Here is a 60948-nt window from a genome sequence, read left to right on the forward strand (position 1 = left end):
TTTCTTTGATCGGACCTTTCACTTACCCTTCTTTGCTTTTGCCCTTCTTAAAAAAACACTCAAATGGTTTTACGTGGACTTAGTTATAAAATAATCGCCTGCTTAGGTTCAGGAATTTAATTTCTCAATTCAGTTCTGAATGATACACAACCCTGCATTCTAATATGCGTACCTGTGCAGGTGGGAAAGTTGGCATGCCCGGCAGAGTTACCAGATCCAACAACTCGTTTGAGGACAATGGGTCCAAAAATGTAGCACCCATTTCTGGAAGCATACCATGTAATGAGGCCATTGCTGAAGCTGATAAGATACTGGCATTTAAAGATTTCAGGGCCGTTCCAAGCCAATGCGACAGCTACGGATAAAAGAAATCTACATCAATAACACTTGAAACATTATTATGCAATGCACGATATCTATAAAATAAAGGCTCACTCTGCCACTTCCACTGACGTGTCCCTCTGATACACATCGAGCCAGCTGCTGCCACAGGACGGGTGAAAGATTTGATGAAGACAATAGCTGCTGTAAGTCCTCAGAGTTCAGGTAACATATAAGAACTCCTAACCTGTTGTGAGAAACGTGGTGTTTTTTCTTGTACTTGTTATTTATAAATGTCAACTGATATTGAACTTAAATTTGTACCTTGTTATGTTGTCACTCGTCAGGTTCTTCCCCCTGCCGAAAACAGTACGAAGTACATGGTGCCCCCTTGTGGCATCCAGACTGCTGTTCCCCAACATCTCGATTAAGGGCGTGAGCTGTAGGCCAAACATTCAGATGTTACTTTCAGCATGTGAAAAGTAAAAAAAAAAAAAGGCTGGATCCCCAGAAGGAGACGTTACTTACTTGTTGAGATGTGAGCAGCTGAAAGTGACTGACTGGGAGATGTGGAAGTAAGGGCAGAATGGAGCTAAGGAATAATGGAGGCCATGAAGGGACATCTCCAGCTTCACTGGACTGCAACAGGCGTTTTACGAAGGCTTGTTTTTGTGGAGACTTCATCTCAGAGCTGTGATCTCTAATAGCCATAAGTCTGGAGCGATTGAACAAGAGTTGAAATCATGATCACATGGAGAATTGATTATGATTATGAGGACACTGCTATAATTTCAATATGATCCACTTACACACTCTCATTGACCATGAGAGAGGCAGGGAAGGTCATAATGTCAGAGACAGACATGTATGGTATAAATTGGGAGAGGTCGATGAAAAGCTCTGGTGTGACACGTGGAAACTTGTGAATGAAAGCAGCTGTCATGGTTTCCATGGCCTCTTGTTCTTTTGGAGAGACCTGTGTATGACACCAGTTATACATGTACATATACTCCTGAGTAGGGATGCATGATAAATTGGTATTATTTTGGTTAATTGATGGTATTAGACAGTTTTTTTTTAATCAGTGTTAGATATTTAATTGTGCATGCACATTTTCCATATTTTTACATTTAGATTACCTTTACTCTCATCTAATGCTCAAAGTTATCCTTTAAAAACACTAATAATTTAGGTAAATGTAATCTTCTCAAACTGAATATATTTATATATATAAAGATATATATATATATATATCTTTATAGTGTTGCAATGCAAAAATAAATAAATAAATCAAATATTCGTAGCATTTAAATTGAATGATTTTGTATTTTACTGTTTACCTTTTTTAGGCAAAAACAAAAGGTCATTATCAGCCAGAATTTTAAATTCATTTCATAAATCATTTTAATTTTAAGTGAATCTTATTTGACTATATTTCAGCCACAACATGAAAATTATCAGTATCAGCCAGATATCACTCTTTTGGAATAAAATCTGAAATGACCTCAATCATGTAAAATGTTTTTTTGTTTACCTGTATAGTTTCCACTTGAAGTTGATTCCAACTCTGATGAACATGGGAAAGGAATCTTTTCACAGCATCTTTTTCTGCCGACAGAACTACACTGCGAATACTCTCTCTAGGCATCTGTAGGTACTCCTTGGAGAATATAAGTGTCAGCATTAGGCAAATGTGCACTGACAAAACAGAGCAGTTTGGCAAGAGACATCAGTAACAGGGCTTAACATTAACTTTATACTAACTAGCTTCAAGAAACTACAGTATGGAAAGTGGTAAGAACTATATTTTATACACCGATCAGGCATAACATTATGAGCACTGACAGGTGAAGTGAATAACACTGATTATCTCTTCATAACGACACCTGTTAGTGGGTGGATATATTAGGCAGCAAGTGAACATTTTGTCCTCAAAGTTGATGTATTAGAAGCAGGAAAAATGGGCAAGTGTAAGGATTTGAGCGAGTTTGACAAGGGCCAAATTGTGATGGCTAGACGACTGGATCAGAGCATCTCCAAAACCGCAGCTCTTGTGGGGTGTTCCCGGTCTGCAGTGGTCAGTATCTATCAAAAGTGGTCCAAGGAAGGAACAGTGGTGAACCGGCGACAGGGTCATGGGCGCCCAAGGCTCATTGATGCACGTGGGGAGCGAACCAACAGACAAGCTACTGTAGCTCAAAGTGCTCAAGAAGTTAATGTTGGTTCTGATAGAAAGGTTGGTTCAGAATACAACTGCATCGCAGTTTGTTGCGTATGGGGCTGCATAGCCGCAGACCAGTCAGGGTGCCCATGCTGACCCCTGTCCACCGCCGAAAGAGCCAACAGTGGGCAGGTGAGCATCAGAACTGGACCACGGAGCAATGGAAGAAGGTGGCCTGGTCTGATGAATCACATTTTCTTTTACATCACCTGGATGGCCGGGTGCACCAGGATGCACTATGGGAACAAGGCAAGCCAGCGGAGACAGTGTGATGCTTTGGGCAATGTTCTGCTGGGAAACCTTGGGTCCTGCCATCCATGTGGATGTTACTTTGACACGGACCACCTACCTAAGCATTGTTGCAGACCATGTACACCCTTTCATGGAAACGGTATTCCCTGGTGGCTGTGGCCTCTTTCAGCAGGATAATGCGCCCTGCCACAAAGCAAAAATGGTTCAGGAATGGTTTGAGGAGCACGACGAGTTTGAGATGTTGACTTGGCCTCCAAATTCCCCAGATCTCAATCTAATCGATCATCTGTGGGATGTGCTGAACAAACAAGTCCGATCCATGGAGGCCCCACCTCGCAACTTACAGGACTTAAAGGATCTGCTGCAAACATCTTGGTGCCAGATACCACAGCACACCTTCAGGGGTCTAGTGGAGTCCATGCCTCGATGGGTCAGGGCTGTTTTGACAGCAAAAGGGGAACCAACACAATATTAGGAAGGTGGTCATAATGTTATGCCTGATCAGTGTATGTTGGGTCTGTATTGGGTTTAACTCAAGGGTTTTCAAATTCGGTTATGCAGAATAATATAATTATATTAAATTATATTTTAATAATTTGTTCTGGTTTTAGTACAATTATCATTTTGGAGTCAACATGTCTTTATATCACATCACACTTTCTAATAGGAATTATCATATTTAGGGCTCTCTTGCGTCAAAAAGCTTGAAAACCCCTTGGACGAATTGACTGAATAATTTACCATCAGAGATAATGAATTATACCTGCATTAAAAATCTTAAAGCAGAAGAGTTGCCTTCCCTCTGAATAAGATCCCACAGGACAGGCTGCTGGGGAGAAAAGTCTTTGAAACTGAATGCATCAAACTGTGCATGGTAATATAATAATAACATACTATTAGTACTAGCACAGAAAAACTATGCAATGCATGACATACACTGAAACAGCTTAAAAGGTCTTCTTTTAAGGTTGAGTTTTGCTCTCTCTTCAGGAAGATGCCAACAGTGTGAAGTACACTTAAGGATGCATCTGGCCGTAGAGTGGCCCAGAAGGAAGCATTGTCCTGGAGGCTGGAAAGAAGAATGGCCTGACCCAGGCCCTGACGCACCTCTCGTTCTCCCTCCTCCAAACCCGCTGAGAGCCCTACCACAAAGTCCAACACTCGAAGCACGTAGCTTACTGTAGCCAACCAACCCGTGCGTTCATCCATTACTCCTTCACATAGAGTGAGCTTATGAATGGCGTCTTGTAGAACGGGCAAGGGGTTCACACAAAGTTGAGAGGTGTCGAAGTCATAAGGTGCTGGCAGCATGTCAAACAGCTTCTGGAGGACGCACTTGGAGCCTTGTGATTCTTCAGAGTTCAAACAGTAGTCTAAGAGCGAAGGCTGCTTTTGAACTAATGTAACGTACAGTGTGGTGTTTTTGCAAATATAGTCCTTCAAACCAGCTTTACTGCTGCAAAGCTCAAGGGCGGTGGAGTTCAGAAATTGTTCTGCCTTCCAGTTTAAGTAGTCACAGTTGTCTTTGGGGGCACCGTGAAAGTGATTAGGGACTTTGGAGCAGTACTCCGCCGCCCAGCTCCCGTCTTGTGGTATTTGAGACGACTCATTTCCGCACAAAGAGGCAATAAGGGCTGTGTTATTGGGCAGAAAACACCTTCTAAAGTCCTGGGCAGTTAGAGTTTTGCTGCTTAGCAGTGCTAGGCAATCCTCGGTGGCGTCTGGAGGAGATCCCCCAGAAACATCGTTGGAGAGCTGAAGACAGAGGTCATCAATACTTGACTGGTTGAGGTAATGGTAATCCCGTGTAGACTCTACCTGAGAAAATTTCACAGCAAAATGATTTAGGCAGATTTAAAAGTGCAATAGGTGATTCTCTACAGAAACATTTTTTTGTTATACTGGTTGAAAGTCTCCTCATATCCTGATAGCAATCGCTATGTTAAACTGTCCAAGTGTATTTTTATAAATATATATCGTCTGTGGAAGGCGTAGGACCCTAAAATTTTTATCCACTCTTTATATTCAGTCCAAATGAAATAATACGATGTCCTACCTGCCTGTCAACATATGTTTTTACATATCCTAGCGCACCCTGTTTACGCAGACATCATACGTCATAAGCACATTTCATGCTGTGCAGAGTTTATGTAGACAGACATCAGTCGCGGAGCACCGCAAACAAACAGCAGCCACCTTTTACAGTTCCTAACGAATCAAAACAATGAGCTTGTGATGTGTTCACGCCATAACTACCGTAATTAAGAGATGACCACCCGTGACGTTTTAACCAGAGCTGTTCACGTCCTCAGACTCGGAATTATGCGTTTCCATGTATAAACACCAAAATGAATCTGCAGCAGTTGGGTATATGCTCTCTTTGTGTTTCGGAGGGTTAGTTCACCCAAAAATTACATTTCTGTCATTAACTGCTCACCCTCATGTTGTTCCAAACCCGTAAGACTTTCGTTCATCTTCGGAACACAAATTAAGATATTTTTGATGAAATCCGAGAGCTTTCTGATCCCCAAGAGAAAGCAACATAATTACCACATTCAAGGCCCAGAGAAGTAGTAAAGACATCATTAAAATAGTCAACGTGACTACAGTGGTTCAACCTTAATGTTACGAAGCGACGAGAAGCGATCAGAAACCTCTCGGATTTTATCAAAAATATCTTAATTTGTGTTCCGAAGATGAACGAAAGTCTTATGGGTGTGGAATGACATGAGGGTGAGTAATTAATGACAAAATGTTGGGGTGAACTAACCCTTTAACCAAAGTCTTATGGGTTTGGAATGACATGAGGGTGAGTAAACAATGACAGAATTTTCATTTTAATGAAAAAAATTCTTTTTTTTTTCACTTTAATATTTTCATGGAAACATAAACTAAAAGTAGCTCAATGTACCTGATGTGCATGTTGCAGCCAGAATGTAGAGTTGGCACACACTGTTTTGTTAAATTCGTGAGCGAAGAATTCGCTGCAAACATGAACCCAAAGAAAATCTTCCTCCGCTGCCGAGAGGTACCAAGCAGCATCGGAGCAGGTCGCGTGCAGGTCTGCCCCGTAATGGTTGACCTCAGGGTCCTGTGAGCCATCCTCTCCATCAAAAAGATTGCAGTAGAGGAATACGGTAAAATTTGAGACCCCAGTGAGACCAGGGATAGAGGCATTACAGGCAGCTTCTAGAATCTCTGCTGAGGGTGAGGGGTTTGAATCACTCTGCTCATGGACTTTTGACTGGGATTGGTGAAGCTTAGCCCTTCTAGATGAGGACTGAGGTTTCAAAGTCGTTGTTTCTTCTTCTGGAGAGGGGCAGGTCATGAAAGACGGCATGCTGGGTAAACCATCCGACCTGAAACCCATCGCTTGAGCGTTCCATGTCAAGTTATGTCTAATTCCCCTGTACAAAGAGGACAAAAAAAACTGTTAATTTATGATAATCTACTTTATACACTTAGAAATAATTTTGAAATGTTTTCCTGATTCCCATGACACTTACCACAATATTAACTGCCTGAGGTCACCTTTACAAAGAAACAAAAATGAATGGAAAAGTTCTGGGTGAATAGTTTATTGATACAAATCACAGATGATTGCAGAACACTGTTGATTAATTGAGGAAAATGGAGAGCTGGCCACTGTATTATACAATTGGCCTTGATGTAACAGCATAGCTGTGCACATAATACCAGGGGTGTACAGTTACCAGCATAAAAGAAAGACGAGATTATACTGGCTATAGGATTTAGAGTAACAAAGATATGGTTAATGACTAACAATGCCATTGTGATTTTAGTCAGGGTTGTGCACATTCAGAATTGAATTGAGAATGCCTTTTAAAAAAAAATAATTTCTTACTAATTTAATTTCTTACATTTAAACTGAATTAACAAAAAGGATGCAGAACTGCAATTTGAATTTTTAATGTAGAAAAGTAGAATTAAAAATGAAATAAAAGGATGGCTGTAATTTGTAACTATTAGGGCCCAATCATACATCCAGCACAATGTGACGCCAGGCACGACGCAAGTGTTTTTTGCTAGTTTCAGCCCAACGCAGTTATCATTTTCACACCCAGCTCCACGTTGTTTAAATAGAAAATGCACTCGTGCCCATCTGTTCGCCCATGGGCGTGCTGTTCTGAAAACGAGGTGTTCAGGCGCACTGTTGGCGTGTTGCTATTTTGAGGCAACTGAAAACGACTGCGCCACTGACCAACTGAAACCTGCTCTAAAGTCATTGGCGCAATATTTTTTTGTTATTGTCAAGAACTTAAAATGATGCTTGTTTAAAGTCTTGCTTGAAAGTTGTGAGGTTTGAAGGCTTATGGGCCTTATAGACAGAACAAGATAGATAGATAGATAGATAGATAGATAGACAGACTGATTGATTGACTGATGTGAAGGAGATCATGAATATATACATACTTTATGCATGCACAGGGCCTAAAATTAACACTCGTGAAGCGTCAAATGCGAGTAAAAATCGAGTATATGAAACGGTGTCAATCATCAGTTGGCCAGTTACAGTTTTTGTGAATTCTAATGATGCAAAATTGTGAGAACATGAACGTGAACAAACGTGAATGATGATTGGGACACTTGATGGTGCAATGTTGCATCGTCACGAAAGTTTAAGCCTTGCCAGTTTAAATACATGAAATCAAAATGCCCGTCTTGGCAAGTATCCTCAGTCAGTTATGTCTTGGTTTTGTCCGACTTACTGTCAAAGTGCTCGCATTCTCCGTCTTCATTAGTTTACGATATGTTTAACAGCCCTGTCTAATATGTTAGGTAGAACTGTTATACAAAGAGAGTAGACAGTATTTGAAAAAGTATCAGTATTTGCCGTGTGGTTGATGCCCTAGCTGAGCAGAAATACATAATCATGTTTCGCTTGGTCCGCTCAAAGTCACGCTGGATTTTCTCTTTAGCGTAAGGTTGAGAGGTCCATCTATCACTGTTTTCCATGTTTATAGAGTTAGTTTGTGGAGTGAATATATAGGCTGTGTACACAGCTTTTTAAAAATGGCGGGCGCGGGTGTTTCGCTGGTCTTACGTCACTGGTAGTTCCTTTTGTACTGGGTTAGACCTTTTACACTCTGAAGTAGTCATGATTCGCCTCTCACAACGTAACATGCTCTAAACATACCTCTTAAGCACGCAGAATAATGTAAGTGGATTTATTGATGTAATAGCACCTTTGAACGATTACGAAATCATGGCATCCGTAATCGCGATTAGAAATTCGATTAATTGTGCAGCCCTAGTACATTGTATGCTTTATAGATTTAAGAGTCTGTTTAAAGGCTAAAAAGACAACAGTACTATACTTGCCTACAGAACATCTTCCATGATGACTGTACTGTGATTCGTCCACCATGCTGCTCACATCATCCAGCAGAGCCTTGGTCATATGGGACACTTTTCTTCTCAGATTACTATACACACTGCGGCCAACATTGTGCAGAAATCCATGTCTAAGGTTATCCAATCCCTGCAGGAGGGCGGGATTACGCTTTGCGAACTGTACTGCCCTTTCTCCTGCGTTTGACCTTGACAAAGCCTGAAGAAGCAGTGCCTGCATAGAAGCAAGGCTCTCTGAATCAATGCCCGATTTGTTCAGCAAGAGCTGCTCCTCATGAAGCACCTCAGGTGGCACGAGGAAGGGTTTAAAACGTCCTGTAGACAGCGTGACATCTCTTTGATTGTTTTCCACACTCACAGGGTGTAGACTGACCACAGGTTTCCAGTTCCTGGTCTCCATGAAGCTGATGAGCTGGTCAAGCCAGCTCAGGTTGAAGGCACAATCATTTCGTCCTTTCAGGACACAGATGAAACCCTGGAGACCTGCGACGGCCTGGCCGTACGTCCCACTGACCACAGCTTGAAGAACAGTTTCAAGCAAAGCGCTGATGGTCTTCCAATTCTGAGAAACAAATGTCAAGATGGGTTTTTGAGGCTGGCGTTCAGTGAGGGTCAAAATGCTTTGTACCAACCCAAGAAGTCCATCCCAATGTGGGCTGCCCCTGAGCGACAGAAACAGATCCTGAAGCCTGAAAGTGGGTCGCGGGGGACTTTTCCCGTCCCATATTCCAAGTGACGTTTCCCTTCCGGTCTGAAGAAGAGAATAAAGCAGGTTCCCCCAAAACTGTTCATCGCTAAAAGGTTGCTGGCGATCATCTAACTCTGCACTCATCTCTTGCAGGTACATAGAGATGTTATAAAGGAATCCCGACAGCCTGTTTCGATCGAATGCTTTGTTTAAAGATGGGAGACTCTTGCTTTTCCTTGGCAGGACACCCAGAGACTTGAGACCTCCCATAATGCTCCTCACTACGGAATGAATTTGTTGATCCTTTTGTCGTTCTGCTGGTGGCTGTACTCTGTGTGGATTCCATCCTCCACCCTTCCTCCATATCTCAACAAGCTCTTTCAAAATTGCCTCCTTTTGGTCCTCTTTTTTGCTTGCTGACATGAGAGAAACATGAGAAACATAAATGGAAGTTAGACTTGGAGACAAATTGAGTTATTGTACCAACAAACACCTCAAACAGCCCAAATTGTCTTACCTCCAGCAGTGGCTGATACTTGTTCCAGAAAAAGCAAAATGACAACAATTCCCAGCTTGCCCATCCTGAGTTTCATTGCCTCAAGGTAGCATTGACAAAGTCATTTTGTTGTCCTTGTAAGACTGCATTTATGTTCCTTTAGGAGCTGACGGAGACATTCAGAGAGTAAAGTGTCACACTGTGGAGTGCGCATGAAATCTTAATGACTATCCACTGTCACTTGGCTAAACTTTCACATAGAAAAGTTTGCCACTTTAAGTCTAAACCAATTTTTATAAAAATAAATAGCAAAAAAAGGAAACATTCTGACATTTCCTACATTTGTAAAACACTATAAGAATTTTTTCAGTACTTACATATAAGCAGTTGTGTCTGTTTAATCCCGTCCGTATCTGTGGAAATAGATTGGATGTGTCTAGGATTGCAAGTGTGAGCAAATTATTTCTCCGTCTCTCTCTCTCTCTCAGCATTTGTCACTTTTTGATACGCTCCCCCTCCCAGTCTTTGAGATTCAATTGGATCCTCAAAAGCTAAAGCTTCATGTTTCAGCGACATCGTTCCATCATGTGCCAGCTGACTGTGTGCTGGAGTGAGAGGCCAGAGGCTCAGGGATGTAATATGAGAAAAGAGAAAGGCCAAGGAACTTTGAGATGGTATACTCTTGTATCACAAGGCAATTTCATAGTAATTAAGATTAAAGGAGTTACAAAGGTAGGTCATTACTGCGACTGAGGCTAAAACAGGGCACAGTAGACATACAATAGATAATGCACATCTGCTGCATAACAAAAAATCAATTGAAGAATAGTTATTTTGATGGAAATGTTCCAAAAAATGTATATCACTCATTCTTTATGGTGATAATGACACATATTGCCAGTGTTATTTTAGTATTATTTATTACTGTTATAGTGTCAGTTCATATTTTGAATTAGCTTTTATTTTCTGTATGTGGATCAATGACGTGATGGCTCATTTTTTTGTCCAAAGGCCTTAATAATAATAAAAAACAAAGAGTACAACTAGATCTCTTATACTGAATCCAAAAGGTTTCGATTATATTTTGCTACTTATAAAGGTATTTTAAAGATTTTGAAGTGTCAAAAGGTCATTCATTCCATCCAAAGGCCAATACAGCCATTTGATTTGTGATTCAAATATCTTAAAATGTAATAAATGTATATATTTTTTATTCTGGCATGATTTTATAACATCATATATCAACATAGTGCAAAATGGTATTAAAATGATGTGTAGAAGTCATTGCTTTGTTATGAGAAAAAATGTCTGGAAAAATGAATTTCATTGATGTCATTCTGAGTAACCAATATAAAGGGACCATTTTGGATCAAGTCATGCGGTCAGTATCATGTGACAGGATGTGACATCATTCAGACACCTGCAAAGGACCACATGGTCGTGAAGCAAAGTAACTAACTCTCTCCTAACTATCTGAAAAATGCATGTTTTCACTTGCTCATATCAGGTCATTCGGTACAACCGTTATAAAACATGGAAAATGTTGTAATATTTTAAAAACTTGTACTAAATATAAAATTTTTGATTGTCCTTTTCCTAGCTAGATAGCTAGATAGCAGCCTGTTAGCATTGTTTGAAAATATCATCATTCGGTATAACCAAAAGTGTCATTTGGTAAAACCAAAATTTTGGCTAAATCGAATGACTTTTTTGGTGACAAATTTTGTCCATCTTGTAAAAAATGACAAAAGCAGTGTTAATTGATTATAAAACTTCACATTAATTATATCTCCATTATCCTGAATCACTATGAGCCCATTTTTATTCCTCAATCTGACATCTCATGAGGTCATTTTCAACTGTGCCAAAACTGATATAAAACGGTAACCTTGTCCTTATGGGTATTGTTTTCCCTATGTGGCAGCCAGCAAGTCGCCTACAGCTGTCATAAAACAAAAGTGTCCCTAAGCCAGCGTCGGCACACAATCAGGCCCTTCACTGATGTTTCAAATCATCTCTCTCTTGTCCGAGGCCTGTCTACAGCACCTGAAACCTGAGTGGGTTGAGTGAAAGGCGCAGCACAGCCTCCCCACAAGCCTTTTACTTCTGTGTTGCTGTCGCCTGCAGCGGAACAATAACTTCCTCTTGTATTATTGATGCATGAGGGAGCGGCGGTCACTCTGCAGCATGGAGCTCAGTTGGCTGCAGGAATATTAAATGAGAAACTTTACTCCTCATGCCTTTGACTAACTCCACTCAAATCGCACACAGCAGTCAGCTTGTTTGTTTTCTCTGTCGTGCATATGACCAAAAACAATCATGAATAAATGTAACAAAAATGAATAAATGTAAAATTACAAATAAAAACAGTTAAATAAAGCTCACAGATCCAATGTAGACAAACTCAAGACAAGAGCCTTAACTTAAGTCTATCTTAACTTATTCAGGCATGTTAGACTAACTAGAGTTCCAAAGCATACACCGATCAGGCATAACATTATGACCATCTTTCTAATATTGTGTTGGTCCCGCTTTTGCTGCCAAAACAGCCCTGACCTGTCGAGGCATGGACTCCACTAGACCCCTGAAGGTGTGCTGTGGTATCTGGCACCAAGATGTTAGCAGCAGATCCTTTAAGTCCTGTAAGTTGCGAGGTGGAGCCTCCATGGATCGGACTTGTTTGTTTAGCACATCCCACAGATGCTCGATTAGATTGAGATCTGGGGAATTTGGAGGCCAAGTCAACACCTCAAACTCGTTGTTGTGCTCCTCAAACCATTCCTGAACCATTTTTGCTTCATGGCAGGACACATTATCCTGCTGAAAGATGCTGAAAGATGCCGTTTCCATACATAGTCTGCAACAGTGCTTAGGTAGGTGGTATGTGTCAAAGTAACAACCACATGGATGGCAGGACCCAAGGTTTCCCAGCAGAACATTGCCCAAATCATCACACTGCCTCCGCCGGCTTGCCTTCTTCCCATAGTGCATCCTGGTGCCATGTGTTCACCAGGTAAGCGACGCACACGCACCCGGCCATCCACGTGATATAAAAGAAAACGTGATTTATCAGACTAGGCCACCTTCTTCCATTGCTCCGTGGTCCAGTTCTGATGCTCACGTGTCCACTGTTGGCGCTTTCGGCGGTGGACAGGGGTCAGCATGGGCACCCTGACTGGTCTGCGGCTATGCAGCTCCATACGCAACAAACTGTGATGCATTGTGTATTCTGACACCTTTCTATCAGAACCAGCATTAACTTCTTGAGCAATATGAGCTACAGTAGCTCGTCTGTTGGATCGGACCACACGGGCCAGCCTTCGCTCCCCACGTGCATCAATGAGCCTTGGCCGCCCATGACCCTGTCGCCGGTTCACCACTGTGTCTTCCTTGGACCACTTTTGATAGATACTGACCACTGCAGACCGGGAACACCCCACAAGAGCTGCGGTTTTGGAGATGCTCTGACCCTAGCCGTCTGTCGTCTAGCCATCACAATTTGGTCCTTGTCAAACTCGCTCAAATCCTTACTCTTGCCCATTTTTCCTGCTTCTAACACATCAACTTTGAGGACAAAATGTTCACTTGCTTCCTAATATATCCCACCCACTAACAGGTGTCGTGATGAAGAGATAATCAGTGTTCACTTTACCTGTCAGTGCTCATAATGTTATGCCTGATCAGTGTATATTGGTATAATGTGCAAAATATCAAGTAAATATGGTCATGCAAAGTATAACTTTTGAGATGGGAGGAAAAGCTATATTACAATGCCCTTGCAAGCAAACACAAAGTTTCTTGAGGGAACACAAACGTTTAGCGAAAACGCACAAGCATTGAAATATAATTTTTCCTCCCATCTCATATTTTTGTTCCCCAAAATAATGTGTTGTCAGACATATATACCAAACAGCACTTGCCGAGTGTTCATTTTAGGCCCTTATTTTCACATCTCTGATTCATATGTCTGGTTGAGACAAATAGGGGAAAAAAGGCTAGCAATTCACATGTGTATAGTGGCCTATATATATAGTACACTTAAGTTCCATACGTTTTGTTTGTGAGGTTTCAAGCAATCGTAAGGTCAAACTTTGGTATTCAGAAAGTAATCAACTAACTTTTAGAAGAAATATAATTGAAGAAAATACAAAACTAATATTACAAAATAGCATGACACAAGCAAGAGTGTCTTAAGACTGTTTTCTTAAGACTGTTAATACAAAACTTAAGAATTCAAATTGTTAAAAATATCCTTCCTAAAGTTAAAGAGTTGGTTCACCCAAAAATGAAATTTCTGTCATTAATTACTCACCCTCATGTCGTTCCAAACCCGGAAGACCTTCGTTCATATTCGGAACACAAATTAAGATATTTTTGATGAAATCCAAGAGCTTCTGACTTCCCTATAAATTTCAATTTCAAGGTACAGAAAGTTAGTAAAAACAGTTCATGTAACTAGAGTGATTCAACCTTAATGTTATTAAGCGACGAGAATACTTTTTGTGCACAAAAACAAAACAAAAATAACTTTATTCAACAATAAGTCTCCTACGCTGTTTACGTCCAGCACTTCAGGGTTCTAATCAGAATTTCGCGAAACACTTTTATTATTACCTCAACAGCTCTTCTAATAATGAATGAATGACGACGGTTCAGTGGCAGGATTTTTTTAAGCTTTCCATCTGACAACAGTCCCACCTGCCGGTAGAAACAAGTACTGTTTAAAAGGAACACTCCACTTTTTTTGAAAATAGGCTCATTTTCCAACTCCCTTAGAGTTAAACAGTTGAGTTTTACCGTTTTCGAATCCATTCAGCCGATCTCCGGGTCTGGCGGTACCACTTTTAGCATAGCTTAGCATAGTTCATTGAATCTGATTAGACCGTTAGCATCTCGTTAAAAACGACCAAAGAGTTTCAATATTTTTCCTATTTAAAACTTGACTCTTCTGTAGTTAAATCGTGTACTAAGACAGAAGGAAAATTAAAAGTTGCAATTTTCTAGGCAGATATGACTAGGAACTATACTGTCATTCCGGCGTAATGATCAAGGAACTTTGCTGCCGTACTGCACCCATGGTACGGCAGCAAATACAGGCGCAATGATATTACTGCGTAATATCATTGCGCCTGCTGCAGCCATGGTACGGCAGCAAAGTTCCTTGATTATTACACCGGAATGAGAGTATAGTTCCTAGCCATATCGGCCTAGAAAATCACAACTTTTCATTTTCCGTCGGTCTTAGTACACGATGTAACTACAGAAGAGTCAAGTTTTAAATAGGAAAAAATATTGAAACTCTTTGGTCGTTTTTTAACGAGATGCTAACGGTCTAATCAGATTCAATGAACTATGCTAAGCTATGCTAAAAGTGGTACCGCCAGACCCGGAGATCGGCTGAATGGATTCGAAAACGGTAAAACTCAACTGTTTAACTCTAGGGGAGTTGGAAAATGAGCCTATTTTCAAAAAAAGTGGAGTGTTCCTTTAACAGATGACTATTTAAATACCCGACACAAAAGCTGCGTTTAGTGGAATGTGTGTGTAAGATAAACGGTAATCTACCACAGCCAGCAGCGCAGACTGCTTTTAAGTACTTAGATAACAACATAAATGTTATACAACCTATTTTATTTGTGAAATGAAACATTCTATATTCCAAAAGATCAGAGGCCCCAAAGCCTAATATAGCTACCTGCTGGCTGCCATATGAAAAATATCTATATGGCAGTTTTTCCCCATGGTATCGATATCAAAATGGTGGCCAGTGAAAATGGAGTGGCTAGTAACTTTGGAAATCCACTAGCCACAGTGACTGGTGAGCAAAAAAAGTTAATGTCAAGCCCTGAAAATAATAAATACATTTATTATAGGCATGTGAACAGGAAAACTGCAATGTATAGGCCTATGATTGGTAATTCATCAGCCAATTGGGCAGGAGTAGAAGATAAAAATATTAATATTAAAAATAAAAATATTAAAAGTACTTTTGAAAGGGCTCTGACAAACAAAACACAATCAATCAAGTACTGAATCTTCTCTATTTCCCTCTGTAAAAAAATAGAAATGAAATAGAAACCTCGCAGCAACAAATCTAAATTTTACATCAGTGCTGATATGACTATATTTTTTTTCAGTCACAAGGCAGTCATGTGCGGTGTAGTCACACCGGAACCGCAGCTCTATGCCATGCAGTCAAAGTACTGAACTGGAAGAGGTGGAAATAACTAACTAAATACTGTGTTACTGAAGTAACAATATGATTCCAACAGGGGGCGCTCGGCGGCTCAAAAACAAACCGCACTCTTTTAATACGCTCAGATATTATATTCTAGACTTTAATAATCATACTTTTATTTAAAATATTAAACATAACTACAGAAATGTGGATTATTTCAGTAGCATTAGACGTTAAGTTTGAACGTCGAGCGATTAAGTCAAACCGGAAGTACGTTATAGGTCATAAAACAAGGGGCGGGACTAATGACTGACAAACATACAGTGGCGAGAAGTCAGATGTTAAACCTGATCAGAATGAACCGCTAAACTATTATGAACATCAGAAATTATGGAGTTTGTCATTCAAAGACAGCTCTCTACATTAGAACATTTACTTATATATTATTAATAAGAGTTTGACAGAGGCGCCTGTCCTCTCTCTACTGTTTGTTTACATTTAGTTTCATTTTTATATGATTATATTTCGCCATGGATTACCTGCTACAGGTGAAAGTGGGAGCGCTGGTTGGGCTGCTGTTCTTAACTCTATTTTTTGGTTTAATTCCAGCGCGGATGAAATGGTTTCAAGTCAGTAGTGGAACAGGTAAATAATCATTTAAGTCCTTTTGGGGTGTTGTCATCGATTTTCTTACTGTCCTATACATGATGTTTTCTTTCATTTGTCGCCTTATCGCAGCACAGCCATGTACTGTATGTATGTTGTGCATCTGTTTACATATGTATATGTGTGTTTATAAATGTATATTTATGTATGTGCTTATGTATTTATGTCTACCACAGCATGAGGAATTTGTCTTTATTTATATTTAGGAATTTTTATACAAGCACAAACACATCAGGGTCAGCTAATAAGGGCAGAGGTTTTCTCTAAACATGCATTTCACTAACAAATCACAGATGGACATCAGGGTGGAAGTGAAACTGCTGTTTGAACATGCTTAAACAAGCAAAAACTGCTACTAAACACGAATTTTTACCATTTCTGAAGAATCATGTGACATTAAAGACTGGAGTAATGATGCTGAAAATTCAGCTTTGCCAACACAGAAATAAATTGCATTTTAGAATATATTAAAAAAGAAAACAGTTATTTTAAATTGTAAAAATATTACTGTTTTGCTGTATTTTGGATCAAATAAATGAAGCCTTGGTGAGCAGAAGAGACTTCTTTTAAAAACATTAAAAAATCTTACCATCCAAAATCTTATTCATTTGATTGCAGGTTTTACCATAGACACAGATGTCACAAATAATTGCTTGTGCGACCAGAACAGGATGTGGTTTTCAGACGGTTATGTGTTATCAGAATTATATTTGAGTAAAATGTCATCAATGCTTTGGTTAGTTTGTTTTTAAGTTTTAAGGCTCTGCTTAATCAAGTGTCTTACTGCTAATTACAGTTACGCCTAAGACTTTAGGTTAAATAAAATGATCAGTTGATGTGTTTTTAATTATTTCTGGGCTCCTGATTAAAATACCTTCTGGCGAAACTTGATTTACTTTGGCTGATAAGCTAAAATAAGTGATTAGAGAAAGATTGCACCATTCATGTCAATCAGCAGCACCATTAATCAATGTAACGTGACTCTGATTTGTGTTTTTCTTTGTTTCCAGCAATCCACAGGGCCGTGCTGAGTTTTGTGAGCTGCTTCGCAGGGGGCGTCTTCTTGTCCGCCTGTTTATTAGACATCATCCCAGACTACCTCTCTGACATACATGAAGTGCTACGAAAACAAGGCCTAGATGTGAGCTCACTGAATTATTTCTAGCAATTTTGGAGTTGTTCTGTTCAAATCAATCATTTCTATGCTTCTAATACCAATTCTCCGCATCTTCCAGGAGGGCTTCCCGCTTGCAGAGTTCATCATGGCATGTGGCTTCTTCACAGTCTTGATCTTAGAAAAAATGGTTCTGAGCTGCACAGAGGGCCGCAGAAATGAGGAGACGGCTCCTCTTTTAGCTCCCGCGGGTCACGGACATGCCCATGGACGGCACTCGTTGAATGATCTGGAGGGGAGTGGCCATCACGTCCATGTGGATCTTCACGCGCACTCATCCTTCCGCTCCTTCATGCTCTTCCTGTCGCTCTCTCTCCACTCTGTGTTTGAGGGTTTGGCCATTGGCTTGCAGACCACAGACACCAAGGTGATTTATTGAGTTTTGTTTTGTTTGATGACTCTGTGTTGAGTCACTGTGCTGACCTTGTTAGAAAACTGATAAAGTTTTAGGTGCAAAGGTTTACAGTTCGGTTTAGCATTGTGACTCGAAATTATGATGTTTTTGTAGGGTTTTGTCATGTTATGTCCTTAGGATGCCAAAACACTTTCAATTCATTAAAGGGCCACTTCACACGAAAATCTCACCCTCAAGCCATCCTATCTTCCTTCAGCCCAATCAGAGTTATATTAAAAAATCTCCTGGATCTTCCAAGCTTTGACATAACACAGTACACAGTAAAAAACGTATTTCATAAATTATGAAAACATATTTTTTTATTTATCAGCAAATAACTCAGCACTACTTAGGAGTTAATCAAATTGCATTGTAAAGTTCAAACTCTAAGCTTTCAAATGACACCTATTTTGTGTTGATCAAGACAGTAGTTTTGAAACATATGATTATTATTCTTTTCATAGCTAGGTGGCGCCCCGGGCGATACACTCCGTTTTAGAGGGACTACTTAGCACTCGTTAAGAGTTGATCAAAATGGTTAAATGCATTAAAAAGCTGAGCTTTAAAATGATATATATTTTGTGTTATTCAGTTCAGTGGTTTGCTTGATTTTTTTCACGAGGGTGGAGGGGTACACTTCGGGTTAGGTTATCGTTAGGGCTGAGACAATACATCCATTGTCGATTTGTGATACAAAGAATCTGGAGCGATTTTGATATTTTCCGATGTATCGCGATTCTCTCTTGAATCGATTCTGAGCTCAGTTTTTAACAGCAGATGGCACTACGTGCTTTAGAAACACCCGTACTCAGCTTGCTTCCAGTTCCGTAACACACACCACTTAAACCTAAAATAATCATTCATAAGGTTCGAAAAGGTTGAAGCGAATGCTTACATCAATATCGTGTCATAAAAGCATTTTGAGCCGAGGTGCAAGCATATTTAACCACATGACTCAGCCGAACGCACTAGCGCTGTCCAGCATTTGAGTGTGTGGTTAAAAATTAGCCTAGAGCGCCATCTGCTGTTTAAACTAAACTATAATAAATATCAGAATCGATCCAGAATCATTGTATCGCGAATCGAGAATGGATGTATTGTCCCAGCCCTAGTTATCATCAATACCAATATATGGCGACACACCTAATGACTAGCTATATTAATAATAATAATAATAATATTCTTAGTATTAGTATTATTATTGTTACTAAATAAAAATAAAATATTACTATTGTAATATTTCACTGTAAAATAAAAAATCAAGTATTAAAGAAAAAGTAATATATTATAATAATAATACTTTTACTTTACAGTACAACTGTAAAGTTACAATACTAAGTGACCCAAACTCAGAGATGTTCATGTGGAGCAGCATTTACTGTTTACTTTTGGCACATTATGTTCCTCATAGTTTAAAATGAGTTTAATTTCCTCTTACACCTAATTGTAAACATGAAAGAAAAAAAAGGATGTTTATTTGTCACCACACAAGGCTGGAGGAATTCTTTTTAATGACATCGCTATATAATTGTTCCACTTTAAAGGTGAAGAGTGAAATACTTTTTGCAATGTGCCAAAATAGCTTTAAAGGATTAGTTCACTTCAGAATAAAAAATTCCTGATAATTTACTCACCCCCATGTCATTCAAGGTGTTTATGTCTTTCTTTCTTCAGTCGAAAATAAAAATTTTTTAAAAGGTTTTTGAGGAAAACATTCCAGGATTTTTCTCCATATAGTGGACTTCACTGGGGTTCAAAGGGTTGAAGGTCCAAATGTCAGTTTCAGTGCAGCTTCAAAGGGCTCTACACGATCCCAGACGAGGAATAAGGATCTTATCTAGTGAAACGAAATGGGAAAAAAAAAAAAAAAACTATATACTTTTTAAACCACAAATGCTCATCTTGCACTGCTCTGCAATGCGCCACGCATTACGTAATCACGTTGGAAAGGTCACACGTGATGTAGGCGGAAGTACCGTGAAAAACATCTCATTTTCTCCTCCAACTTTAAAATCGTCCGACATCATTTTTACCTTTATTGTAAAGACTGTTTGACTTAGTCTTTGCACGTTCGCTTTGTAGACACTGGATCGGTACTTCTGCCTACGTCACGTGTGACCTTTCCAACGTGATTACGTAAAGTGTGGAGCATCGCAGAGCAGTGCAAAATGAGCATTTATGGTTAAAAGTATATACATTTTTATTTTTTTATTTATTTATTTATTTTTTTTTAGAAAATGACCAATTGTTTCGCTAGATAAGACCCTTATTCCTCATCTGGGATCATGTAGAGCTCTTTGAAGCTGCACTGAAACTGACATTTGGACCTTCAACCTGTTGAACCCCAGTGAAGTCCACTATATGGAGAAAAATCCTGGAATGTTTTCCTCAAAAACCTTAATTTCTTTTCGACTGAAGAAAGAAAGACATGAACATCTTGGATGACATGGGGTGAGTAAATTATCAGGAAATTTTAATTCTGAAGTGAACTAATCCACGATGAGGTTGAGTAAATGACAGAATTTTCATTTTGATATTATTTGGAAATATTATTTTGTGTCAGAATTTTTGATTAGTGCATAAAAATTACACTTCACAAAGTCAGCACAAAGCAGAATTCCGAATCCATTTTACTTTGGTAATATGAAACAGAATATCTGTAATCGATCTATATGAGACATTTGATGAAAAATAAGAAGGCTTGGTGACTTCAGCCAAAAAGGAAAGACTGATGAATATAACCTTTAGACAAGTTTCACTTTCTCCACTCCTCTTTCTGCTCAGGTGTTGGAGATCTGCATTGCTATCCTGGTTCACAAGAGCATCATTGTGTTCAGTCTGTCGGTGAAGCTGGTTCAGAGCGCGGTCAAGCCCATGTGGGTGTGGCTCTACGTGACGGTCTTCGCTGTGATGTCTCCTCTCGGCATTGGCATCGGCATCCTAGTGATCGAGGCTCAGCTGGAGGACGGTGCCTTTATCCAGGCGGTGCTGGAGGGGCTGGCGGCTGGGACATTTGTCTACATCACCTTCTTAGAGATCCTTCCCCATGAACTGAACTCCCCTGAGCGGCCACTGCTCAAAGTTCTCTTCCTCCTCTGTGGCTTCTCAGTAATGGCTGGTCTGAGTTTTCTGGGCTGAAAGACACTTTCACTTTTTTGTGCCCTGGGGCCAGAAAACTGGAGCCTCGAGGAAATCACACTGAGTGAGATAAGACTTCCCAAACTGCATGTGATTTCAGGAAAACAAAAGGTTCATTTTGCTTGTTTTATAGAGAAACTGAGTTTGATTTTTTACAAGCACAAAGATGCTGTTGTTTTTAAAAAAAACTTTTACCAGACCATTTTACAGTGCATTTCCAAAAAGTGTTTTAAATGACTTTTATAGCGGAAAATAATGATTTTGCTGACCAGATTTCAGCACTGAAGAACAGTATCTCACATGTGAATGGAGACTTTTACCAATATTTTTACTTGAACTTGTTTTACTTTTTTTTTTTTTTTTTTTTAAACTTTTAAGTTTTCTCTTTGACTTGCACAACACTATCCATAAAAGCAAATACTACTAATTTTTATACATTATGAACATTAACTGCCATATTTCTGTATTCGGTGTATACCGTAAACACACTGATTTTCCCCCTTTATGTGCCACATTTCCTGTACGCAGTAAATTTGCTGGGCAGCCAAATGTTTGAACAGTTTGTTCTTGTGATCATATAAAACATTTTATGAGATTTCACAGTATGAGACAAAATGTGGTGTGTTCATTAAAGAACACAATTGTACTGTATACATAGTCATATTAATGTATGCTTAAGCAGCATATTAAAAGCCATATACATGTATTTAATTTCAAACCAGTTTAAAGAACATGCCGTTTTAGTGCAGACGTCTTTCTGTAGACTATTGTGCCTTTAGAAAGAGAAATAGGCCTAACAAATGGCATGCAACATATTCTGTGCTTAAAATGTCATCACTAAACACTAGTATTAAAGTGAGCACTAACCTCAGTGGAACTGAAAAAGCACAAGGCCTAGAGATGTTTTTTAAATGTTGAAGGTACTTGACTGCTTTTTAGCTCACAGAGAGATACACGAGACGCTGCAAAATCCACACGCGCAACAGTCAAACACATCCGTCTAGCGCGTTTACGTTGAAAAAACAATGGAAAAGTGCAGTGGAGTTCTGAGTGAACTTATTTGAAACTTAATGTTGAGGTAAATTGAGAGATGGTACTGGCTTTTATTTAGTTTGTTTTCTGTTTCAATATGCTCTATTTTGAGTAGCAGAAAAGCATGATCTGATTCTGAAACATGGTTCAAACATGACTTTATCTTGCAATCCCAGATTCAGCCTCTAGATGTTAGACTTCGCACAAAGTATTGACTATGTTTGAAATGGTATACTACTGTTTTTGCAGAATTACTATATAAGATGTATAGGCCTTATTGCAGTATGTGAATTTTCAATATGCAGTGAATTCCCTGATGAGTTGCTACTTTTGGCAAATTGTACAGCATACAACCAGAATACGATCTTTGATTGTTATTTAACAAAACTGCTCAAAGGTATTTTTACACAAAACTGAATTAAAAATGCAACATTTCATATTCCCGATAACTGGATGTCACTCATTCAACTATACATATTTAATGAGGTTATCTCACAACTGTTTAGAATATTATGGATGTATATGGCTGCATCATGCATACCATTTCACATACTATTTTATACTCAATGTATGCTGTGCAGTAGTATTCAAATCCAAACACAGCTATAGATTCCTGGCTCAGAATACTTGACAGTGTTGTTCTATGGGGACTTTAATAAAATGCTAGCAACATGCTACTTCATGTTAGCAACATTCATATTAGCAATGTGCTAAAACATGCTAATTAATGCTAGCAATGTGTTAAAACATGCTAACAAAGTGGTAAATCATGCTAGCAGTGTGGTAAACCATAATAGCAATGTGCTAAAACATGCAAGCACTATGTTAATTCATGCTAGCAAAGTGTTAAAACATGTTAGTTAATGTTAGGAAAGTATTAAACATGATAATTCATCCTATGTGTTAAAACATGCAAATTCATGTTAGCAAAGTGTTAACCTGTTAGCAACATGCAAATTCATTCTAGCAGTGTTAAAACATGTTTATTCATGTTAGCAATGTGCTTAAACATGCTACCAACATGCAAATTCACGTTAGCAAAGTGTTAAAACATGCTAGCAACATTTTTTACTTTCTGAGTAAAACCTTCAAACTTTCAGATCTGGCTTTGTCAAGCCAACATCAAAGTTTTTCATCAAACTTTACTTTAGTTTTGTATCATGTTTTAGATGAGTGGTCCTCAACACTTTTGACGTCAAAGCCCTCCACTGTCCACAAAAATATTGATTGAATATTGATATTTTAAAAATATTTTTCATTCTAACTGATGAAATAGAGCTTGGCATAACTAGAAATTTACAATTACTTTTATAGGTCTAAAAATCACACTTTTGAAATTAATTAAAATTTACATTGAATTGATGCCCCCTAGTGGGCCACAGCCCCTTGGTGGAGAACCACTATTTTAGATGTTTCAGTTGGTCTGTTATCTGAATTTTATCTAAATGAGAGCTGCTGCTTATCCTTATCTGTATTTGAAATCAGATGAAATTTCAAAATTCATTAGTGAAGAAACCCTAAAGCATCTTTACACAGATGAGTTAAGGCTGCTTGGTGCCTGCACAAAAGACTGTGTATAAAGATGCAGTGCAGCATAAAAGCCAGACAAAATTACGCCAGCTCTGACCCACCTCGACCTTAAAGGCCCCGATATACTCATGGCAAAGTTCTTTTTCGTTCTTCACTTAGGGGTAAAACGAAGTTTGAAATACAAACGTCATGTATGAAATGATGTTACATCATTGTTCGATTTTGCTTGAAGTATACTGGGGCCTTCAAGCACTGAATATGCAGTTAATATTGTTGTGTAAACACGTTTATGCCACCTCTGAGCAGAAAAAAATAATACAAAAATAGTTTACTAAATGAAAATAAAAGAAAATCTGTGAAAACCATTGCCTTGACTGATTATTACAGTTTTTCTCAGTTGCTTTGGCACATTTCTCGAATCATCCTTAAAATTTGCAAAACAGTATGTTCATTTCTCGAAACAATTTGTACAAACAGCACAACATATTGGATTACCTGCAAAAGCATTTAATGACTTGTGCGATGAACTAATGACTAGATGTTTTGAGGGGTAAGACTATTCAACAGAGAACCATATAATACATTTTGAGCAACATGATATTAGCAATTGATAATGTAGGAAATAGCAGACAGTTGTACATAATCAATTGCCTGAATGTACTAAAGCATTTGCAATTTGTTCAAAAGAATGAGAAACTGTTTTTTTATGATGTGCACAAGTGACTAGATGATGTGGTGGTTGAACAAGTAGTTTTGAGAAATGTGCCAAAGCGACTGAGAAAAACGGTTTTGTTTGTTTGATTTTAGAAAATACAAAAATCCTCAAAATTCTAATTGCTGTTTTTTAATTACCTTTTTATAAACAGCAGAAAAGTAAAAACTGAAAGCAAATGTCTGCATACGCGAGTCCAAAACCTGTGCAGTGTCCCCAAAAAGAATTTAAGCCAGACTTAAAATAAATGCCTTTGCATTAAGTGTGGCGTAAGTGTCCAAACACTTTTTGAGTCCACTGTATCTTTGAAAGGAATCACAAAATAAAGCAGTCAGTAACAAAGTCCAGCACTAATGAGTGAATTGCAATGTACTGAGGAGCTTTTCTGTAGACAATGACACGGGAGGGTCGTTCATTTGTGCATGTGCAGCAGAGCAGCAGGGTTTTGTGACGGACTCGTACAAGAACAGCTCCGGCACTGCTCATTATCGGCTTTTTACTCACATGCCTGAATGGATGGCATCTTTGCAAACCTGTCCCTGCCCTAAATTCACCCCACTGCCATGAAGAAAACCCCATTCACACCGAATCGTTAGCAGTCACTGTAATTATGAATGAAACGAGGGCAAGCAGGACCGCAATTTCGTAAATGGTGGCTAAATCGTTTTATTTTTGATTACCGCTTATTTTTATTTATAATATATTTTCGGTGGCAAGACCAAAACATTCATTAGAAAAAGTGCTCACTGCGTAATAAAGAGGGAACCACATCAAGGATTGCGGAGCGAGGATTATAAAGTGTTAAACCCAATGCACTGCAAAATGCGTTTAATAATGTTATTGTGAACTCAGTCAATGGTCTCAGGATTAGTGCCTTTCAGAGTGCAATCCATCTGTGTGCTTGTTTTACGCTGCCAAGGTTTTGAGGGAATCAAGAGTTATTTTGTTATAAAAAGAACTTCTATTGAATTTGCAGCTTGTATCTGTTGATCTAGTATAGTCTGGGACTAAATCAAAGCGGAGATTCAAGGCTTTAATCCAGATCACCAGAGTCTTTACATGAGGTAGATGAGGATGGGTGGATGGGAGAGACTCTGAGGATTTGGCTTCCATCTTGCTCCTTGAAATGACATTTTAAGCACAAGGTGCATCTGTTGACTACTTCTGATAACCCCAAACACTCTTATTTTTGCTATCCACTTTATTTTTAAAGTCACCATTAAATCAATGGAATATTGCAGTAATTATTACTATAAATGATTTATCTGTACTCATTATTTTTTAAAACATGTCTATGGCCGTTTCACCCATCAGTTCTGTGTATCACTACACAACACCCTATAGCAACCACTCTTAGCACCGTAAACTGTTTGTTCTCAGTTGATATTGTTCATGGAAGTTTACTGGATTATGTAGAAGAGTATTGTGAGAAAGAGATCGAGTGAGCGAGTTTATTACCTGCATTCAGATTTAGCATTTTCCTTCAGGTCAGTCCTATGTTCATAATAAAAAATCAGTTTAAATGTTCGATGTATTATCTTGTCCTTTTAACAGTTAAGGGGTTTTCCTATGACTGACAGCACTAGTCAAAGCATTTGTCAGTTGCGTCTTGTTCTGTGTTCACAACAATTCAGTCTTTTCAATGTAAAAGTCTTCGCTACTGACTGACACACTCATAAAGACAGTCTTTGCCGCCATCTAATGGCATAATAATGTAACTTCTGTTGCTGTTCACGGTCAGGGACTATTTTTTCTGGTGGAAGGAAGGCTTTTAGGGAAAGTTTACTTCATGAAAGTTGCATTGATACATATTTTTAGCTTTAATATTTGTATTGTGTGGTAACCATTTTATAAAAGCAATAAGGTACTCGAGGCTAATGCTGTATCGTGAATAAGTCACAGCTGAAGGGGTTGTATGTATATATATACACACATACATAGATGTATACATGTAAATATTTCTTAAATATATACATGTATTTGTGTGTATTTATATAAATATACACAGTACACACACACAAACTTTTATTTTGGAAGCACTAATTTGACAGCACTAATTCAATTATTTACTTATTTTTGGAAGAACATGTGAGTGGTTCTTGCCCATGCAAAACTTAAAAGGTGTTCTGAGTGACAGACCACATTTGAATTTGATGGAAAAATACAAAATTCTACATTTATTTTATTCAACTATTTTTCATAGGCATTTATGGCCTATGACCCCAAAAAAATCCATCCATTCCCCAAACTACAAACATTTAAAAACTGCTGAAAGATCACACAATGGCAATCACTTAATTAGTATGTAGTATTTGTTATATTGCTAATGTAATCTATTCTCATATTGTTTGTGAACATCACCCATGGTAGACAACATAAATGGAGCGTGACAGAGAATGTGTATGTTCTGTGCATCTTCATTCAGTGGACAGAGGCTTCTGTGTAAAGGGCTTATGTAATCCATAGGTCAACAGAACAAATGACTTCATCTTATGTATGGAAGGCATGCAGAACACCCTAGCAAGCACATAGCAACACTGCAAGGTACAATATATAACTTTTGTTGTTCAAAATTAACAAAATATAAATAATACACCATCAATACTTATTTCAAAATGTGTTTTTGATTTACCCTGATTTACTATGGTAAGCCTGTTTACCCTGATTTACTATGGTAAGCCTGTTATAAGTATTTATATTTTAGATCTAACTGGATGATTTTCGTGGGAAATTGCATACATACATCACTCACCTGTGTGTGTCTCATAATATCCGTAAATAAAGTGTGTGGCAGAGGTTAGTTGTCACAACGAATGAGAAAGGTTGACATGATGGAGCAACTAAATCTCCAACCTCCAGAGAATCACCTGTTTTAAACAAACACTGAAAAGAGAAGAGTCTGCTTGCAAAAAGAGCTTGTAATAAAACAAGAATCAACATTAACTTGGGTTTTCAGAGATGGCGAGAACTGAGGGATTTGAAATGTTGTAAAAGTGACACGGAGAGGATGTTTTTATTACTCAACAGGTAGTCTAAGCCTCAGACATCTGGTTGGTTGAATTCTACAGTATGTCCGGGAGACGTGTGTGTCACGTTCTTTAACGGTCCTGCCTGGAAACAAATGCTGTGACGCAATAGCGTTCACAGCACTTATCAGGATCAACTAAACGCTGGATTTTCAAAAGTATGTGATGTCTGTGCTATATTATTGCAGTAAACTTGCACGACGTTCTTGAATGAATAATTTATTAGATGCTCTCCGATCTGTTATTATAGGGACATCTTTACATTTTCACGCCCCTATGCATGACGCGGTACAAAACGAACAGGTGAGTAAGATATTTTATTGAACAGATACTGCCATATGTAGCTCAAGAGAGTTCGTTGTAAAGCATTATCTATTGTGAAGGGTCATTTCATTATGGTTGTTGTTGGGCTGTGCTGGAATTTATTTTCAAGGAAGTACCGTGTCTATTAATGGGTAAAGCTACAGTAATGTGTAGTCAGTTTGAAATCTTTCCATCTAAACTGGTTATATCTCTTAAGCCTATAGTGAATGTTTTATGAGCAGTAGGATAATCTCTCTCTTTTTAATGAGTTATGAGAAAGAGCCATATTCATCCACACAAAGCCGAAGCACAACCAAAACAATGTTCTTCTGCAAAATTCATGCAGTTATGTTTTTAACCGCTAGAGGGCCAAAAGTTACATAGTGTACTTGTAAATCAAGATAGATTGAAGCAAAATGATTTAAGATACTAAATCAAAATTGAGTTTTAGGGGTTTAAGAAAAATAATCTTGTTTTCCCTTTGAATTAGGTTTATTTTTCTTACCTCACTGGCATTTTTTCTTGTTTAAAGCATAAACTCACCTTATTTTGATACATCTTGATCGAAGAATGTTCAGGTATTTATACTGTAAAACAAAACAAAAATACTGAGTAGACTATACATTTTTTTTTAGTAAACACCCTTACATCTGATGCTTAGTTTTGTGTAGAAATGTAAAAATCTAATCACATTATATAATGCTTATTTTTGTGTGTGTGTTTTGTTGTGGGTCCCATTCGGCCCCTCCCCTCACAAATGTTTATTATGTAGATTAGATGAATCTGTTGTGAGTTATGGGGTGTGACATGTTAATCTCACAGTAAGCAACGCCTCAGCCTTTTGTGTCGCCTGCAGCCCTCATCGCCTCTCTGAATCACTTCTGAATCGCCCTCGGCTGAGGTAAGTCACAGTCTTTGAGTGTTATTAAAGTTGCAGGCTTGCTTTGTGCCTAAGCTGACAGGCTAAGAGGATGCTGGGACTGGATTCACTGACTGATACTTCAAACATGCTTTTATTGCATTATTGATTTATTAAATCACCAAATCCATTAGTAGCCATTTCAAGTGTTTATTGTAAGGAAAATCACAGGTGTTTATACTGTTCTCTGATCAGGAAAACTGCTTGATGATGTTAGAACTTTCAGAACTTTCAAACAAGGTTTTGTCAAGCCAACATTCTGTTTTAAAAATGTTAAAATTGAGTTTGAATATTTAATTTGCGGGTCAAAGTATTTTTGGTAACACTTTGGTATGGGGAACACATATTCACTATTAACTACAACTTTTGCCTCAATAAACTCCTAATTTACTGCTTTTTAATAGTTAGTAAGGTAGTTGTTAAGTTTAGGTGTTGAGTAGGATTATGGGATATGGTCATGCAGAATAAGGCATTAATATGTGCTTTATAAGTACTAATAAACAACCAATATGCAAGCTAATAGAATTGTTCCCCATACTAAAGTGTTACCTTGTTTGTTTTTTCCATCAGTTACTTATTTAAATAATTACTTCAGATGTAATTGCATTAGTAAATCCTGGAATGTGCTATTTTTATGTTTTCATCAATCTTAGCATAGACCAAAACTATGCTAACTACTATTAAATAATATTAAAAAAAAAAAAAAAAAAAAAAAAAAAGTAACTAAATGATGCCCACATTAAAAATGAGTCTATAAAAAATAATCTTAACAAATAAACTGAAAAATTTTGCAGCAAATATTCGAACAGGATTGATTATAGAGAATTAATCAGAAGAATTATCTTTCCCATGACCTTTTTTCACATTAATATTTTGCTTTATTTATAAGTTAAAGAATCTACACGCAAAAGTTGTAGGTTTATTGTCTTTATTTAATTCTCAAATATTACATTTAAAGCAGTATTATGATTAAATCTAAAGATGTACAGTGAAATATGGGTAGCACTTTATTTTACAGTCCTGTTTTGCATGTATATACTACATACTTACTGTAGTAATTACAATAACTGGGTAATAACTAGGTACTAGTCCTGAACCTACACCTAAACCTGATCTTAACCCATGTACTTACAGTACTTTCTTGGTAAGTACACTGTAAGTACACTGAAATTGCAACTAAAATATGAAATGAATTTATTTTTACAGCCACTGGAGGATCTCAGCATCATGGCTGCTGTAAGTACATTATTCTTTCTACTTCTATAATCAGCACTTAAAAGACTGCATTGACCTCCACTGTTAAATGCACTGGGTGGGATGAACTAATCTCTTGTTTCTCAAGGTGTTTCAGCAGGTCATGTGATGAGGATTATTAAATAGTCACTAATTTACTGAGAGTTGTGGGTTTCCACAGCAGGATCATGTAGACACAGGATTAGTTTTCTCTAAACCTCTTGTCTGTGACTCTTTCAAGCCCATGCAGCACATAATATACTGCTTTCTTTTCATTTTCATCCCATTAGACCGGAACATTTCGTATGGTGTCTGAGGAGGAGCAAGCATTACGTGCTAAGCTCGAGCATCTGACTGTTAAGGACCACGGCCCGGTGTACGGACCCTGTAAGAAAGTGCCAGATCACACAAAACAGAAGGTATCACTATACTACATACATGCCGCTATAATGAAACATATTTATCATTTAGTTGCACGTAAATGTAAATTCACCTTCCTATCTCAAAGGCTAAAGATGAACTGAATGAAACAGAGGAGAGGAAAGTGTCTTCTATAAAGGAATTGAGGGCCATGATGAAAGAAAAGGCAAGCGAAGGGGACGATCTTGCCAAAGCTGTGCAAGAAAAATTTGGGGACAGACCGGATTCCCTTCTGCTGAGATTCATACGCGCTCGCAAGTTTGACGTGACAAGAGCACATGAGCTTATGAAAGGTAAAGTGCTTTATTTTATCATTACACGTCGGCTCCATTGTTTCCCTGCTAAACCGTGTAATTGTGGCCATCCAAACATGCTTTTGTCTCTGCATCCTCAGACCTGCTCGTCTCTGGGGCAGGGACAAAATCTCTGCTTTAATTGGGGCTTTACCGAAACTTTCAAAGAGACCCTTTGTGCACAAATAGGGCAGGTTCTCTTTCTCAAAGGGGCTGAGAACAGGCAGACAGGCTGGGCTTTGATGTTCTGCGTATTTCACACAATCTAGCATTTCTAATACACATGCACAGCCCACAGAAACACTCGCACACATGACTGAACCTTTCAGTGCATGAGAAACAGGATGAAATACTGCAAAAGAGCAGTGCTGCATTAATGGGGCAAAACAGTATTGCTGTTATTCCCATTAAAATGCCCATGTTCATAAACAGTGAGGGGGTTATGCATTAAAAATAACTAGTAATTATTACTTTTTACAAGTAACTAGTAAAGTAACACATTACTTTTAAATTTACAGACTTACATTTTCAAATAAGTAATGCAAGTTACTTAAATTTTGTTAGTGGAGATATTTCCTTTTACAGAAATCGCTTTTTAAGGACTACAACAAACGGCTGGTAGGGACTACAATGAGCTTCTTCCTGGGTTGGTGACATCACTAACCCTAAAATTTACATAAACCCCGCCCCCGAGAACACACAACAAAGGGGGTGGGGCCATGTTGGGCTGCTTTAGAGAAGAAGAAGAGTTGTTGTAGTAGAGTGTTGTTACCATGCCGTCATTTTACGCCGAACTGCTTCACAAACGAGGGTCAATTCAACACTGGATTTGCACAAAAGATTAACATGATGGCACATGCTAGTCGATGAGTTGAATCAACTCCACAGCAACTACATAAATTTATCCACTAACCATTCAGAAACGTCCAGTTTCATTCTTAAAGTTGTAACTTCTTCCTGAGTCTCTCCATCAGTGTCGACTCCGGTTTGAACAATGTAAGGCTGAACACCGTTACTGACAATCCTCATTTTGGCTGCGTGAGATTCTCCAGTTTTGTTGTTGTTGATCAACCGAAGCGCGAGCTGTTAAAGCTCCACCCTCTTCTGGAAAGGGGGCTGGGAGCAGCAGCTTATTTGCATTTAAAGGGACACACAAACAAAAACAGCGTGTTTTTGCTCACACCCAAATAGGGGCAAATTTGACAAGCTATAATAAATGATCTGTGGGGTATTTTGAGCTGAAACTTCACAGACACATTCTAGAGACACCAGAGACATATTACATCTTGTGAAAGGGGGCATTATAGTTCCCCATTAAGGTATTTATCTGACAAAATTATTTGGCAAAAAAAGGCAAACTACAGCTACAGGTTTTATTTTACTATGCCAAAAATGCATTAAAAAGCTCACAGGACAAATCATACATTGACTACAGCATAATCAGATTCAGTTATTAATATTTTGTTTGTTCTCTCATTTTTCCATGCGTTCATAATTTCTTTGCATGACAGCCTGGCCAAAAATTATGTCTGCACAATTTAGCATGTTTCATTGCGTTATCGCCACAAATAAAAAAAGTGACTCCGAGCACAACGACACAATGCTTAATAATATTTAAATGAAGGGTGAAGATGTCAGTTTTCCTAGGCTGCACATCACTTTTGGTCACTACAGTAAATTATTGTATGTAAAATTAATTTGGATAACAGCTCAGGTTATCTGGTCTTTCAATTCAATGACTGTAGACTACAGAATTTTTTAGTATGTTGGCAAATGTGAGAAAGGATTGAGACATTGTTAAGATCAAATTTTCCTTTACATTCTACAAATGGTGATTAGTCTTTTTGTTTTTCTCTCTCTTCAACAGGTTATGTACGTTTTAGACGAGACTATCCGGAGTTGTTTGAGAATTTAACCCCGGAGGCCGTGCGTAGTACCATTGAAGCCGGTTACCCACGAATCCTCTCCACCAGGGACAAGTACGGCCGAGTGGTGCTGCTCTTCAACATTGAGAACTGGGATCTAGAGGAGATCACTTTTGATGAAGTATGTGTGCTATTTGTAAAGCCTTATCCTGGGTCGACATTTCATTCGGTAACAGGTGGTTTTGATTTATATGCTGTTTAATGTTGATGAGCGCGTTATTTCACATATGCATCTGCTTACATATGCTATCGCTTGTTTCTGTTTCTTCTTCGCCTGCGTTTTGATCAGGAGATTCAGTAATCTTTCAGACGTTGTGTAATAGCGCCCTCTACCGCATAACAGTGAAAACACGGAAAGCCGGTGTCATGACAAATCGGGTCCTCCCTTGAAATTGGGTCCCCCCAAACTGTTAGTTAATGATTATCCTAAGTATATACGAATGATATTAATATAAAACATGCATATCTTACTATATAATGCATACAAAAACACATTAGTGCATAATAAAACCAATTCTTACACTTGATTAACTGTTAATTAATAAATAATAATAGTAGTCTATTAAGTGAATTATTGAACATCATTAATTTGTTTTATTTATAACTGAAATATTTGGACATTAAACACTTAATTTAACACATAATTACACTAAAGATGATTGAGAATATATGTAGGGTAAGTGCAAATGTGTGTATAAACTAAGCTATCAAACTAATCGCTTATCTGTATGCTATGCTAGTACAGAAGCTAACTAATACAGACTAACTATTTTGTAGGAATTTTAATCAGGCGCTAAAGAGAGTACCTATTAAAAGCAATTTGAACCAATGGGATCGCTTGGGCTCGTAAAGGAGACCCAATTTGTCATTACACTGGAAAATTTTGTCAATGGCAGGTAAAGAGTTAAATTAGTTTTTATTTTAATTTTAGCTATGGTTTTAGTCATTTTGTTGTGTTTTTCTCATTATTATTGTAATTACTATTATATAGATAGCAACGCTGTCTCAAACACGACTGCGTCTCTTCACAGACTCTGCGTGCCTACTGCATAATCCTCGAGAAACTTTTAGAAAACGAAGAGACCCAAATCAACGGCTTTGTCCTCATCGAGAACTTCAAGGGCTTCACGATGCAGCATGCGTCTGGCATCAAACACACCGAGCTGAAGAAGATGGTGGACATGTTACAGGTAAGTGCTTACACTGCCTTTCAGCCAAAACAATTCCATTTAACTCCATATCATTATGATAATGGTAAGATCTTGAGGTGCTGGTGCTGTCTGTACGATACAGGACTCTTTCCCGGCCCGATTCAAGGCGGTGCACGTGATCCACCAGCCCTGGTACTTCACAACCACCTATAACGTGGTGAAGCCCTTCATGAAGAGCAAACTGCTGGAGAGGGTGAGTGGAGCGAAGGGTGAAGAGAGGATTTCAAGTGGATGTGGAAAAAACTCTGAACAGGGCACACAAAAGAGCTTTACGATGTGCTAAGATGTCTGACAAATGAATTCAAAAAGAGATTTAAAGAGGCATGAAGTAATTATGTCCACTTAGAACCTTGTACACCCAGTGGCATCAATTCACCAAAAGCTAAAAAAGTATGGCGAACTCTGATGACGTCATCAAATCTGTGTGGTGCTTCCAAAGATGAATCATATATAGCTTTGATCATAACCCAGCAAATTAGACGGTTACAGACCTCTGTTATACGAATGAAGGACTTTCAGGTACTTCACACAACCTTTTACAGCACTTCAAAGCTTAAAAGTCTACATATTATCTAACCTAAATGTTATTTTTTTTTTGTTCATCAATCAAAGATTGTCCCCATTTGTAAAACTAAAAGTTTAACGATGTAGGAAAAATAACATTTGGTGAAAAACAAACACTTTTAAAACTTAAAAAAGACATTAAATTACCATTATAACCAGTAGATGGCGGCAGAGGAGCACTTATTGGCTTATTAGCCATTTCCACTCCCTAATGTAGGTTTCTTTACACTGTTTGCTTTTTAATTTATTTTTAGAAATTATCAAATCACTATGATAACAATTTTTTTTTAAAAATGTCATTTTTGTCACTTTTTTGTACTGCAGTGTGATGTATTTAATTGTAGGAAAATGAAATGAAAGTCTCATGAAAAACCAAACTTTTCTTCAAATTGCGAATGAAATTACACAGACAGTGAGTAAAGAGCACTTCCTTTATAATCACTGAAGCTGATCTCACTGAGCGCAAAAACTCGTTTAAATCAATGAATCTAACTAAACTTCACAATGAACCTTTTATTTACATTGTGTCTCCGCTTTGTTATAATTGGAGGATTTGTGCACGTATAAAACTTAGTAAACTTGTGCTAAACAAACTCGTACAGTGTTTTGAGAGATACTGGTCATTGGTCATTATTTTCAACAGAAATGGCTCTGATTGGCTACAATTCTTAACACTGCAAAAGCACGTTGTAAATAGACACATTTGCCATTAAACTTACATGACACGATTATAACAACCAGATTGCTTTAATTTACTTGCTTTTCTCTCTTATTAAACAATTATAAATTATGTTACATGTAGTAATATAACTCCGTTAATCCTGCAATACATATATTACTTTGCATTGACCTGACCAGGCAGCCGCTATACCCTTTCATACCCAATTGTGTACACCTAAAAAATACACTCACAAAACCGACTTATTCAACATAAGGATCATGCCATATTGAGATCACATGACTAATCACATGTGCACTTTCATTGAGCGTATGAAAATATTTGAACCTGTTTATCTAGGTTTTTGTTCACGGTGACGAGCTGGGTGGCTACTTCAGGGACTTTGGTGCTGAAATCCTTCCCCCGGATTTTGACGGGACGGGTCCCAGCTGTGACGGCAAGGAGACTGCGATCAAGCTGTTTGGCTCTGAAGATACAGCCCTTTAAATGACCCAAGCCAATACTACAACACTGGGACAGACACCATTTTTTTTTTAAATATATAATTAAAATGTTTTATAGACACCACACTCTAAGAAGAAAAGGTTCTATATAGGATTCTGTCAGGCACTTCATCTATAGAAACTTTTTATGGAATTAATTTTGTTTTAATTCATTTTTTATTTTAATTACATTTTATGAATTAAGCAGCTCGTGAAACATACTTTATCACTAGAAACATTAGAAATAACCTGAAAGTAATATGTAATAATTTAAGACATTTCTCCTTGTTTAGAACCTTTTTGCCATGAAAGGTTCATTAAAATTGAGTCAAGAACTCTAGGGTTCTATATAGAACCCTTAATGAACCGTTTTTTCTAAGAGTGTATGTAGGAAATTATTACAATTGTATAGTTTAACACTTTTAACCACTGTATTACAAAAAACGTATAAGAAGCTGCTCCTGTTAAAGGGATAGTTCCCCCAAAAATGAATCATCATTTATTCACCCTCAAGTTAATCCAAACCTGTATGAATTTCTTTCTTCTGCTGAACAAAAAAGAAGATATTTTGAAGAATGCTTGTAACCAAACAGTTGTAGGCCACCATTGACTTCCATGGTATTTTATTTTTTTTTTCAATACTATTTAAGTCTATGGGGTCCATCAACTGTTTGGTTATCAATATTCTTCAAAATATCTTCTGTGATCAGCAGAAGAAAGAAATTCATACAGGTTTGGAACAACTTGAGGGTGTGTAAATGATGACAGAATTTTCATTTTTTGGGTGAACTATCCCTTTAACAGATGTACAGTACTGTAGGGATGAAATATTATACATCTCACTGGCCAATACCTGAAATGTTCGACTTATTTGACATTTGTTTTAAACATAAAGAAACTTCGCTGAAGTGTCTTTTATTCTTTGACTTGAAAACGGTGGCCTGAAGTTAATCAAAAGAAAGTTTTGTACTGGTTGTGTGTTAAAAATAAGTGTTACAATTAGAGAATCAAATACATGATTACAAGCCTTGACCTTACGGTTGTTACTTTGTTGTTTTAGAATGAATGGCTTGTATCAAGTAGATGTAATGTTGTGGCTGTCGTTTTTAAATCATGTTGGTTCTTTTAGATCCAGATCTTTAGCTTGTGTCAAGTGTAATTGACATTTTCAAAAATAAATAAATAAAAATTTTCAATAAAATGGGCAAAAATATTAATTTTTTACATTTGGTGTCCGAATAAAGGGCCCTTACAAAACAAATACACATCTGTAAACTACTAGTGTAATGCTAATAATAAAAATAATATTATTTTTGGAAATAAATTAACACTTTTATTCAGCAAGGATGCATTAAATTGATGTCACAAAAGTGTCACATTTATAATGTTATAAAATCCTGAACTGTATTATGGTTTAAATATTAAGCAGCCCAACTGTTTTCAACAATGATAATAATCAGAAATGTTTTTTGAGAAGCAAATCATCATATTAGAATGATTTCTGAAGGATCATGTGACACTGAAGACTGGAGTAATGACGCTGAAAATTCAGATATATATTCAAACAGAAAACAGTAATTTAAAATTGAAATAATAAATTAAAATATAGCTGCAAGCAGCGATGACGGGGCCAAGCCCCGGTGCCACCAATACCCCAGTGGCTTAAGGAAACCTGTGCATGGAGGGCAACATACAAACTTAATTTGAATCAAACAATGATTTTACACAATATAAGACACTTCCTGTTTCCCTTTTTTGTCATTACTTTAATCCCTTGCCATGGAAACACTGTTCGAGACATCCTATAATCTTTCGCAATTTAGCATTTTCAGTGTCTTTGTTTCATGTTGACCGAGTTTGGTGGCGATTGCATAAAGCCCCTACGATGAGTACTTAAAAACACAGAAACTCTGTTTTTTAAACAAGAAAATAATTTATTTCTGGAACACAATAACCATTCTTGTAATAATAAATTATTCAATCACACACCATTGTTTTTTCAAATCAAAACCACACCAGTGATTGAGATATTATGCTGCATGGGGTTTTGAAGTCGTGAAAAATGACACGTTCAAAAATCAGCCATCAAACACAAACTGTAATGAGAATGTGGGTCAAAATAGTAGGAAAATTTAGTGATCTTCAGTGAAATAATCCCTTACAAGTGAGATTACAGTGGGCAGTGTCAATCTGAAAGCTTTAATACTCTACTCTATATTCTGCAAATAGCAAATAGTTTTTTTTTTATTATATATATATGGCCTTTCACTTTCCTTTTATAATTCCCATTTGTGACTGCAGCATGAATACATTTTCTCTAAACTCCATTTGACACAATAAGCTAATTATCTCGGTTTGGCGTGGAGAAAAAGAGAAAATAATTCAGAGCGTTATTGCTGATCGTCAAACAAATTAATGTTTCCTGGTTTCCATAAACAAATCACTATATTTCAACTAAAAACATTTATATTTTTACCTGCCAATGCAAGTTTGTTGGTAGTTTTCATAAGCAGACGTGGTGATATGACACAAACATTAACATTAACAATCATACTTTTGTACATAAAAATAACAATATTGAAATTAATGTAAAATACAAATCAAACAAATTTGGGTAACATTTGCTCAGGATGTACAACATAAGCACATGTTTTCTGTGCAAAAAGTAAGTGGGAGACATTCTGAAAGGCAAACTGGATCGAGTTACAGCAGAGATTGAATTTGTGCTGGTGTAAAAGGCCAAACAGATCCGATCACCGGAAACAGCCGAACACTGACACCCAGTCGGGAGCTTTTCAGTCTTACAACACGATTTTGCTGTTTTCCACAAGTTTAAGAAATAAGACAACTTCACACAACAAGACCTAACAGAGGGGAGGTAAACGCTCTCTCTAAACCAATTAATACTAAATATCTGGATGGGTTTTTATAAACTGGATCAGTTGAGAGCTGTAGAGTGTGAATCAGTGCTTCTACACCTGATAACCCACAGGGGGCGTCTTTCAACTGCTAACTGGTAAAAACAGTCCTGTCTTTTGACACAACACAAAGTGCTGTTAACACTTTCTCCTTTACGAAGATGCATCACTATCAACAACTAAACACTAATAATAATGAAGGCAATTACGTTTGTTAAGAAAAGCACATTTTTCACAATATATGACTGATTGTTTCCGGCAATCAGTGACAAATCTTTACTCAACTGTCAATTAAGCAATATACTAAACACTACACATGTTATTTGATTGTTTTTTGTTTTGTTGTTTTTTTGGTCATCGAATGGCTTTTCCATTTTCTCCCTTGGAAACGTAAATAGTTTTGTGTACAAGATTCCTCATTTTCTTTCACAGCTGCAGCATGATGATAATCAATAAAGATTATGTCATCTCACAAAATCTGTCAAGAAATGGCCAAGTAATATTTCAACCCAAGAAAAAAAAAAAATATGAAAATTTCTCCCTGTGCAAAAGTCTTAGGCCACCATTAGATGTCGTTTTAGCAATGGTATATTGACTATATATAATTATTTCTCAGTCTCTTTATTAGAATATAATCAGAAAATACAGTGAATTTGTATGCAGTATTACAAATCTGAAAAAACAGCTTTTATAGGCTAAAGTGGCAAGTATTTAGTGACATCCCCTTACACTTGAGCAATAGCAGGAACCGGCTCTCTCAAACCTAAATGGGATGGACAAGGACTGGAAGGCCAAAACTTTCAAAATTTGATGAGAAATTTCTCAGTTTCTTCTTTGAGAAAATAGAAGTCCAGGAGACATGTGACAGGAGTTCACATTAAATTCTGATTTTTGCTTAAAGAAACAATTTTCTTCAGATTTTTTGTCATTAAAACATTGCTAAAATAACAAAGCTGGTGGTTGCCTGAGACATTTGCTTGAATTGGCATGAAAATAATGTCGAAATAAATTTTACACACACACACATATATATATATATATATATATATATATATATATATATATATATATATATATATATATATATATATATATATATATATATGTGTGTGTGTGTGTGTGTGTGTGTGTGTGTGTAGTCCTACAAATATGTATAATAAAGCAAAATGCAATTTTTTGTTGGGGTGAAATATGACCTGGACATTTTGTGAAATTCACCTGTACATGATGGCTTCGCTGAAAATCACTAAAGCACTGTGTTCATGTCTGGAGAATCTGCACAGGCCTTTGGAAATGACACTTTGAATGTTCCCTTCAAATTTAAACATATATTTTCCCCTCTGCATTTGATTATTCAAATGGTTAACATATAAAAAAAGTTCAGCTCCATTTGAGACAGTCTTGATTCCAAGAGTAAAGAAACATAAATGTATCAAGTAATTGCACAAAACAGTGAAATGATAAAGAAAGAAAAAATAAACTGAAACAATACAATAGCACAAATCCCTTTAAGTAACCAGTTTTCACAGACTTGCAGCGAGAAATGCACTGTTGTCTCCCACTGGGTCCCAAATCAACACGATACACAATCTATTTCTACCAACTTCAATGGATCTCCACAAACACGAGTCAATACTGCAGCAACAGTGTCTGCTGATCTCCAGCAGGGCTTGAACGCAACGGGATTCGACATCTAAACCGGCTCATAGTGCTTGTGGGATCGTAGTGGGCTTGTGATCAGGAGGAATCATCGAGTCAATTATTCAAGGTCTTCTCTCTCCCTCTTGTTTTCATTGTTAATTTCTAGTTTTAATATGGTCGCCTAGTCTTTATTAGACTCTTAGTGACAACAAAACGGATCCTATGGCAAACATTATATATAAAAGTGCAAAACAAAAACTAGGAATGTGACTTGGATTCAACCGACAAGGCCTGGTACATAGATTCACGCTTAATGACGTTTCTCATCATACTCTGGTATATTTAAGAAGGTCTAGTTAGCTTTAAAATATGAGCGATGTGAATGCTAGCCTGTGCTAAAACAGTTACCAGGCCAAAAACCGAAGATAGCCGCTTATTATCAAATGCTAATATGCAGTCAAATGGCGTGCCGGTCGTATCCGTAAGCACACAGTGCCTGCATAACACTCACTTCCCATAAACTCACGTGTGACGAAGTTCGCCGGGTCTGTTTAATAAGATGACTGGCTGAGTGAATCTCACAAAAGAGGTCGAGAACATGTGAAGGTTGTATTTCTATCCAAAATCAAAAGAATGGAAGAAATATTTTAGCTCATTTAGCCCCCCAAAAAAATGTGCTAAACTTTTTAATTGTCAAAAAACAGGCTTCATTTTATTTATGCAAAATAAAGACTATTAATATTATCCAAAAATATTACACTTCCCCCCCTTTTTGACGTTGATTTCGGATGTTTTTGTGAGATTCACTCGGCTCTGTTAGATCCTATTTAGCAGTGATAAACTAATCAGTTTTCAGTGTCCTAATTAGAGGGCAAGAGATACTGCTTGCATGTAAATAACTACAAACTACAGTAAATATAAAAGGGTGCCCTCGCTACACAGGTTATTTGATTGTTTTTGGTAATCGAGTGGCTTTTCCGTTTTCTCCGTTGAAAAGTCGTTACGATTCATGTCGTGATATAAAAAGAGAAACACATATTCCCCACTGACAGTGAACGCTTGAAAATGGTGGTCCGATCCCTCATGTGCGTGGTGAAAATGTCTCAGTGGAGGTGAAACGGAGACGGGGTCGGTTAGGATTTACTGTCTTGGCATTTGGTTTCGGTGGAATGGGCGCCTTGACTTTGGCATGGTGGTTTCTGTTTCTCCCACTGGCACATGGCATTGGCGTAGCCGACAATGACCTTGTCCATCCAGGTGAGGGGCTGAGGGAACAGCACGGCACCCTCGAAGAAACCCAGGTGTCCCCCGTGCAGCGTCAGTGCGAAGATCACGTTTTCTTTCTTTTCTAGAGGGTGAAAATGAACCAGCGAATCTCAGAATTGCAACACAACTCAAACACAGAGAATAGCATCTGTCGTAGGCGGTGTGATGAAAATCTTATGATGACATGAGTCATTTTATATCACCAACAATACTAAGCTCTGTCACATATAATAAAACATTCCTCTGACTTCCTGACACACTGCCACTGAGCAACAAAAAAAGGTTTCAATACACCACCAATGTCGACCATAAGAGTTTGTCATCGTTTGCCTTGTGACACATGATATTTATTATATATGAGTATGTTTAAACAAGTAGAGATCTCATGAATGTCACATGCATTTATGTGGGGCTCTGTAGTAATTATGGGTGTTTTTGGCATATGAGGTCATAATCTAATAAAAGATCACTATGGAAATATGCTGTGGGCATGTTGAAGTAGTAGGAGAAGCAATGTGAAGTGGAAAGAAATATAGCACTACACTACTTTAATAAAAAAGAAGAAAAAAAAAAAAAGAGTTCAAAAGGGAATTAGATGGTGTGTTTAAGGCAAGCATCACTTTTACTATTTCTCATATTTAAGGTTAGAAATTTGTACAAACTAAATATTAAACCTCAGACATGAATGATGCCTCAAATTATGCAGCTTTTTGGGGAGAGATGTGCTGTGACTAAGAGACAAAAATGCAATCATGTGCTGTATATATAAAATGAAGGAATAAACGGAATCTGCCAAAAATACGATACGAGTTTAAACTGAAAATATCAAATATTCGCAGACTAACTCGTCAGTGGTTCCTTTGAGATTTTCCTATGGGTTTTTTATAATGGGGTTTTCCAATTTATGAGTTAAATAAGGTCCACGGTAAACATAAGCTGACGATACTTGTACTTTTTATTCTACAACATAAAAAAAATAACATTACAATGTCCAGAAATCAATTTCAATAGTACGTTGAGTTTAATTTATCAACATAGAACTCATGTTTAATGTGATCATTTCATCTATACATCTACTATAATATAATATAATATAATATAATATACTGTTAGTCCCGAGATTCATGTTAGTGAATAAGTGCATAGATCCAATATTAATGGTCTGGTGGTAGAACTTTTGTTAAGCGTGTCAGAGGTTCTGGGTTCTAAGCCACCCTCCTATAGCTTTGTATATTTTTTTTCTTATCAAAACCAAAGACGTTCATCAATGATTGTATATCAAGAGCAGGGACACATTTGTGTGCATTTTGTTTTGTGATTTCAACAGAACGAATAAAGTCTCTGCAACGGATAGTGATAGACTGAAGCGCCAGTTCGCCTCTTATTTAACAAAAAACGAACTAAATGAATACTCTGCTATCCAACCAAAGATGTTTAATTTGTATTAGCAACATCTGTACCGCGAGATGTTTCAAAAAGTGGTAGGGACAATATTGACCCTGGCAAAAAGTGGTGTCCCACCCATCCTACACGCAAATTACGCCTATGGCTGAGACAATATCAACATGCAATATCGTTGACGTTGATGACTAAAATGTAGTTGAAAAACAAAAATGTTACCAAAATCTTTTTTTTTTTGTCAAAAAAAGACGACAAAATATTAGACAGTAATGTTTGCGGTTGCCAGATTTCAAAGGTTTAAACTCCCCAATCAGAGCTTTTCTCTTAAAAAGATACATTTCCTGCGTGGTGTTTTACTTAATCTTTTCAATCTGGCAACAATGCACACACTCTCTGTCTACACTCCAATGATGATCTAAAAACAGACAAGTAAGCTGGAGTTTAACGATCTCCATTTGAGATATTCTGCTTAAATGAAAGTGTCATTCAGTCAGTCTGTGTTCTGTCACGAGTTGTTTGAGCTGTTTATTGCGACTAAATCTGCGATCAAACATTCTGTGAAGAATTGTAATAAATCTAAACATGAATGTGTGTACATTTCTGATGAAATAAAAAAATAAATTTCTCAAATAACAATCATTGTGATTATAATTTTGAGCAAAATAATTGTGATTATCAATATAACTATTAGCAGCATGACGAAATTGTGACTAAGTTTTCACTGACTAAGTCAAAACGATGATCGTGAACTGATCATCTCTTCCGCTTTACTCTTAGTTATAGCAATCTGGTGGCACATTTCTCATGGTCAAGCACATTTTCTTTGGAAAATGTGAACATTTAGTTTAAGATCAAATGAATAATTATTCTTTTGTATAATACAAACTGCACTCTTTGGTTTTACCCAAGTCTTTTAAATTTCTTTTTAAAACGCATGACACTTGTAGTTTGGTGAGCAGTGTTGTACCTGCGAGTGTGCGAGGAATGGTGAGCAGCGTGTTGTGCACCAGCGGATCATCAGCAGAGTTCACCAGCAGCAGAGGCACATTTATCTGCAACACAACAAGATAAACTAGTCATAAACAGGAAGCCAACACACAGGAATTTCCTTAGACTCTCTTCAACTCCATAGGTGTTTTACTCACATTATGAATGTAATGAACACAGCTCTCCTTCTCGTAGTACTCCTTTAGAGAGTTGTGTCCATGGAATTTTCTATAAAACAAATTGACATCTTTCTATACGAGGAATATGGATACAGCATGTGGAAACGTTTTTACTGAAACTATATTTGAATATTTATTCCCTAATTTACCAATCAAAACCATTAGCTACTGCATTAGATATCAAGAACTAATAATATACATTTTTTAATATAATTTATGATTCTAAGGTTCATTTATAAATATACTACTGTTCATTTTTAATTTATGTTCAGAGTACATTAATGTTTACAAATGTTAAAAACATATTTGTATATATGTAACATTTAATATTAACTCTTTCCCTGCCAGCATTATTTTTTAAAAACACTGCCAGCCACCAATTTCTCAAAAATTTCATGGCCCCCAGAATATTTGTTGTATGAATATCTGAACATGCAATATATCAAAAGAACAAAGCCTCTGCTTTAATACAAACAAACAAACAAACAAAAAACAGTTTATTCTATCTTCATGCAATCTTTTTTTTTTTTTGAATGTGGGCAAGTTTCAATTTTTTTTTAAAAAAGCAAGCTGACAAAATCACTTTTTACAACATGCATAAGCAATGCTTTTATTTCTAGTTTCTGTTTCTTCTTCACCTGTGTTTTGATCTGGAGATTCTCTACTCTTTCAGATAGCGCCCCCTACCACATAAAGTATAATTATCATAATGTGAATATTTATAATATTTATAATATTTATAACATGCAAATATATGTGCGGTGTCTACTAAATATTTGCAGAGTCATGTGGATGAAACGTAACTTTCGGTTTGTGTTGGTACTCATCAATAATCAAAACGTTCTTATGCGTGGTTTAATGTATATAAGAAATAACGTTCCTGTTCAGTATTACAAGCTGTCATGTGACTCAGGTACTTTAAAAACAATGCCCATTAGTCTAAAAAGTTTACTTAAGCCTTCTTCACTCTAAAAAATGCTGGGCTGTTTCAACCCAGATTTGGGTCAAAATGTACGAACCCAACTGTTGGGTTAAAAATTTAATAAAAAAAAAAAAAAAAAGTAACCCAACAGTTGCGTTTGTCCATATTTGACCCAAATTTGGGTTGAAACAACTATGGCTTTTTATTTATCATGCTGTCGCACATTTAGAAAGCCAATTCGGCTGTGTGTTATAGTTTTTCTGACAGATAGATGGTGCCAGAGCACTACTATTAAACAAGCATTTATTTAGCTGTCAACGAAAATTTGTTTTTCTGTTTTAACAGGTTTCCCTTTACATATTTATATAGGTTTTTCATAACTTGCAGTTTGTTACCTTGAAGTTTTAATTCCATTAGGCCTATAGAAAAATGGCAGTGCCATGACTTAATAACCCCTAAAAACAGTACATACTATTTGTGTGTGTGATCACAATTCTCAAGTCTCAAAATGTGTCTTGTTTCTGTTTCACAAGACCATCAGAAAGTGACAAAAATCACATTTAGCAACTGACCTCATGATGTTGTCATCGATCTGCATGAGGGATGTGGCGGTATAGAGCCGGCTGAGATCTGCATCCACCATTTTAGTGGAGCCCACGCCGAATAAGACGCTCCTGTTGAACCACAAAAAGAAACGCTTTGCTGACTCTGTTCAAATGGCAACTCAGTGGTTAGATTTGTATACTCTTACCACTCAGAAGGCAGTAAATTTATCTTGTTTTTGTGTCATCACAGACAGCATTACTGTAAGTTATTCTGAGGTCTCCTAATGGCTTGATTGCAAAAGAACATGTGAGCTTATAACAGTTTTAGGAGAAGAGCGAATATCACAGCCGGCCACTCAACACCGCTTACTGCGGCGTCTGTCAAGATTAAATGCCGAGGACAGGGTGAACAGTACCTGTGGGACAAAATGATCTTCTTCATGTTGTCGGCCATCAAGAAGTTATAGAAACGGCGGCACTGGTCCCATTGCAGAAACGTCTCCTGAGCCCTGAAATAAAACACACACACCACAGAATAAGAAAACTGCCTTTCTTTCATACTTTTAAATGTTATGATAATTATAAATATGATAATTTATAAATAAACGTATTTATTTTTTTAATGTATTTTTTATGTATCTATTGATTTCTTTATAAATCTATTTATACATTTATTATATATATATATATATATATATATATATATATATATATATATATACACATACACACACATACATATACATAAAGAAATATAATAAAATCTCTAAAAAAATTTTATATATACATATATATATATAATATATTAAATATATGTAGTTTTAAATATTATATATATAAAAAGATTTATATATAATAAAAGTGTGTGTGTGTGTGTGTATTTAAAACATATACACATATATATGTTTTAAATACACACACACACACACACATTATATATATATATATATATATATATATATATATATATATATATATAAATAAATAAAAATGAAAAAATATAATAAGATATATATATATATATATATATATATATCTTTTTATAATATTTCTTTAATAATATATATATATATATATATATATATATATATATATATATATATTTTTATTTAAAAAAGAAAAACTAAATACTTTTTTTTAGGGTAAAAGAGATGGTGAAAAATATAGATGTTTGTTTCCAACACGCAATAAAAAAAAAAGCTAACTGCGACTTTCTCACAATTCTGACTTCATGACTTGCGATTTTAAGTTTATGTATCACAATTCTGAGGGAAAAAAAATCAGAATTGTGAGAAAATTATGCAATGACCTTTTTCTTAGCTTCATGAAAAACTAAATTAATAATAAAAAAAGAAAAATTACATTTTAAGTGGACCTTGAAAATAAAAAAATAAAAAATACATTAATAATATTACAAATAAGTATGATATGCATGAGCCCTTTAATATCAATTCCAGCTAAATTCATAAGGTGCATTAAAAGGGATCTTGAGTATAATAATCTGGCACATAATCAGGGAGAGCAGATTAGCGGGGGCTTTATGGATTCAGTAATCCTGTCTGAAGGCAGAGCTAGACGGTTTGGCAGCAAGCTGTAGAAATACCCAGCAGAGCTCCTGGCAAACAGAGGAGATTTACTGAAGTCCAAACACATCCACTGCATTCCAGAGCTGCTTCATCACATGCTTCTTCTCTGACAGTGATGTTCTGTGTTTAGCTGTTAGACATGTTGCTATGGTGATCTTTAGTGTTGACATGTCAACATTAGCTGCGTCTCATTTCAGAGGCTGCGTCCTCCAGAGGTCGCATTTGTAGACTGCATATGTCATCAAGGATGTCTTATTCAAGAAAAGTAACCGTGATAAAACTGACTGTTGTTCCTCGTGAGGTGTAAAACACTGTCATTTCTTTCTTACTTTGCAATATAACGGATATTTTTTGCTACTTACTCAAGAAACATTTCTTATGATAATCAATGTTAAAAACAGTTGCTGCTGTAAATTTCTACAGCAAAAGAACCGCATTTATTTGAAATAGAAATGTATTGTAACATTATAAATGAAACTTTAGATTAATTTAATGTGTCCTTGGTAAATAATAGTATTCATTTCTTCATCTAACGGACTCCGAACTTCTGAATTACATGTAACTTTTATGGCCAGATAACGCTTGTCGAAAATATTTCAAGATATTAAATGAGGAACAAAGGTGACTTCCTTTTGGAGGGTCCAAACGTGGCCTAGAAATTCACACAGTGTTTATGTCACTTTGATATTTAAAGAGTGCCATTAGTGAGGCAATATTTAGGCTAACAGACACACATATACAAACACAGTGTGTTTATTTTCCACGAGTTTCAGGCAATATGCAAATGTCAAGTGGAGGAAACAGGTGGACACACAACTGAGACCATCTGTGCCTCTTTTAAATAACTAAGTACAATGTACACAGTGTTAGTTCTTATCTAGAGTTCAGTCAGTCCACTGACAGCAGCAGTAAAACGGTCCAACTCGTACCCAAAGCAAGCTGGCAGCATTTTCATCAGTCAGGGAACAGAGCGGCTCACCTTAGTGCACTGTAGCCCTGGCACACGCTGACACAGCACAGGACCCGCTCCTGGTTGGTGCGGTTCTCTCCCAGGAACTTGCAGACGATATTTCCCCCCAGACTGAAGCCCACCACAATAAGTTTGGTTTGGGGATATGTTTTTTTGATGAAGCCCACCATTGCTGCAAACTCCCACGTACAACCTGCGGAAAAAGAAAAAAATATTTAGCCACTATATTGTATATAAGAAAACAATCATAAAACAGAACAAGAAGTTGACTAGTCAGCAAAAGTGATTAGTTTAGGATTATAAAATGAATAATTATATCTCTAAAATCTGCTCAAATAAAGCCTGCTAGAATAAAACAAATAAAATCACATAAAAATAAAAATCATAAAATAATATAAAAATTCACACCTGCTAAAAAAAATAAAATGACATCTAATTAAAATGAAAACCAATAAAATAAAATAACTGATAAAATTAAAAAAAAAATTAAATTAAATAAAAACTGATAAAATAAACTGATGAATTTAATTAAATTATGTTTAACTGTGATAAAACAAATAAAATCACATAAAAATAAAAAAATTCACACCTGCTAAAAAATAAAATATCTAATAAAATGAAAACCAATAAAATAAAATAACTGATAATTTTTTTTAATCAAATTAAATAAAAACTGATAAAATAAACTGATGAATTTCATTAAATTATATTTATTTAATAAAAACGCTGTAATATTCAGGCTCACTTGAATTATTTCTTTATTCAATAACTTAAAAAGTGCCTAATTCTTTCACAGAATCACTCCACAAATATGACATTTCCTGGATAAACATTTGTTTAACCAACTCTGGGGTAATGCTAGATGTGCTTCCTCGCTAAATTCACATTTAAATTAGGGCTGTCAACATTAACGCATGCGATTAATTCAAAATACTTAAATTAATAAAGCATGCATTAAATTGCATCATTAATGCAATTTACGTCACACAGTTAGATGATCTTGGGAGTCAGGAGTTTATCGCACTGATCATCTACAATGGTGCAAGCACCTGTAACCCTAGCGAAAATTTCTGTTCGAACCCTTTAACCCGATTTTGCTTCTCTGTTTGCGATCAGATCATTTTAGGCCGCTAAACTCCAGGAAAGTCCAAATCAGTCCAAAACAGTGCCAATGTAAAGAAAACCAGGTTTATTTCATCAGAGATGGCAGAGAGAATACAGACTCACGTTGGGTTTTCAGTGAATTATTCATTCCTGTGTGTTTCACTTTAAAACATGAGCTCTGTCATATTCTGTGATTGTTTCTGAAGAGCGTGAGCCCTCACGTATCACACTGTGTGAAATACAGACTGAACGTCAAAACATCCCATCGCTGTATATCCAGATGATACGCAAACTATGTTTCTCAGCTGGATAAAGCAAACCAGCATCTCACTGGTAACGTTTTGATGGATGAGGATTAACATCAAGGTAATGATGAGTGCAGTGACGTACAGCAGTCATACAGTAAGCCATTATATTGATGCGCAAACAAACTGTATGTGCGCTCTCGACGCACTGATCGCACACTGTATTTATGCACGACACATTTCAGTACATTCACGTTGTTTCCACACACATTCAGAATAATGTTTGGATTTGTCATGTGTGTGTTGCTGTGTTTAGTAATTCTGAATGGATCCGTGTACTGTAGTAGGTATATGCAGTCAGGTCAAGGCGGTTGGTTTAGGGTTTTGTTTTTTTGGCCTGTCCATGTGGTCCTGCTTAGTATCGCAACTTGACATGTCTAAAACGTAAACAAGCTCTAAACAAGCTCTTTGCTGTTGTACTGTTCACCTGTAATTTTTTTAAAAATTGTAATCTATTGACATCCCTATTTTAAATGGAATAGAAATAGTTTAAAGTTAAGTGTCATCTAGCAACAACCTACATATCCCAGCATAAATGCTTCCCATTAAATTACTTGTTATTAATGCGGCTACGTTCACAAATAATACTATAATTTGAATAGAAAAGCACTTATAACAAGAGGATTTGTGAGTGTGCTTAACCTAGCACTGGACGAAAAACACCTGATTGGCCACTGTGTTCAAGAAATCAACTGACATGTTTGTGATTGGCTACATTGCTCAACGCTGTAAAACACATTGTAAATAGAAACCTTTGACGCTCACAAAAGCGCAAACACCAAATCTGTTTCACCAATATGCTATTATTACAGAGAAAACTGATCCCAGACCAGTAGTTATGGGTAGTTCTTTCCTCTAAAAGCAATCAGAAGCAGGAGCAGTGTCCATGGCTGGGGAAGGTAATCCTTGCCCAGCCTTACACACGCTCCACCTATGGTCATAATCCATGAAAGTCTCGTACCGTAGGTGAACATGCGAGGGGAGGTGAGCTCAATGTTCGGCAAGGCCCCGAGGTGATTGAGCACAGCACAGCGGTAGCCCTGTTTCTGCGAATGATCCACAAAAGTGCGGATATAGTGCTTCTCACTGTGGTTCCCAATGCCAGGACAAATGACCATGGTGACGTCCTCTGTGAAACCAACACAAATCATTTGCTGTGGAAGATATTACACATGTAGACAAATACATGCAAATGTATGCTTGAGTTGTTCAACATTAACAAACAAATGCCGTGTTTATCTTTTCTTTTCCAGGTAATATGTCACATTACTGGCACAGAGCAAACAACTGCACAATACACTGTTTGTATAACAACATAGCTGCATAAACTCGCATTGACATATCGCAATAGCACAGATGCATGTTTCATTTGCTATGAATTAGCTATGAATTGTATTGCTATGTATACTTTACTCATTTCTATGCAGTGTTTATCTTAAAATGAATCAACAAAACATTCACTTTCCTTAAAAAAAAAAAAAAAAAAAAACCTGGTCTTATTTTGTGCAATTGCTATTTCAAATTGTTTAAATATGTTTGCAATTTAAAAAAAAAAAAAAAAAAAAAAAATGCGAGATCTTTTTCTAAATAATATCCTGTTTTACTCATAAAGGTCACATTACAGAACTAAAATGGTTGAACATGGCATTTCACACTGATCTTTTCATGACCGCTGATTTAATATCTCTTCTTCAGGAATGATGAGTAAGCAAACTATTCAAATGTCATTTAAGCGATACTTCCTGCTTGAACCTGAACGCAGGACTTTCATTTATCAGGTTTCCACGTAGCAGTGTAACGTTACACTAAATGCACCCATCGACGTGGAACTGACCTCCGGACTGATGATCCGCCAGGGGTTCAAAGAGGTCAAAAGTTGCCGTGGCCCCGTCCTGCATGGGCAGATATTTGCGCAGGCCGAAAGGGTGTGGCGAACTGACCCGACCCAACTTTCCATAGAGGGCCGTCTGCAGATGACCGCTTTTACCCCATAGCAGAGGAGGAATGTACCTAGAATATGAAATAAAATCTCAGGTTTACACAGGATTTTGTGCCCAACTATAAACCTCAGAAATATTTAAAAAGGTGGCCTGTAGTCAGCTCAGATGAGAATTATTCAAAAAACAAACACAATAGGTGTCATTTTGAAAAACAAAAGAAACTAATGTCAATGCAATGGTTAAGATTGTGTTTCTAGGTTCATGTTTCATCAAAAGAATACATACTGAGTGTGCATATTTTTCTGATGATTATTAACAGTGTAGCGGCTCACATTTCAAGTGCTTTAGGCTTGTATCTGGGTCTGTGTACTAACAGCAGGCACTGGGACAGGTCACCGGCATGCAACATCACAGTTATGTAAGAGTCCCGCCCACCAATTAGGCTTTAACCAATTACACACTGACCCTTTGTTAAGCTCGTAGGTTGTTGGTCTAATAGACTCATAGGAATGAACTGGATATATCTGTGAAAAACATTTTTTTTTTTGGTGAAATGTGCTCATGACGTGGTAATGGATATTACACTTGTGTGGGCAGGATGAAGTAAAACAGTGCAAAGCCTTTTTATCAGCTGTTTGTCTTTAAAGAAAACACTGTGATAAAAACCGCAGGGGACCAAATTAAAAAAGCTTTATTTTATAGTGATTATAATAAAGGAACAAAACTATTAGTCAGTGTGTTTCTTTGAAGGGCAATAACCACTACTATGATCTCAAATAATGCATAACTAATACATAATAAAATAATACTCTACTGTTCAAAGGTTTGGGATCAGTAAGAAATTAATACTTTTATTCAGCAAAGACAGATTAAATTTATCAAGACCTTTACAATGTTACAGAGCTCTCAAATAAATGCAGTTCTTTTGAACTTTCTATTCATTAAAGAATCTTGAAAAACAAACTCAGTTTCCACAAAAACATTAAGCAGCACAACTATTTTCAACATTGATAATCAGAAATGTTTCTTGAGCTGCAAATCAGCATATTAGAATGATTTCTGAACGATCATGTGACACTGAAGACTGGAGTAATGATGCTGAAAATTCAGCTTTGATCACAGGAATAAATTACGTTTTAAAATATATTCAAACAGGAAACTGTTCTTTTTTTAAACTGTAATAATATTTCAATAATAATATTTTTTACTGTATTTGTTATCATATAAATGCAGCCTTGAGAATAACAGACTCCTTTTAAAAGCACTAAAAAAAATAAAATAAAAAAAATAAAAATTTTACTAAGCCTTAACTTTTATATGGTAATACATGAAAATTAAGTAATATTACATTAATTTACATTGCAGCTACGCAGTTATCATTACTGATGTTACAAATGTCTATTCAGGAATAAGGGCTGACATGATTTTTAATTAATAGCATGAGCTTCAGGATTTATTTTAAATTTGAGAAAGGGAAAATTAAAGGTGCAGTAAGCAATTTCTGAGAAATACTATTGAAAGTGGATCAGACCGAGCACCACAACACTCTTGTAGCCAATCAGCAGGAGGGGGCGTGTCCACTCATGATGGGGGAGGAGAGAGAGTGAGCCAATCAGCAATAGGGGGCGTGTCCACACATGATGGGGGAGGAGAGAGAGAGAGTGAGCCAATGAGCAGTAGGGGGCGTGTCCACTCATGATGTGGGAGGAGAGAGAGTGAGCCAATCAGTAGGAGGGGGCGTGTCCACTCATGATGGGGGAGGAGAGAGACCGAGCCAATCAGCAGGAGGGGGCGTGTCCACTCACGATGGGAAAGGAGAGAGAATGCGCAGCTGGTATCGGTGTATCGATACTGCAGAAAAGGACCATTGGAACCATTTCAGATATTTAAGTAACGATATATCGAAATATCAGTATTTTTTGGCGTTTTTGCCTTTATTATGACAGGACAGTAAGTTGACAGGAAGCAAAGTTGGAGAAAGAGACTCGGGACATCCAAAGCACAACTGCGCTATATTTTAACGCGCTGCCCATGAGGCTATTGGCACAGACACTTTGAGTCACTATTATTAATGCCTCCACAACATTATTTTACAGATAAAAGGATAAAAACCCATCCAAGTTGCTATGGCAGGATAAGTCACAAACATCAAATTTTAAGCAGATCTCCTCAATATCAAAAACCTCTACAATATTACTGTTTGAACATGTAACTTTTGGGAATATTGCCATTTGAGACAACATTTCACTTTCAGTGTCACTGTTATGAGAGCTAAAATTATGCAACAACAATTTTCTTAGAAAAACACTGTTTTGAGCTGTAACATTCAATAACGCTCTTTTTCATTGGAAGTGAATCAACTTGGCCCTCCTTTTCTCTGATACCTACAGGCATCCAGACCACTTAAACTGTGTTCATTTAGGCTGTTTTTAGCCTCCACAAAGTGAGGCTAAAAACAGCAGCAAACAAAGTCCACTGAACATCTTCCACATCTTTCCTTTCTCACTGTCACCACGATCTATCCCACACCTCCTGAAGTATTACATAACATGCTCTCACGATACAGCCTCAAGCAGCCTCATAACCAGTGTCTATTATATGTGATTATCCTTAAAATATCAGTTATGAGATGTGAGGAATGAAAGCCTGGCTGGTTTAATCTGCTCACCGTGACACGGTCAAATAAGAAGACAAGAGGATCAGCATAGGGAGCTTTACTATTAAAACAAGACATTTGAGGTCAGTTAAGTTCAGAAAACACTAGGGCAGATAAATTAAGCACCATAATGCAAACGCGCTTTAAATAACCAGGAATGTTGACAAACAAGGCTTGGGTGTTACTTAACTAACAACAGAACTGACTAGAAACTGGCTTCTTTATTTTTTTTCTTGAACCATTCCTCTCTCTGTTGACTGAGCTGCAGTCATCCGCAAGCATAAATGATAAAAAAAACAAGGAAGCATGCAGCGGTAGGCTGCGTTGGCGTGACACGCCTAATAATGTTCCAAAGTCCAGACCCACAATGCAACATCACAGGCATGCACGACTATTATCAGTGCTTGAAAAAATAACCTTCAGATCTTCAAACTCCGAACGGTCTAAAGCGGCTGTTTTCTTAAAAGGCGTTTTGCTAGACAATCCTATAGCCAAACAAACATGGGAAAAGTTAATTGTGGCACTAAAGAGATAAGGATACGTACGGACAATGGGCAGCGTTTTATCGATTGATCTCTTGGCCCCTAGTGTAGTAGCTGTACTGGAAAATAATGATTACATAACCAGCCGGGAGTCACTTTGGATTACAAAAGAAACACCCACCAGCACAGTGCAACAGAAATATGCCATGCGTATCACAACTTCGGAGGTCAATGCGTGCAAAAACGGCCTCCAGAAGACATGTTTCTCATTTTAATTGCAGATTCTGTGCTGCAACATGAAATGAACGATTACCATCACGTGGAATTGAAACATTAATATTGCCAGTGGCTTGATAAATCACCCTGTCATGTGTATTACACACTATACAATAGCAGTGCAGGTACACAAACATTTCTGCTGATGTTATTGGAAAGACATGCTTTGTCTTGGCCTCATGTACAGTAAACAGTATAATAACCATATGTCGTTTCAGCTTCAACAATAAATTCTTGAGGCAACACCTCACTGTTTGCATGAACTGTCGTCATGCGATTTGAGCATAAAAAAGGCTAAATTCCATGAAAATCTGTATACTAAACACCTTCCAAGAATGTCTGACACAACTGATCTAGCAATATGGCAAACTCACAAAAATATTTAGCACATTACTGCTATAATACTAGTTTGTTTAATGCGGTTCTGACACTTTCAAACTTCATCTAGAAGTGTCAAAACCATAACTGAACAACTGTACTCATAAAGCTGCATGTCTGCTTGAACTTACTCATTTTGTTTTCTCTTTGCCCTACTTTGCATTATAGTTTAGATGGTTATACATGTGATTTTGAAGGCTGTTGACAAAAAAAGTACTGTGGTACAGTGTTTTTATTAACTAAAACTATTAAAAATGTTGATAAAAAGTACTGTGGTACAGTTCAGTGTTTTTATTGTTAACTAAAACTATTAAAAATAGTCTTTGTTAATTGAAATAAAGCTAAAATAAAATATAAATATTAGATTTAAAAATTTGAAATGTGGCCATGCAACTGACTGAAATAAAATAGGTTTAATTATTAAAATGACTAAAACTGAAATAAAATAAAAGCCAAAACAAAAACAAATTTTACACACACATATATATATATATATATATATATATATATATATATATATATACACACACACACACACAATTTAATCAAAAATTCAGTAAAACAGTAATATTGTGAAGTTTTTATAATTTAAAATAACTGTTTTCTATTTGAATATATAGTAAAGTGTACATGATCAGTGTCACATGATCCTTCAGAAATCATTCTAATATTATGATTTGCTGCTCAAAAAACATTTCTTCTTATTATTATCAGTGTTGAAAACAGTTGTGCTGTGTAATACTTTTGTGAAAACTGTGATACATTTTAAAAAATTCTTTGAGGAACAGAAAGTTCATCAGAACAGCATTTATTTGAAATAGAAACCTAACATTATAAATGTCTTTACTGTCACTTCTGATCAATTTTATGCGCACTTGCTGAATGAAAGTATTAATTACCTTTTGAGTGGTAGTGTATATTTATGTAAGTGATTCTAGGAGCACAGCATTAGTCTTAGCAACAATGTGCTAAAAGCAGTGCAGTTTCAGGAACAGCCTCTAAGCTATTCTGGGATGTGGTTTACACAGTAACTGCAGTGAAATGATAATCCAAACTGTCATACTCACTCTTTGGTCAGGATAGGACAAGACTTGAGCAGGAAGTGGTTGAGTGTTGTATCCTGGTAAGTGAGGTCTGGTGGAGCTGTGGGACTTTTCAAGTTTAGGCACCGGACGATGACGTACAGAACTGTGGCCACCGCCGCCAACTTCATGCCGTCAAACATCGCGGGCATCTCCGGTGCCACAGTGTATACCTCCGAATCGTGAGTGTTCATGTTTGCGCTGAAAATAAACAATAACAGACTGATGAATAAACAAGGACGATCTGTTAGATCACATGACATTACATGAGGATCTATCGGCAAGATCTGGTTTAAACTATTCCAATGTGCAGTTTCTGTCACAGAATAAAAAAATAAAAAAAAAGATAATTGTGACTTTTTCTCTCACAATTCTGACTTTTTTTCTCAGAACTGCATTATATAAACTCGCAATTGTGTTATAAAGTCAGAAATGCAAGGTATAAACTCACAATTGTCTTTTTTCTCTCACAATTGTAACTTTTTATCTCACAACTCTGACTATATTTTCCTCGCAATTGCGAGTTTACATCTCGCAATTCTGACTTCTCTCAGAACTGCGTTATATAAATTCGCAATTGCGAATTATAAAGTCAGAATTGTGAGATATAAACTCGCAATTCTGCTTTTTTCTTGCATTTGCAAGTTTATATCATGCAATTCTAACTTTATAACTCGCAATTGCAAGTTTATATCTCACAATTATGAGAAAAGTCAGAATTGAGAGATATAAACTCGTAATTGCAAGAAAAAGGTCAGAATTGTGAGTTTAAATCCTGCAATTCTGGGGAAAAAAGTCATAATTATGAGTTTATATCACAATTCTGACTTTATAACTCACAATTGCGAGTTTATATAACGCAGTTCTGAGAAAAAAAGTCATAATTATGTGATATAAACTCGCAATTCTGCTTTTTTTCTCGCAATTGCGAGTTTATATCTCACAATTCTGACTTTATAACTCACAATTGCAAGTTTATATAACGCAGTTCTGAGAAAAAAAAAAAAAAAATCAGAATTGCAAGATAAAAAGTCGCAATTATTACCTTTTTAATTTTTTATTCAGTGGCAGAAACAAGCTTCCATTCAAAACAGCAGGGTTGCCATCGACCAAAGATTTTTTTAGTCAACTGGCAGTCGTTCATTAAAGCCATTAGTCGAGTAGTCCCACGTTTATTATATTAATTTACAAATGCTTGGCTACTAACATGTTTCAGATGATTAGCCATGTTTGAGGTCAATGAACGATAGGCGACCATTTGGATTTCTTGCCAGACATAATTACCACAAAGACCAGCCGAGTTTAACGCTTTGTCCGTCATGACCATGTGACTTCGCAACTTTCTGTTGAATTTTTTTTCTGTGACAAACCAACTAATTACAATTTGGTTGACCAAGTCTCTTCTCATCAACTAAGGTTTGGCCCGTTCACACCAAGGATGATAAATATAATGATAAAGATAAAGTTCTGAACACTAAAGAATAGCAGAGTCCACGCCACAGCTATAACGTTAACGGCACAGAGAAACAAAGCCGTTGGAATCACTTTCAGAATTTTTTCCAGCTGATGAATGATAAAAGCATTGACAGCCAATCAGAATCCATTCTGATTTAAGAGCTTGAGCATTCAAAGCAGCAGCGCGTGCTTATAATAAAACAGAACGATATCATGCATTGGTGTAGACACTAATATAATTATTGTTATAGTTATCTTTATAAGTTATCGTTCTTGGTGTGAACAGGCTTTTAGGGGGAAGTCATACAAACAATAGCTAGCTGATAAGAGAAACTGATGGAGTCACTTACTTTGTAGGTTAGATGGGTTACTTGAATGTGATCTCGTATTAATCTCTGATGAAGAGTGAGGATATTATGGGCGTGGATTTTAGGTCACAGTGATCTGGTCAGTTCTTTGAGGGAGGAAAAGAAAGAACAGTGACGCGCATTAGAAACAATAAGATTAGATAAGGTCGATTTCATTAACAGTGTCAAGCACCAAGCCCAGGTTAATTACTTAACAAGCAGCTGTATGCCTTTTAAAGGAATAGTTCACCCAAAAATGGCAGTTCTCAGCCTCATGTCAATACAAAAATCAGAGGAACACAAAAGAATTATTTATGACAGAATGTCTAAGCTGCTTTTTTCCATATAATGAAAGTGAATGATGACCATGGCTTAGGATTACTGTAAATTACTATAAAACTAAAACCATAAAGTCAAAAGTTAAAGTAAAAGAAACGTAACTAAAAAAATAAGAAATAAAAAAAAGTATTTTATTTCAGCAAAAATTCTCAATTCTTATTTAGTATAAATTAGGGATGCACCGATATGACAATTTTAGCTGATAATTCTTTATATTTGAAAGCCGACAATCGATATATTGGCCGATAAATCTAAATTCAAAGTTTTTATATAATTTTTGAGAGCCTGATTAAAAAGACAAAAGCCTCACCATTAAAAGCCATGACCCAAACACACAATTATAATGTTATAATGCTTATATGACAGACTGTATTTTAACTGTATTTTCCTGTTTGAAGTTATTTCAATCATATTTCAAGCAATTCAAAATCATCATGGCGAACAGTGCACATCTGAAGTGTCTCAGCTGAAGGAAATAATCCATAATTTATCGGCTTTAATATATCGGCCAAATTTTCTTATCGGGCTGATAACATTAAAAATTAACATATATCGGCCGATACCGATATGGTGGCCGATATATCGTGCATCCCTAGTATAACTTGATGAACTAAACTTAAAAAACTATACAGATTAAAAAAAACTAACAGAAAAAGACAAATACACAAATACAATGACTAAAAATGTAACTACAATTAAAATGAAAAAATATAAATATAAAAACCAATTCAAAATATTAATAAAAACTATAATAGTATCTTAATTATACACGGCTGTCAACCAAGTATTTTAAAGAAGTCAGGCAGTCATACAGGTCTGAAATGACATGAGAATGAGTAAAAAAAGGCACAATGTTCATTTGTGGGTGAACTATCCCTTTAAAAGAATCATTTATGACTCACATAAGCACTGAACACTCTCCTTAAATGATCCCTAAAAGGTTCTCTTCACAACACTGATGTTAGATAAGGACTAAAGCATTTAAGTGTTAAATCTGACTTGTGTACATGATTTGAGTGATAAATTAAATTAAAGGAAATTTCTTGATTTCAATTAGATAATCTTAAGGCACAGGGTACTTGATCTAACCCTGCTAACTCAAGAAGACTTCAATTTTTAATCGTGAGGAAATGCACCGGTCAACCTGATTCCCTGAGACCATGCTCGGTCTTAACATGCATTAAGTTCACAAAAGCACTATTTTGTCCCCTAATTAAAAGAGGAAGACTGTATTGTTTTGTATCCCTCCATCCATGAGATTGTGCTGTGTTAAATTAATCTGAATAAAATGAATGTAATTGTACATTATACAGCAAATACATCCAGCAGCATTCACTGCTCAAAGATAATCCAGGGCAATCCAAATTTGCCGTGTAATCTCATTTGACATTATGCGAGAGCAAGGATCATCTTGAAGAGAAATATAAATATATACAACTTTGTTTTACCAAATTTCATTAATAACATCAACAAACATGATTACATAATGCTGTGTATAACATTCAAAAACGTCAACGTCATAAAACTGTTTTGCATTGTTCATATAATTCATATTTAAATATGTTTAAACACATAACAGATAGATGAAAGCTATATATAACAGATTAGCTGCAATATATAAAGTTATATATATATATTTATTTAAGCACACTATTTAAACATACTTATATAGCATTTTTGTAGTTCTCTATTTTAATACAAAAATATCATTGTATAACCATATTAATTTAGTGTAATGGAATAATAAATCATTATGCAATGAGAATAATCAATAAAAATAATGGAAAATGTAAAAACTCAAGGTTGGATTACAGTAATGAGAATGGAGAAGTAAAATCTGATTAACTGTCATCACAGTAATGTCACAAACAGAATTCATTTTCACACACAAATATATATTTATATTCAATTTAGAAAGAAAAATAAATAACCTGGACATGCTCTCGACAGGCACTGATTGTTGTCAGAAATGATCAAGGTGTTAAATACCAAAAATTATTTATCAGAGTGTCATTACAGCATATAAACACACACTTCATGATGTTGTTATGATGATCGTGACTTTGGTGATTTTAAGTGTTTCCTGCAAAATAAGGCCCAGAATCTGGCTTTGCTTCAAAACACCCTCACATACTGACATATCCTATGGTTTTTATATTTATATACAGTGCGGATATGCATGTCTAAGGAAAACAAGAGGCACTGCAGATGTCAAAAGGGTGAAACAGGAATCATCTGCCCATGATTTACACTGATGTTAGTGTGATGGACAGCTTTACGCATATATGACATATATACAAACATCCACTTAAGACATAGCTGTTGAAAAAAAACCCATTAGAATGTTATAATAAAACATGCTGGTATGTTAAAAAGAGCAGAATATTGTTTAGCTGAGCAGTGTAAACAGGAAAATGAGACGACACCCCTGCATTTACACAAGTAGAATAAAAACGCATCGATTCAGTGCAGATGAACGCATCATACCTCGTTCCCCAATCGATCACAAACAGTTCCCTTTCCTTGTGTTGGTCAAATGTAGATTGGTGCTCTCTCGTCAGGACACGGTGTGTTTATTTAGCGTTTCATTATCCGCATTCCCCTTTCTAGCATTTTCTTCCTTCTCGCCTCATCTATAGACAGAGAGAAACGCAACGCACTTCCTGCTTTAGACCACCTCATTTACATATCGCGAGCCCTATTGGATAAATAAAGCAGTTGCGTCATGAAGCACCGCCTCCTTTTTTATAACACCTTAGAGCGCACGTTCCAGCAGCATGAACTGGCTGCAAATGAGGGGAAGGTTACGGTGGTTGCAATTATACGCCTCTGGAGTTATAATAAATGTAATAATAATAACACAAAATGTTTTGTATTTGATCACAATGTCTTATAACTTCTAATTCAGTATTGTATTTTATTGCAATTGCCACATTAAA

At 36.6% G+C, this 60948-nt stretch overlaps 5 protein-coding genes across 5 annotated transcripts in view; 2 read left to right on the plus strand and 3 right to left on the minus strand.

Moving 5' to 3' along the window:
• LOC127515604 (stereocilin) overlaps positions 1-2074 on the minus strand; it is a 10918-nt gene extending 8844 nt beyond the window's left edge. The window contains exons 1-6 of the mRNA XM_051899444.1: positions 1856-2074; positions 1131-1297; positions 850-1036; positions 646-761; positions 436-568; positions 173-355 (exon numbers count right to left, since the gene is read on the minus strand). Of these exons, the coding sequence (XP_051755404.1) occupies positions 173-355; positions 436-568; positions 646-761; positions 850-1036; positions 1131-1297; positions 1856-2005 (936 nt within the window). The 5' untranslated portion in view covers positions 2006-2074. The remainder of the gene's footprint in view (positions 1-172; positions 356-435; positions 569-645; positions 762-849; positions 1037-1130; positions 1298-1855) is intronic.
• Positions 2075-6192: 4118 nt separating this feature from the next.
• On the minus strand, positions 6193-11707 carry LOC127515640 (stereocilin-like). The gene is made up of 4 exons (XM_051899521.1): positions 9729-11707; positions 9373-9517; positions 8142-9271; positions 6193-6201 (listed from the first exon to the last, which is right to left on the minus strand). The coding sequence occupies exons 2-4, from the start codon at positions 9446-9448 to the stop codon at positions 6193-6195; spliced, it is 1215 nt and encodes a 404-aa protein (XP_051755481.1). The 5' UTR covers positions 9449-9517; positions 9729-11707.
• A 4124-nt stretch (positions 11708-15831) lies between these two features.
• On the plus strand, positions 15832-22382 carry slc39a1 (solute carrier family 39 member 1). Its single transcript, XM_051899491.1, has 4 exons — positions 15832-16174; positions 17206-17336; positions 17431-17736; positions 20548-22382. Exons 1-4 carry the CDS (start codon positions 16060-16062, stop codon positions 20899-20901), a joined length of 906 nt encoding a protein of 301 aa, XP_051755451.1. The 5' UTR covers positions 15832-16059; the 3' UTR covers positions 20902-22382.
• A 5930-nt stretch (positions 22383-28312) lies between these two features.
• rlbp1a (retinaldehyde binding protein 1a) lies at positions 28313-37824 on the plus strand. The gene is made up of 8 exons (XM_051899490.1): positions 28313-28405; positions 29630-29659; positions 29947-30075; positions 30165-30369; positions 32237-32415; positions 33326-33484; positions 33588-33698; positions 35088-37824. Exons 2-8 carry the CDS (start codon positions 29651-29653, stop codon positions 35232-35234), a joined length of 939 nt encoding a protein of 312 aa, XP_051755450.1. The 5' UTR covers positions 28313-28405; positions 29630-29650; the 3' UTR covers positions 35235-37824.
• abhd2a (abhydrolase domain containing 2, acylglycerol lipase a) lies at positions 37144-60681 on the minus strand. The gene is made up of 11 exons (XM_051899487.1): positions 60497-60681; positions 57674-57777; positions 55854-56069; positions 50889-51064; positions 50016-50183; positions 47655-47838; positions 45506-45598; positions 45117-45218; positions 43602-43671; positions 43424-43508; positions 37144-41137 (listed from the first exon to the last, which is right to left on the minus strand). Exons 3-11 carry the CDS (start codon positions 56060-56062, stop codon positions 40923-40925), a joined length of 1302 nt encoding a protein of 433 aa, XP_051755447.1. The 5' UTR covers positions 56063-56069; positions 57674-57777; positions 60497-60681; the 3' UTR covers positions 37144-40922.
• Between the last annotated feature and the right edge of the window lie 267 nt (positions 60682-60948).

This window comes from Ctenopharyngodon idella, chromosome 7, assembly GCF_019924925.1.
Source record: "Ctenopharyngodon idella isolate HZGC_01 chromosome 7, HZGC01, whole genome shotgun sequence".
Taxonomy (NCBI): Eukaryota; Metazoa; Chordata; class Actinopteri; order Cypriniformes; family Xenocyprididae; genus Ctenopharyngodon; species Ctenopharyngodon idella.

Bases quoted from the DNA above. Each gene is read 5' to 3' on its own strand.
- LOC127515640 (XM_051899521.1), bottom strand. From the start codon at position 9,448: ATGAAACTCAGGATGGGCAAGCTGGGAATTGTTGTCATTTTGCTTTTT. The intron at 9,272-9,372 runs GTAAGACAATTT...CTCTCATGTCAG, and splicing joins AGTATCAGCCACTGCTGGAG to CAAGCAAAAAAGAGGACCAA.
- slc39a1 (XM_051899491.1), top strand. From the start codon at position 16,060: ATGGATTACCTGCTACAGGTGAAAGTGGGAGCGCTGGTTGGGCTGCTG. The intron at 17,337-17,430 runs GTGAGCTCACTG...CGCATCTTCCAG, and splicing joins TACGAAAACAAGGCCTAGAT to GAGGGCTTCCCGCTTGCAGA. The intron at 17,737-20,547 runs GTGATTTATTGA...CTTTCTGCTCAG, and splicing joins TGCAGACCACAGACACCAAG to GTGTTGGAGATCTGCATTGC.
- rlbp1a (XM_051899490.1), top strand. The intron at 30,076-30,164 runs GTATCACTATAC...CCTATCTCAAAG, and splicing joins CAGATCACACAAAACAGAAG to GCTAAAGATGAACTGAATGA. The intron at 32,416-33,325 runs GTATGTGTGCTA...GTCTCTTCACAG, and splicing joins AGGAGATCACTTTTGATGAA to ACTCTGCGTGCCTACTGCAT.
- abhd2a (XM_051899487.1), bottom strand. From the start codon at position 56,062: ATGAACACTCACGATTCGGAGGTATACACTGTGGCACCGGAGATGCCC. The intron at 51,065-55,853 runs GTGAGTATGACA...TTCATATTCTAG, and splicing joins TGTCCTATCCTGACCAAAGA to GTACATTCCTCCTCTGCTAT. The intron at 43,509-43,601 runs GTGAGTAAAACA...GTTGTGTTGCAG, and splicing joins GTGTTCATTACATTCATAAT to ATAAATGTGCCTCTGCTGCT.